At 32.9% G+C, this 72089-nt stretch overlaps 5 protein-coding genes and 1 pseudogene across 5 annotated transcripts; all 6 read left to right on the top strand.

The window, feature by feature from the left end:
- The first annotated feature begins 9595 nt into the window (after window positions 1–9595).
- On the top strand, window positions 9596–17119 carry LOC18094594 (E3 ubiquitin-protein ligase HOS1). The gene is made up of 10 exons (XM_024589242.2): window positions 9596–9889; window positions 10742–11132; window positions 11486–11620; window positions 11734–11909; window positions 12384–12785; window positions 12891–13049; window positions 13689–14183; window positions 15089–15226; window positions 15821–16494; window positions 16661–17119. Exons 1-10 carry the CDS (start codon window positions 9770–9772, stop codon window positions 16830–16832), a joined length of 2862 nt encoding a protein of 953 aa, XP_024445010.2. The 5' UTR covers window positions 9596–9769; the 3' UTR covers window positions 16833–17119.
- An 8420-nt stretch (window positions 17120–25539) lies between these two features.
- On the top strand, window positions 25540–28444 carry LOC18094595 (transcription factor KUA1). Its single transcript, XM_006368931.3, has 3 exons — window positions 25540–26006; window positions 27221–27429; window positions 27665–28444. The coding sequence occupies exons 1-3, from the start codon at window positions 25709–25711 to the stop codon at window positions 28169–28171; spliced, it is 1014 nt and encodes a 337-aa protein (XP_006368993.1). The 5' UTR covers window positions 25540–25708; the 3' UTR covers window positions 28172–28444.
- A 1005-nt stretch (window positions 28445–29449) lies between these two features.
- On the top strand, window positions 29450–31816 carry LOC18094596 (O-fucosyltransferase 30-like; annotated as a pseudogene).
- A 15110-nt stretch (window positions 31817–46926) lies between these two features.
- Window positions 46927–54189, top strand: LOC18094597 (peroxisomal acyl-coenzyme A oxidase 1). Its single transcript, XM_006368933.3, has 14 exons — window positions 46927–47255; window positions 47458–47566; window positions 47691–47752; window positions 47959–48168; window positions 48424–48511; window positions 48597–48759; window positions 49040–49238; window positions 50079–50276; window positions 50951–51082; window positions 51896–52016; window positions 52308–52418; window positions 52797–52866; window positions 53461–53644; window positions 53718–54189. The coding sequence occupies exons 1-14, from the start codon at window positions 47118–47120 to the stop codon at window positions 53925–53927; spliced, it is 1995 nt and encodes a 664-aa protein (XP_006368995.1). The 5' UTR covers window positions 46927–47117; the 3' UTR covers window positions 53928–54189.
- Window positions 54190–60136: 5947 nt separating this feature from the next.
- LOC18094598 (uncharacterized) lies at window positions 60137–61480 on the top strand. The gene is made up of 2 exons (XM_024597047.2): window positions 60137–61006; window positions 61099–61480. Exons 1-2 carry the CDS (start codon window positions 60327–60329, stop codon window positions 61295–61297), a joined length of 879 nt encoding a protein of 292 aa, XP_024452815.1. The 5' UTR covers window positions 60137–60326; the 3' UTR covers window positions 61298–61480.
- Window positions 61481–69867: 8387 nt separating this feature from the next.
- Window positions 69868–71175, top strand: LOC18094599 (ethylene-responsive transcription factor ERF039). The gene has a single exon (XM_006368935.3). It carries the CDS (start codon window positions 70028–70030, stop codon window positions 70784–70786), a length of 759 nt encoding a protein of 252 aa, XP_006368997.3. The 5' UTR covers window positions 69868–70027; the 3' UTR covers window positions 70787–71175.
- The last annotated feature ends 914 nt before the right edge of the window (window positions 71176–72089 follow it).

A 72089-nucleotide genomic window follows, 5' to 3' on the forward strand; every position in this document is an offset into this window, starting at 1 on the left:
TTTGAGCAAGGAGTTCTTTTGTCTCTCTTTTTTTTTTAAATGAACAATAGAGTTACAGTCATGCCCTTAGAAGAGAAAAAAAATATACATGCACAAAGAGGCTTCTCTGTCTTTTTTTTAAAAAAAAATGGTAAAATGACAAAACTAACCTTGAAATTAAAAAAAACAAAGGCTATTTGCGAGGGTGTTTTGGTAATTTTTTATTGGTTTTGTTGTTATGTTTAGGTTATGTTAGTAGCGGCATGGTAATTTTTTAAGTTTTTAAATATTATTAAACAAAAAGAGTCATTGAGGGACGCGTTAGTGCATCAAGGCCTCCGCGACATTCAAGTAGCGCATTAAGGACTGCGCGGTGGCTAAAGTCCTGCTTTTGCCACGGCGTTGGGAGCGCTGCGTCATCCTTTTTCCAACGGTGTGGTGTTTGGTCACGAAGGAGGTCGGGTCGGGTTGTGATGGAGGTTTTTTTTCTTCTCTCTCATTTCCTAGAAAAAATGCGCATGAAATTCCAAAAAAACAATTGTGTCATCCACTTTGTAATTTTTTTAATTTTGGTCATTTTTCTTTTAATTACTGTTTATTTGGCTTTCGATGCCTTTTGAAGTGTGGATTTTTTTTCACTTTTGTCTCTGGGTATTTTATTCAATTTGATCTCCTCTTCAATTTAGTCCCTATACTTTTAATTGCTCTATTTCTGTGTTTTATACTTTTCTTGATTATTATTTTTTTGCAATTCTTGCATTTGTTTTTTAATTCATTTTTTTTTATCATTATTCTTTTAATTGCTATATTCTTATCCTTTTCTTGATTGATTTTTTTTTTAATTTTGTCCCTCAACATTTAATTTCATTTGGTTTTTTATCCAGTTTTGGTCCTCATTCCTTCAATAACTTTTTTTTTAAAATAATTTTCCTAGTTTTTTTTGTTTTCCAATTTAGCCCCTAATTAATTTCTTTCATTTTTTATACCATGTCTGGTCTGTATTGTTTAGGTTTTAAATTGTTTTACGGTTGAATATTTTACTTTGTTATTTCGTGGTTGCCTTCCAACGGAGTAGTCCTTTACTAAAAATTGATTTTCTTTTTCAAATTATCATTTGACATTTGGTTGTTAGGATCCTAGCTTCATTGTTTTTTATGTTTGTATTTTTTATTGATTTATCACAATCTCATATCTCAGGGTAATAGGTTAGTCATGGTTGCCTCAAATTTGTTTCCCTCGGTTATTTTTATGAGATTGATTTTTTAACAATTTCATACTTTGACGTTAAATTATTGACTCTTGAGCTACGTGATTTTTTTTTCTTTTTGTTAGGTTATCCAAAGTGCGAGTTAGTCAATTTAACCTGAGTTAGCTTGCATTTTCTTATTCAATGTTTTTTTTTATTTGACTTCAGCTTTTTTTGCTAAGTCCTTCTCCTGGAAGTCTAATTTTTTTTTAATTTCAATCTCATGTCGCGAGTGGCGGATCAGTCGAGTTAATTGGTTGACTTGGTTTTTTTTCTCAATTTTTTATGATCTTTTTTTTTACAATTTCTTCACTTTCCATTAAATTATTTACCCTTGAGTTTTGTCATTTTTTGCTTCTTTTTCTGTTTTGTTGTTTTAAAAGCGGGTTGGTCAAGCTACCCCAGGAGAACTTGCATTTTTCATTCACAATATTTTTTTATTTAATTGTGCTTTTCTGTTAGGCCCTTTTTTTGGAGGTGTAGCGGGTTAGTCGAGTTAGCCCGGTTTGACTCGGATTTTTTCCCTCGATTTTTTATGATTTTTTTTTCAATTTTATTATTCTGCATTAAATTATTTGCCCTTAAACTTTGTTATTGTTTGGTGATTTTTAGAGCTGAGTTGCTAAAGTTAACCCAAATTGCCAGATGTTTTTTTGACTTTTTTTTAACTTTGGTTTTGTTTTTTTATCATGTCATCCTTTTGATTTTTTATCGCGGGTTGTTGGTTCGTCAAGTGACCCCGAGCTTACTCTAGTTTTTTTATCCGGCTTTTTATTTTTTGAGTTTTTGTTTTTATTTTTGATATTAGGTTTTGAACTCTACAATTTATTTTTCTTTTTATGGATTCTTTTTGTTTTATATTCTTGGCCGTGTTTTAGTTAATTGAACTTAGGTTGTTTTAGTTAAAAGAACCCAGGAGGTCCTGACGGAGCAGTTAGGCGCGCTCTCGTCGCTTACGAGGTCTGGGGAGCCCTTGCTACCCGGGACGGGGATTAGTCTGGGCCAAGCCTAGGATACCCTGGTTCACACAAAAAAAAAAATCATTCTAAAAGAAAAATAGTGAAATTCACATCAATTACACACATTAATTGATAAGCAAATTATTTTAAATTTATGAGATTCGATGAGAAGAGGCTGTTTTAGTTTTACTTCGTGTTTGGAAATAGTGAAGAGAGGAGGGAAGGCAAATGAGAGAGTGGAGACCGGAGAGTGCAAGCCACAAGATATTTTCCCTTGTTTTGGTAACAGGAAGGAAAACGTAGAGTAAAGATTCCCCATCGCCCACCGGAACTACATGTGATTGAGTGATGTTGTATTATTTTTTAAAATAATTTTTATTTAAAAATATATTAAAATAATATTTTTTATTTTTTTAAAATTATTTTTAATATCAGTATATTAAAATGATTTAAAAACATAAAAAAAAATATTAATTTGAAAAAAATAAAATAAAAAAATTTTAATTTTTTTTTAAAAAGCTTTTAAAACACAAAAGCATACCATCCCTAATAAAAGCATAATAGTTATTGTCATATTGGCTTTAGACAAGGGCATAATATTAATTTAATTTTTTTTACAATTACTTTCCTCCTCTCTTTCCTATTTAGAATTTTTTCCCTACTCCCTTTTTATCTTTTCATTTTCCACCCTCGTCCCAACAAGAGAACGAAAATACAAATTTCTCACCTCCCTTTCTCTTTTCCCATCCATTTTTTTTTCTTGAAAAAATAGAATAATAATTTGTTTTGTATTGTGATAATAGTTGCATTTTAAAATGTTTAGAAATAATATTTATTTTTATTTTTTTAAAATTTATTTTTAACATTAGTACATCAAAAATATTCGAAAATATAAAAAAATATTTAATTTGCGGAAAAAAAAAATTTAATTTTTTTTAAAAATATTTTTAAAATGTAAAACCAAATAGTTTTTAAGTATCAATATTAACATTCTTTGGAAATCATCCTCGTTAGTTTTCTTGCCAATTACACGATTCATTTAGTCTCAAAGTTCCGGAGATATAAAGTGTATAAAATCTAAAAGTGAAACGGAATCTCTCAACAATAAATGGTGCGTGAGAATGAATTCATGGAAGCTGCTAATTCTTAAAAAAAATAAAATCCATGGAGGATGATAAGCAACAGCAGCAGGCAATTTAAAGTTTATTGACAGAAATTAGAAAACAATTAGCCAATCTCGGGCTCCCACAACCGCCTTGTGATTCCATTATTACCACTCATGTGGATCCTATGTGGCGCACCATTCCCTGTACAGCCCAAAGACAGCAAAGCACACGTGTATCCTAAAAATCCGCACGTGCACTTTCGGTCAAAGTTACCGTGTCTTTGCTAGATCTATTCAACGCTCAAACCCCCAACAAATCATTTCCCTTCTTCACCGGCACAATCGGTGACCACAAGTACGGACTTCTCCCAGCCGTTAGATTATACGCAAAACAATACAAGCCGCTCGTCACGGGATTTCCCACACGTGCACGCGCAACCATTAACCAGGAAAAGAAAGTTCAAAATTCAAAGGGTTAAAAAGCCAGCTTTTCTTGCTTCTTGTATGAAAGTATCTGGCGGGCCCAGCGTAGCCACCCCCATGTGACCGGCTGAGCTGGTCACCATGTGATGAGCGGTTAGTCATCCTTTGCTTAGATCGGTGTTTTCAGTTAATCAATGTTTTAGGTAGGCAACAACTAGATGGGCTGCACGTGCTTCTTATGCACGGTCCAGGTTGATTCTCGAATCATAAGCTAGGGACATTCATGCCCATGGTTGTTTAAATGAAGCTGTGATTGCACGTGGGGGTTGCAAGGGCATTATCGGGACATAAAAGTCTTGAGGATTTTGCTGAGGAAGCATGTCTGGTTGGTGAAGTTGTTTACTGCAATGGGGAATTGTGGAAATGATATAATAGCACAATCATTTAAGATGATAAATAAGTGATTAATTTATGAGTTAATTATTAGCCTACCCTTAGAATGATGACAGGTCATCATTATCAGTCTCCATGCTCATGATACGATCTCTCTCGCAGGCAGGGACATTGGGAGCCCACGTGAAGATTCTTCTTGATTGCAAATGAATCTGTAGAAAGACTCGCATCTTAATATCTTATCGTTATAATCATTATTATTCAAGATTTAATACTAATGATGACTTTGGGCATACCAAGATATACTTGCTTGGTTGTATACAAGAGGGTCACCATGGCTGATTAAACAAGTACCTTACTTTGCTAGCTTCCTGCCTGGTATGTTCCCTGTGGCCTCGGAATAATCAACTTCTTCCTCTTGGCATTAACGTGGTCTGCTCGTGTATTATTATATTAGTGAGGAGCAGACACTCCTTATCACTCTTTTGAGCCCTTTTTTTTTAATAATACTCGAGAGTGGCACATATTATTATCTCAAGAGTCGCACATATTATTTAAGACTCAATTAAAAGATTCATCCTAGAATAATTTCTTTGATCATTAACTCCCTGCAAAAAAAAAAAAAAAAAAACCCACAATTCACACAATTCAAATAATTAGTTTTGCAACATCAAATTCAAATAAACATAACATAATATCTTAAATTATAAGCAATAAAATTAGACCAGCGATTAACATAACATTTCATTAAAATCAAATTAATTATACATCTTGTGTATTATTATATTAGTGAGGAGTAGACACTCCTTGTCTCTCTTTTGAACCCTTTTTGTTCAATAATACTTTTGAGTTTTTTTTAGGCAACTTAGCACAACAAATTGTTCTTTTTTTAAAAAATAAATAAATAGTACAAGCAATAAAATACGAGGGACCTAACATTTTGAATGAAGTCGCGAAAAACATCTACAATACGAGAAATAAAAATAATATTTGCAATTTCATAATTATATTTTTTATGTATGAGTAGAGAGTCGCACATATTATCTGCGACTCAACTAAGAGATTCATCCTGGAACAGTTTCTTCTGTCATTAACTTCTTATATAAAAAAAAACCCACAATTCACACAATTCAAATAATTAGTTTTACAACATCAAGACATAATTCACATAAACATAACATAATATCTTAAATTATAAGCAATAAAATTAGACCGACAACTAACATAACATTTCATTAAAATCAAACTAATTGTACATCTACTCATAATTGTCATAACATATAATAACATGTAATTATATCTCATAATTGCCTCATCTCATGGAAGGCCTGGAGCACTTGTGGACGGGTCTGGCACACAACTCGTCTAACTCGAGGAAAAATCTGTAATATTCATGTAGGTTTGAGGAGGACCAACATTACCCCAACTCATGGACGAACCAGTATCCCTAAAACACTACTGATAAACAATCTCATCTTCTGGTAATGTCACTTCAAGACGCTCAGCCTCCCCAACCTATTGAAGTCCACCACGACATAAATTGAGCGCAATGTTGTCCATAATACACCACATCTCATCGACACCTTCATAAATGTTGTATAAACCGATCAAATAATGCAAGTATCACCCAATCGTTAGTTTGAGGCTTGCTCACATATGTTCTATAGTTAAGGAATATATCTCTAACAAAATCAGTAAGAGGAATTCTAGCCTTCTAATCCACTCCAAATACATCATTTTTATTGTTATTTTAGCCACAACACATTCTAATATACTGTTAGGGCAAACATCTTTATATGGGTGAGAAAGTAAGGTGACGAAGATGTTGATGACGACGAGTTTCGCATTGTATTTTTATTACCGGACAAGGCGTTCTTAAACCATTCATAATTGAGAGAAAAAGAGTTCGTGATTCACCCAATATTGGAAGTGAAATAAGAATATGCAATATATCGCGTAGAATTTTTAAGTATAATCATGAAGGATGTTGGCTTGTCACATTGTACAAGGAATTAACTCCAACTAAGAACAAGGATGTCCCAACAAGAATCATTATTTAACTCTAAGTGAGCTAAATCACTATCAAGAAATTAAATTCTTTGGTACAGACATTGTAATCCTGAAGTGTCAGGTTACATGGCCCAATAAAAAAGACAATCCTTCATGCAAGACCTAATACCTTGTATAGTTCCTCTTCACGCACAATCTCACATTGTAACTCTTGACTCCACATTGATGTACCAACACATTACCCAAATAAAGGACACAATAGCTTGGCATAACAAGCATCACATTCACATGTTAACAGTAAGTACTCATAGACCTTGTCCCTGGTCACACTAATAAGCAAGTAGACCACGGTTTGTAATGGGGCTAGCAGCCATCATTCATGGATGTGTTTATTGGATTTCTAAATATTACATATGGAAACAATAAAACAAAATTATTCTGGAGTCAATAGGATCCTATTAGATAAATCTAAAGTTTTTTAGAGATTTATTACCTGAAGATATGATCTTCTTCGGCTTTGAATAATTCTTTAAAGGTTGAGTCGTCGCAAACCACAAGTCATCCAATTGTCTAGCTTTCAATGATAATCCATACGAACCACCAGTGAGAAATCTCTTAAATCTCAATTTAAGAAAGAGAGATTGTTATGCCTAGAGTGTTAGATTTTTATTTTGTGACTTACGTAATTTTATTTTGTTTAATAAACAAGCACTTAAAATAAAAAAGGCATAGCTTACTATTTATAAGAAAATATGAAAAACCTTACAAATTGGCAAAATATCAATTCGCTCCCTGAATAATATCCATATATTAATTTAGAAAAATATAGAAATTAACCCAGTCAAGTCCCTACTTGATTTTTCTAGGTCTAGAAATATAATCTTTGTATTAATTATATTCTAGTCTATAATTTATAAAATATATTTTGATCAAGTCATACTTAATTAAATCATCCTAGTTTAATTTATGACTAATGGTTCTTAATGTGTGTGACCCATTAGGTTTTTAATATGTTGGCTCAAATATAAATTCTAATTCTAATTAAATAAATTAAATAATTTAATTTATTATCAACTCATTAATTGATTAATTTATATTTGAAGATCAGATATATCGTCTAGCAATGTGTTATGATCCCCCAAATATTACAAAAATCATTAGTGATTTGACTTAACCTTTAAGTGAATGATTTTTTAGTGTAATTAATGTCCTCTCATCAATAATGTTTTGATTTAACATTAAAGCATGAAGTATGTCTGCCATGTTAAATCATGTTTGTTCTCTACATAATAGTAATTGATCGCCTGAATAAGACTTGAAACTTTTTTCAAAATTCATTCCACCTTGACCAATGATTTCTTAGTCAATACTATTTGAGAATAGATGAAACTTTTTTTTTTAATTCACCCAAGGTGATGAATCCTCTTTTGATTATTCAAATGCCTTCATATAGTTTATGTTATGCTCAATGTACACCCCTTCGTTACCTTGATTAAGATAACATGTTACATGATTAAGATAACATGTTACATGATTAAAACATAATATTCTCTATATAAGATAACTTAGTGATCTCAAGTCTGCATATCAGTTACTCAACCTTTACATGAGCCTTTCCATAAACATAAGTAATCTCTCTATATAAAATTCTTATGTGAGCTAGTTTGGTGTATATTTCTTATGACAAACACCTATATATTAGTTCTAAGTATTCCTTATACCTCAAATTATAAGAACAACTACTTTTTTCATAAAAAAAGAATATAACATGTATCAATCTCTATGGTTTTAATAATTATCCAGTATTTAAAAAAGCATCGACCATAAACATTTTAGAAACAATGCTTTGATGCAATATGAATCCTATAATTATAACAACTTTATAATTTTCTTTGCAAAATATTTTTATCCCGTGAACTTTATCTTTACTCTTGATTTATAAATCAAATATTAGATTCATTAATATAATATTGTATGAATTTTAAAGATAAATTAAACATTTATTAATAATAAATATGTATTTACACAAGTGTAATAATGTCACGTGTAACCAACTGATTCGATACAGAGCATATTAAACAAACAATGTCTTGGTCTTAGACAAAATGTAATACGAACCAAGTAAGGTCTAAATTTGACCTTAAAATATATGATAACTAGTTTTGTGAGATCATGACTAGTTTTGCCAAATTTCTTTTTGGCCTATTTAGTTTTTCAATTGAATATTTTGGTCCAAAACTTTATTTTATTTATTTTTCAATCCTCAGGTTTGAGAGAGAGAGAGAGAGATATGACAAATATCTAATGTTTAATGAAAAAATCAATCGTTCTTGATGTTAATGAGTTTCAATTAACGAGAGGAGTTTCATATAGATATTTTCTCTTTTTATTTTGACAAAAAAAAAAAGATCAGGCTTGGATTTTTTTTTTTCACAACTTAATTTTGTTTTTGGATCAATTAAAGTATATTTTGAGTTAATAAATTAGCCGTTTTGAAATTATAAAGGTGTTAATAAGTGAAAATATGTTGAAAATCCTTTTTTAGGCCAAAAAATTACCAACCTCGATTTCTCAACCACTTTCATTTTTTTTTTATTGTTGAATTCTGGATTCAAGATAATGAGTAATTTAACTAATTTTTTTTTAAAAGGGTGGCATTTTATTTGTCGTGTCAGCCAACCTAAAAAAATAAATAGGTTAGACATGCGGGGTTAGCTTTGCAAGGCTAGATATGTATCTGAGCCTTTCTTTTCATTAATTTATCCTCCATATAACCTTTAGATCAATGTAACTTCCTCGTGGACTTGCACAAGTAACCCAAACTTTATTGTCTCTCTTCACTACCATTTTCTCTCATATTATCATTAATGATATTGTTACATTATACTACTGCATTTTGTTTTTTAGTTTAACGTGGGTGTTCGGGCCAGCTTGCGCGCACCTCGACTAATCCCACAGGCCCTGAAGTTAACGACCATGTAAGCCTCCAGTGGCCATCATATGAGCAACCACAGGGCTCGAACCTGAGACCATAGAGAGAGCAAACCTCTTAGTCCTAAGCTTTTACTACTGGGCCACCACCTAGTATTTATTATGCCCTGTTGTTGCATGGATTTTTTTTCTTGATTTTATTGCCATATATCCAAAAAAATTTCTGGAGAGCTCCATGTTTATTTTTTCCTTGGAAAACAAAAACCGGCGCTTCATAGCTAGTTTCAACCACAGCAAAACAAACGCTATGTGAAACAAACAGCCCAGAGAATGTTTTCTCTTGGAAGGAGGATAGGTCCAAACAACTTGAGCGGCGTCGTATTCAAGGGGCGAATAACATGCAAGCTTGCCCATCAGGGTTTGGACTATTGGCCCAGTGTCATAGCTGGTGTAAAGCAACATTACCGTGGGTCTAACAGGCCCAGTTTTCCCACTGGACTCGACCCGGACCTCTCTTTTTTGGAAAAACGAACGCATCTTCCTTCCCTTCCAACACCAAAAATTATTTGCGAAAAATTTGAATTATTTTCTCAGATACTTAACTAGCTACCAATGGCACCGTTCTCTTGAAGCGCCCCTCCCCCATCTTCCCTTTTTGTTTTTGAGTCATTTACACTCTTCTAATTTGTGTCTCTTGAATCACGAATTCTTCTCCGAGAGAAAATGGAGCGAAACCAAATGAACGGTCGGGTTTCACCTTCCAGCTCCGCCGACTGCGGTGGAGGCACTGCAAGATCCACTGCTTTGCCTCGTCAACCTAACTACAGCAGCCGAGCTGTTCAAGTGCGTGAAACTCTTTCTCAATTACTTTATAAAACCCTGAAGCCCTTCCTAGCTAGTGTCCTCCTACTATTTTTTAGGGTTTTAGGATCATTATTGCTTCACAAACTCACTGTAACAGATAGAGTTAACCTAAGCTCTTTTTTTTTTTTTATGGTTTTGTTGTTTGAAGCGTCATTGAATTTAAGTAAGCTTTTTTATTCAAGTAGTAGTTGCTTGTGATTATGTATTTATCTGCTTATAGTTAGTCCAATGGACCTCATTCCACGTTAATTTTCAATTATACAGCGGATTAGGGTATTTTCATTTTTGTCGTAGAGTGTGGGATCGAGAAACTAGTGAACGGAAATTTAGGTTTTGAACCATCAATTTATTTATTTTAGATGTACCCATAATACGATGAGGAAGAAGTGAAATTTGTAGTACAACGAGGATTGTTAGTGGTTTGCTACTTCATACATTGTGTCTCTAGTTGTTTTTTTGCTTAACGGGCATGCTTCTTGAAACTGGATTTGATAGCAATTGTATGAGCTGCTGGCTGTTTGTTTTGACTAAGCTAGTAAGGTTAAGACCCGTTATTATTTCAAAAGGATGTTTTGCGGGGACCAATTTTGCTTGCACGAGTAATACTATGAATTGACCTAATTGGATTTTAGATCTAAATCATGGTGTATAGAATGTTTGGCGTTAAAGTTCTCTTCTTGTCCAATTGTCACCAGTCCATGCTTGGGGATTTAAGTATTTGTGGTTTGGTTTTTTGCACTTCAGAATAGGGATATGACACACCTCTTGCTGTATATTCATCAGTTGCTTGGTCAATGAGAAATTTTATTTTTGTGCTGATTCTTATCACAGGAAGCATTGGAACACTTGGCATCTATTGATTTAATTGAGTTGTGCAGCGAAGCGAAAGTCGAGCGTTGCCGGGCAACTAGAGATTTGAGAAGTTGTGGGCGCTATGTTCAGCATGTGTTGAACTCATGTGGCCATGCTTCCTTATGCTCTGAGTGTAGTCAACGGTGTGATCTTTGCCCAGTTTGTAGAATACCTATTCCAAAGACCGGAATTAGGCTCCATCCTCGCCTTTACTACGAGTGCATAGAGGCTGGCCTTATTTCCAAAAGATGTGATGAAAGATTTCAGGAGAAAGAAGAAGTGGACAATGAATTAACTGCTGATGTCCAACGGCTTTATTCTTTATTTGATGTTGCCTTGGAAAATAACCTGGTTTCTTTGATTTGTCACTGTATCCCTTTGCTGCATCTACCTTAGCCACATCTATGTTTATTCACTTTTAAAAAATTGGTGCATTTGATTCATTTCTAGTATTTTTAAATGAAATCTACCCTTAAAATTCTTGCAAAGGCAATTCCCTTAAATATTATTTCTTCACTTTTTTTCCTTTGTTTCTAAATGGAAGCATTTGAACTGTAAAAGTGATATTTGAAATGTGAACAGCCTAATACTTTTATTACTGTGTGACTGTCTAGGCATTCATGCTTTATAGAAGATCTATTTTCATTTCTGAAATAAAATTCAGAAAAAAGATAAAAGGCTCCATGCTTGAACTTATGAATATCCTTAACATAAATTTAACAGATGTTACAGATATTTGTATGGATGAAAGTGCTGTGTCTAGCGATCCTGTCATTGCTTTCTTGTTGGATGAAGTGGTTGTCAAGGATTGGTGCAAGCGGACATTTAAAAAAATCACAGCGGAACTTCAAGTAATATGTATCCTCAAAACTTTTCAAATTTGATATTCTAAGTGTTGTTATTACTTTGTGTAATTGCATTTATATTGTTTGGGTGATCAACAAAGTGTAATAGTCTTAACATTTTGTTAGATAATCTTGAAGCAGAAGAAATGAAAACTAGGTTGAGTTTACTTCTTAAACTTTCTGTGCATTTGGCTGGAATATCCAATGTCCTTGAAGTTTTGGAATCATCATTTAAGTATAGTCTTTCAGCACGACTTCATGACTTGCAGCTCCTTCAAGAGAGCATTTCAAAGGCGAAACAGGTTTGGTTGCTTAAAGGATTGAGTTGTTAACAGAATGCTACCTTCAAGTGTTTATAGGTTCTAAACTTAGAACTTTTTCTGTAGTTCTTGCTTTCCTATATGTTGTTTTTCCACTGTACATAATGTCACCTAGTTCCATCCTTTCATTTCCCCTTGTGAATATTTTGTGATATTCTCTTCAAGTATTTTTAGAATCCCATGATCTATTAGTTGATTTTTTGAAAAGCCCACCATGCAATAAACTGGAGCTTGGAGTTCAGAAATGTCCTGCACATTTAGAATTCTTATTGCCTGTATTTTTATCATTATCATCATTGTTGTAATAATAATACTGACTTGATGATTTCTATTGAACTGAGAACAGCTTTTTTTCTTCTTCCACAAGTGTTATAGAAACCATAACATGCCATTTCATGTCTTCTATTGCTGCATGTGATTCACAACCCATTTTATCTGTTGATTCTTGATTTTCAGCATATGGAGATTATAGCATGGTGTGCAAGACATCACTTTCTGGAGAATGTGAGGTCTCGTTATACCAATTTATCGTCATGGCGTTCTGTTGTCCATCAAAGGAAATCAGCTGCAATTAAGCGTTCATGGCCTGATGTAGCAAATCAATCTGCCGAGTCCAGCATGCTAGCTGGTTCTTTGTTCATTGAAGATGCTCTGGCCAATCTCAAGATAGAGCAGAATCATATGCAGGAGATGGGAGAAGAGTCAGAACTTGCACCATTGCAGAAGGATGGAGGGTTGTTTTGCAAGTCTAAGCTAGAGGGTTTGGAAGTATGTTATCCATTTGAAAATCTTCGAGCTGCTGTTGATGTACTCTTTTTACATGGGAGTTCAGATTTGGTGCTTGCAAAGCAAGCGATTGTATCCTTTATCTCTTTGATCCTTCTTAAATATGTTTCTGATAATTATATATTCTCATCTTGCGGAACGTAATGTCATCCTTTGTTTTCTTAACATAAAAAACAGTTTCTTTATTATCTTTTTGATCGACATTGGACGATGCCAGATGAAAGTTGGCAACACATTGTAGATGACTTTTCAGCTACATTTGGTATAACCAGGCATTCATTATTGGAATCACTTACCTTCTATCTTCTGGACGATAACAACGAAGAAGCTCTGCAAGTAATTGAATGTCTACTTATTCTGATACTGAATTATTGAATTAATCTAATCATCTGTTTTATTTCTAATCAAGACAATGGATATAGCATTAAAAAACTGCATCAGGCTACAATTCTTGTTAGGAGTTCTTGTTTTTTGTATATGAATTATGGAGTCTGACAGTTTAAGGATACAGAAATATAACATACAAGTGAAATCTTTTAATTTAAGTTCTCAAGTATATATATTTTTCACTTAATGTGTTGTTAATAATACAGCTTATTGAAGCTACAAGTATCTGAATGAGGCTCTATTTAATTCCTACATTATGCAAAGTTTTTATTTTGTATTCTTCTAAAGTAAAAGATTCAGAGATTTCATTGGTAACAGGTCTCTGTTACAAGAAAATTATACTCTGTGTTTGAAAATGTCCTATTGAGATCCATCAGTGCATTCTTTATGCTATTGCTTAAAATGCATAAAACTCTTCATATTCAATAACTTGTGGTGGCAGATATTCTGTATTGTTATACTTGTGTATTGTAGCTACATTTTGGGAATGACTGCAGCACTTTTTCTAATCCTCTCATGAAATGAAATATGTGCTTTCCAAGTTCCTTTTTAGATGCTGACAGCTGTTAATTGATTTATGTTCCTCAGGAAGCTTGCAACCTTCTTCCTGAGATTTCAGGCCCATCAACTCATCCTAAGATTGCTCAAGTGCTTTTGGAAAGGGAGAATCCTGAAACAGCATTGATGGTCTTAAGATGGTCTGGGCATGATGGATCTCAAATGGTTTCACTTAGTGATGCTGTTACTGCAATTCAGGTTAGGGTGGAGTGTGGACTGTTGACTGAAGCGTTTATGCATCAGAGAATGCTCTGCACCAAAGTCAGGGAAAATAAGTTCAAGGCTGGACCACCTCGAGATGCTTCCGATGATCTTAAAGGTGAATGCAGGACCTGGGAAAACTGGGTGGAGATATTGGTGACAGAAATTTGTTGTCTCTGTATCAAGAATAATCTGGTAGATCGAATGATAGGGTTGCCATGGAATTTGGATGAAGAGAAATATCTTCATAAGTGTCTCTTGGATTATGCTTTCCATGACCCTTCAACTACTATTGGAAGCCTTCTTGTTGTGTTTTATCTTCAGGTAACTTCTTCACTGATCTTAATCAACTTTGAGTCAGGTTTTGAAACAAGATTGGCTCTTTTGTTGATGAATTTGTCACTTAAAAAGGGAAAATAAAAGAAGATGATGAACTGAATGTTTGATATGTTTAGTTTTGTGACCAACTTGGTTAATTTTCAATGTTCCCTTAACTTTGCTTTTACTCTAGCTTAACAACAATGGATTTTTAGGTTGGAGACTGTTCTAGGATCAATGATATTTTTGTTTGGTCGAACTGTTGATGAGACATTTAACTGTATGTTACTGAGTTGTTATATTGCAATCATGTGTGCTATATAGTCCTAGTATTGGCACTGGCTCACCAAACTCCATATCAGGTACAATTCAAAAGTTATCATTTTCCTTTTCCTGTGTTCATGTTTAATCAAAATGTTCTCACGGTGAAATTTTGGTTATAAATTGAAAGCAAAGTTCCTCCTACAGCTCATCAACCAAGCGAAGTCACTTGCTGCAAATGATTTGACAAATTCATCTCAATATCCTTTTATTTTTGAAAATGATGGCTTTACATAAATAAAATTATTTGCAAAATGCCCCTACTATCTATTCCCAACTGTTAGCGTTTCTTGACCTCTGGTACTGAAATGAAAGCAGGAGTAAGGTTGAAAATTAAATGAATACTGATGGAAGACAATTATATCTCATTTAATGTTTGTTTTAAGATCTGGATTTTAAAACCTGGAATTCTAGTGGTTAGTGCTGCTAGAGCAATTCTCCACAGGGAATGCTATATCAAATAAATTGATGCTGTAACTTGTAATTTTGTGAATGATTTTGCTATAAAGTTCCACTTCTATTTATCCAATTTCTTATTACTTCTAGACTACTCGACAACCTGCTATCACATATATATTTCTCTGTTCCAGCGATACAGATATGCGGAGGCATACCATGTTCATTCTAAACTTGAGAGCATGGAGCAGGAGTTCATTTCACAAAATTCTATCAGTGGAGAAGCTTTATCCAGAATAAGATCAGCTAGTCATCGCAGAGAAGAACTTGTTGTAAGTGGTTAAAATCATGTAGAAATTATGTGTGCCTACTACATTTTTGCCAAAAAGAAGTATGCTTTTTGATCGGTGCAGGTTTATTCTGTTGAAAGGAGCGTTAAATATGAGGTTGTTATTGACTAATCTAATCTTCAAAACCAGAATAGCGGTCAATTAATTTTTCCAAAAGCACTCACTCCTCAGAAGCACAAAATTAAAGCAACTCTGTGGGAACTCTTTAGGGCTAAGTTTTAGGTGCTGCTGTGTTGGACCAGCTAGGAGTGCCTAACTGATACTAGGTTTCTTAGAGTGAAATCATTGTCTATTAATGCAAATTGTAATATAACTTCCCTGCATAACTATTGTTTGGGAAGAAATCATATTAAGGGGGCGTTTGGGAGTGAGTTTCAACCTGTATTTCGTCAAAATTTGAATTTGTTTTTTTTTTGCTTCAAAATAATTTTTTTTTAGTATTTTTGGATTGTTTTGATGTACTGTGATGTCAAAAATGAATTTTAAAAAATAAAATAAAAAAGTAATTTGAAAAGTAACTGCTACCAACCTCAAACACCCTTTAAAGTAATTGACCATGATACATTCATTAAACAGGTCCAATCCATTCAGTTGCTGCCAAAAGTTCAACAGGAACAAGTTAAGACTGGAAAATTGCCACCTGAGGTCCATAGGATGTCTAGAGAAGTTGAAATTCAAGAAAGGGCTGATCTTCCCATGGTACAAGAGCCTAAATCAAGCAGTTTATTGGTTTCATTGCCTGCGAATTCGCTGACAAATCATAACATTATGCTCAAACCATCAGCTCTTGAAACTCCACCAAGATTTGGTGCATCTATCAAGAATCCTCACATGGAACTGGGTAACCATGGCTCCTCATCAGTTCTCCATCAAAGGTTATCTAGCAGTCCAGAAAGAACTCAGAAGCGTCGAGTTAGTGTCAACAAAAATTTCAAATTTGACGGCATCTCAACTCCTATGATGCATCATGGTAGTCACATGAATACCACACCATTAAAAGAGACCAGCAGAACTTCATTAGAAGTGCTTCCAAACAGTAACCTGCTTCACAATTTATTCGACAAAATGTCACCAGAGAGGGAACAAAATGGGTTCGTTAAGCAATTACGAAATACTAGCCCTCCATATTCCCATAGGATTACAGCTAATCCAGTGGCTTTGTTTGGCAGCAATAATGGTTTACCTAATGATAGAAACGGTGGACCTAGAACTAAGAGCTCTAAAGATGATCCGATGGACATAGCTTGGAGGTAAACAATTTTTTTCCCCTTTGCCTCTTCTTACTCTCTTCTAATGCTTCCTTGTGAAATTATTCTAGTTCAAAAATACCCATTCTCATCCTTAAAAAGATTTATTTAATTGCAGTGCAGTGCTCTGTTCTCATTCTGTTGTATTTATGTTTCCCTTATATTTCAGTAGTAGAGAGGAGTTCATTGTTGATGAAAGGGAGGTGAATGATGGGCTGAGATGGAGAACTGATGAAACCAGTGATGAGGAAGAAGAGCATGTTCCAGAGAGAGTTGTTGGAGTTGGTTCTTATACAGCAACTGCAAGGAGAGTTAGAAAAAGTAGATTTTCCAGAAGATGAACATTGTTGTTCTTTCTTTTTGTAACGTACAGGTGCCCCCAACCTTAGATGGTGGCATCTCAGGATATGGGATAAGCAGGAAGTGCAAGAAGTAGCAGTGAAATGAAGCCATGAATTTTATTTTTTTATTTAGAGGGGCTGCACTGCTAAGATTTCCTGGTTTTGATGAGGTATATAAGCCTACAGTATACTGATTCATAGTTTTTGGACATGGAGTATGAGATTCATGCCATCTTCTTTGCTTCTTTCTGTTGTGTTGATCAAGTATGATTTTTTGGTGTTGGCCACATTTTTGTATCTTGAGAAGTAATTCAGGTTCTGCTTCATGTACTCAAAATGTCAAGGGAGATATCTCTGACAGTTACTCTTAGATTTTGAAGAACACTCAATTTTACAGGTGGCTTTTACAAACTAGAGTCTTTCAAGAAGGGAAGATTTGCTTCTTTTTTTCTTCACCTTTTGCAGAATGCAGTGTGATTTTTGCAAAGATTTCGCTGAATTCTGCCAAAAATAAAAGGAAGCAATTTCACCTTTTTCTTAGCTATAGTTCTCATACCATGATTGAATTCTGTGTGGTTTTTGCAAAACTATTAAATTAGATGGTTAAAATTCAAAATTGTTTAGTTATATTTATTTGATGCGTAAAGGCTCTCTGACTCTTGCGCTATAATGGATTCTGCTAAAAGTAAGCCTTTCTTACACAATGGTTGATGAAAAGCAGTTTCATAACAACGAGATTGTACAGTTTAGGCCTCAGGCATTAGCTAAACTTCTCAAGAGTAAAGGTCCTGAAGGGTCTTGGACTTTTACTTCGACCTAACAGAACCCAATACCACAGGTCATCACTCAATCATCACTGACTTCCATTTTACCATACTCCCAACTATTTCATGAATTCATTCATCATTTTGGCCCTGCAAGAAAAGGCGTTTGATCAAAGCGTGAGAGCAAGAGAGAGACGGCGACACTAGACCTCTCCTCACCCGATCGCATATCTGCAGCCAATTCAATCCGTCAGGTCTTCATTTCCTCTCCTTTCTCTACAACTCTTATTTTCTATTTTTGCCACGTTTCAACATAATATAAAAATAACAGACTTATTACATTATTTTACCTATAAAAAAAATAAACATACTTCAATTTGCTTTGATTTCTTCAAGCTAGCTTGACAGAAATACCTATACAAACATGCAAGGATGCCTGAACCCAAGCTAAATAGTGGAATGGACCGGAAACCTTCTAATAGTGGTAGGTGGAATAAGGACATATGCATCCAACTGAGATTCATGAAAAGGCTACTCACATACAACTTCGTAATGTTTGTTCCACCTTGGATGAACATTTCTATCATATTTCTAAAATCAACATCACAAATAATCGGTATAAAAAAATATTGATGTTCCCCAACAAGAAATCTCCTGGTTATATCTATTTTAACGTCATTATAATTCAACTCAAGTCTTCCGCGTATAACTCTTTTAGTATCTTTAAATGACATGCCTCTAGTATCATTTAAGAATATTTTGGGGGATGATTTTGGTGTTTTAATGAAGGATTAGACAATGTTTTGGGTGATTTAGAGGTTGTTTTCTCATGGTTTTTTTTTTCCAGGTTCTAGGGTTTTATTCTATTAGGAGCGGCAACCATGAAGAAAAAAAGTTGTGTTTATATATATATATCATAACTACGATTCAGAATCGTGGTTTTCTTATGAAATCGCGATTCAAAATATTTTTTTTATTTAAACTGTTTTTATGGATAACGGTTCTTTAACAACCACGATTCAGAATAATGATTATGTAAAAACTGTCATTTCCCTAAAACTTTTTGAAACTGTGTCATTTTCTCTTAACTATTTTGAAATTGTGTTAGTTTTAAAAAAATTGATTTTTTTTGCTTCAAATTAATTTATTTTATATTTTTGAATTGTTTTGATGTGTTGATATCAAAAGTAAATTTTATATATATAAAAAAAACAACCGCAACTCTTACAAACACCCTCTTCTTACTATATACTGGCCACTTAATTTAATATTCCTTTAATTTGAGGCATTCCTTCCTTCCTTTCCTTCCTTGAAAACATTAATATTTCAACCCTAATTGTTTTTATGTTTCAAAAATATTTTTGAAAAATTTAATTTTTTATATTTTTTTAAATTAATATTTTTTAATATTTTTATATTATTTTGATGCATTGATATAAAAAATATTATTTTAATATATTTTATATTTTCAAATAAAAAATACTTTAAAAAATAATATCATCATAAAACATTATTTTATACCCGGGAAAGAGTGCATTCTAAAAAGTGATACCCCCTTTTTTGAGATATGCAATATTTGTGCCCCTGTAGTCTAAGAGTTTTATGTATTCTTGCGATTCATAAATCATGACTAAGCTCGGATTTATAAAGGAAATTTATGGTGAAACAGGGGAGAGAGGACAGATTTTTTTGACATGATATGAAATATAAAATATAAACTCGGATCGTAAACTCAAATTGTAAAATTATAAAATCGCAAGAAATATATTTTAACTAATTATATATTGACAATTTCAGTCAAGTAGTAAATAATAATATAACACAATTAAAATAAAAGTGAAATAAACAATACAAATGTCCAAACACCTCAAAATACATAATTCAAATAAAAATTCATACATGGTTTAAATAACTTAAAAATACGAAAAGAAAAAAAATAAGATTGAACAACTATGTTTTATTGATAGAGTTTCAGAACATTTTCTAGATGATAGGTCTTGAAACACACTGCAAACAACTAGTGAGATGATACAACATTCTAAGATATATCACCAACTTAAAAAAAAATAAACAGAGAGTCACCCAACCATTAATAAAAAAAGATTTATAAAGGATTTATTAATTAATGGCTGAAGAACCATTACATGATAAAATAAAGAGTAGAGGGAATAATAGGATGTTTCAATACAAAAATTACAGGGACCAGATTGGGTAAATCTTACTAATAAAATAAAAGAGTTTCTGACGAGGCAAGGTTAGGAGTGAAATTTGCCTCAGTTCCTTTATGAAAATCATATTAATGTATAATGAAATTGAAAAAAATAAAATTTTAAAAAATAAATTACAAAAAATGCCACATTACCAGAGCCACCGACAAATGAAAAATTCACGAAAAACGTCACATTTTTACCGTAAACTCACCGGCAAATGGTTTCCCGCTAGTGCTTGTACATCCAATACACAACGAGGCTTGTCGTTGCCATTTTGCATAACTCGTTTTGTTTTTTTATATTGAATTCCGCAAAAGAATTAATACTTTCAAAATTAATGAACCAAATAGTATAGTTGCCTCCAAATTATTCTTGTCATTTTTTTTTTTGTTATCAATGCAACATACTCTATTAAATTTTATGGGTTTAAATTTCGAGATCAATATTCATGATAATTTATTAAAAAATTTAATATATTAAACCAATGTGATAATTCTTAAAACTATTTGAGAAAAAGCTTAATCTTAAATTGAAAAAAAGTGACCCAAGAATATCTTTATTATTGAAAAAGAAATATTTGTAAAAAACTTCTTCAAAATGGTCTCTTATTTGATTTATATCTCATGAAACAGAAAAGCATGTCATTTAACCTTTGGGCTAAACCTCCAAGAATCGAATTTTTTTTTTATGTCTAATGAAAATTTGAAATAACTTTTCGTATACGGTTGAGTTCTGATGGAACTCTACGGTTAAATATAGAGGTTCAGGATCCTACGTACCAAAAATAAAATAATTTAAAGTAAATAATAAATTTAAAAATATTCAAATTTTATCAAGTTTTTTTAAAACACATAAAGATCACAATTGACGAGAGGATTCCCTGCAACTTTTTTATTGGGGTATTTAAAATTGTGGTGTTGGATATTTTTAAAATAGTTTATTTTTTATATTAGTTTGAAAAACACTAAAAAAATATAAATTAAATGATTTTTAAACTTAAAAATACTTTTAAAAAATATCTAAAAACCAAAAATTATGTCAAACACCCCATATATTCACACTGATATGGATGTATATGAACAAGAAGAGTTTGTATCAATATGTATATTAAGTTTATTCTTATTTTTAAAATAATCCTACTTAACATATTATCATTCATCATACAATTATTATGGATTGAATCTGTGATTTTTACAAATATTTAATTGTATTTTTAAAATTTTATTTGACACGATTTAATTTTTTTAAATCCAAATTAACACTTAAATGCATATTTGTTTTTGGAGGGATGGTTGAATTAAAAGATAAAAGGCTGGAGTGAAAAAACATATGAAATAGATGATTGATTTTAAAATTTATCTTAAATGTTTATTTTTATCCCTCTTTTATTTTTTGGCTCTTGTATTAATCATCACTTTAATTTTTAAAAACTTAATTTTATTTCAGTTTGATTTAGATGTTTTTATTTTTATTTTCTGAGATCATAGATTAGTTTAATAATATTATATTAGAAGAATCTTCTGAATTTGTTTTGGGATTTAAGTGAAATAATGTTAAGTGTGCATGCTGAGTGAAACTTGAAAGAGAATTTATTCTACAAATACACCTGGGGGGATGTTCTGTTCCAAGTGGGGCTTCTGTACCAGAAAAGGGTATTTTGCTTGTGTTTGCGTCTGGCAGGAAATTACTACAACAGTGTCAGAGTAACAAGAATAGTTCCAGGGAATTAAATGCAATCCGACAAAACCCTAAGCTTGCTTGTAGACAACCGCATCTTTTATTTCGAGAGGGACAGATATTCTCTGCGTGTTTGTTTTGCATTTCAAAAACACTTTTAATAAAATTTAAATTTTTTTTATTTTTTATTAACTTCAAATTAATATATTTTTAGTGTTTTCAAATCATTTTAATGTGCTGATATCAAAAATAATTTTTAAAAAATAAAAAAACATCATTGATATGTATTTTGACACGAAAAGTTATTTGAAAAGTAACCGCAACCACACTGCCAAACAAAATCTATCATCTGGGTGTGCTGCGATTAACTTCCATCACGCAGCAGTTGTTTTGCTGGTAGGAATTTTATTCATTTGGAATGTTCTAGCAGCACAGCAAGTCCATGATGGAGATTAGATCCCACAAAACCGAAGCAAGAGTCTTTGGTTTTGGTCTTGGTTTGTGATTAAGAAAATGTTTTATGTTTGGTCGTACCATTCTTGCTCTGCTGTATTTCGAGAAAAAAAAGAAAATCTAATCCGTATGGTTGCAGTAGTTGCAATAAAAAAACATGAAAAACACACTGTGGTGTGGATATCCTTCGGTTTTAATTTGGGTGGAGACCCACAGGTCAAAAGAAGCCGGCGGCCGCGGATTAGGGAGGGACGGAGGGACGGAGGTGATGGAGAGGCATTACAATACTCTATTATATTAAGATCCTAATCTTAGATATTATATATGCGATTCCACGCTAGAATATGCCGTACCCAAACCCACTTTCATTACCACGTCCACGTGGGATACTGAGATCACTTTAGGATCTTACGATCGATCCTTCTCCGAACACGTGTACATCCAGATCCTCCCCTCGTGTTTGCGGTGCAGATTACAGCGGGCTTGCATTAAAGTCCATGTATATCACCCTCTCTGCTAGAGAAATGGAAAACATTATGCCATTATGGTGATTAATTTTTTTAAAAAATATTCAAACTCTTTTCCTTTTCTTTTTTTAAAAATTCTACCTTCCAAATATTTTCTTTCAGTTTTATTTTTTTATTAATTTTAAATTGATCTTTTAATTTTTTTATAAATATTTAGTTGACGCTTAATTTTCATAAGAATTTATTTATATTATCTTATAATTAAATAAAAATTTATTTGAAAAATAAAATTTTTAAATCTAGTTTAGTCTATGATTTAGATACTGAATTTTACGAGTTAAACCACAAAATCTAGATCAATCCAATATATTATTATCTTAATATTTAAATAAAAATAGTTTAGTTGGTGCTTAATATTCATAATCCCAATATTTAATCACGTGTTTGGTGCTCAATATTCAGCTCAATATAATAACAATAATAATTAGATTTTGTTTTTTTAATGGAATTTGTATTTCTTATTTTATTTATTTACTAACATGGCATCTCATTAATGACATTAATTTTAAATATTATCTTAGATGTCGGTATATATATATATCATTACTTAATGAGCATAAGCATATTAATATTTGACCAACACATTTATTTATTCAGACACTTTATTGTACGGAATTTAAAAATTGAACAAACAAAAAGATTAGATATTCAGCTATGAAATCATATAAGATCATGCGTTCAAAACCACAATTATCCCTTTTAAAAATATAACTATAATTCAAGATTTCTTTTTATTTACTTAATCACTTTTATTTAACCATTTACGCATGGGACTTTGAATAATATTCTAAGTTTTATACCAAAAAGGCACTGCGCAGATTAACACGGTCCACGGCGTGTTCTTTCACGTCTACCTTGACATAATTTTGAGATTAGCCTTTTGCCTTTTTGGTGTCGCAATAATAGTCGTAGCATGTACTTATCAACTAATTTTTTTTAAAATATTTTTAATTTATAAATATATATATTTTTAAAAATTTATTTTTAATATTAACACATCAAAATAATTTAAAAATATATTTTTTTAAAATAACTTAATTTTTCAACGATAACTAACACAGGTTTGTAGTTTATTAGGCAACGATAATTCTTTGGAAGCTCCCATATATATATATATATATATATATATATATATATATATATATATATATATATATATATTGACGGAAATTACTAGAGGGAAAACTGGAAAAGGAAATCGATGAACACGGTCTTCCTTCTTTGAAAAAAAAAAAAAACTCTACGAAAAAGCCAGCTAGTGAGAAGAAAAATGAGAGCTGATGTCTTTTTGAATATATTTTATGAAGGCATAATAGGTAGATTTTAATACATTAGCTTTGATTCAAGGTTGACTCCTGGATATTGGGTGTGGATTGCTTACATGGTCCACCTGTTTTAAAAAACATTTATTATTTTTTAATGTTTTTAATGTGTTAATATTACAAATAAATTTTTAAAAATAAATATTATTTTAATATATTTCTAAATAAAAAATACTTTTAAAAAATAATATTATCACACTAATAAATACTATCATCCTAGCATTTAGAGAAAACTTTTAGCGGACTGACACTCTCACCATGGCATATATTCTAGGAGTATTCTTTTTTTTCTCTTTTAATATTTTTTTATAAAAAAATTAAACATAGTTTTCTCTTTTTTATTCATGCATCGAAGGTAATCTTGATCAGCACAAATCACGGAATAGGATTGTCATCGTTCATATTAGCTTGACCTACATTGGATATATCGAATGAAAAGTTGTATTTAAAGTTTTTAAATATGGATTAACGTGTTCATTAATTACAATATTAACAATTAAGTCAGTATACCTCCTATCTTATCTAGTAAGTGGTTTAATAATAAAAATTTAAAATTAAAAGATTTATTTTTTTATGTGAATTTAAATTCGAGTCATATGATTGTTAATATGATGGTCATTGAAGGTTTACATGGTCGTTAACTTCAGGGCCCGTAAAATTAGTTGAGGTACGTACAGACACCCATATTAATAATAATAATAAAAAAAGTCAGGGTGCTCACTGATGGTTATTTTGGTTGATTTGTTAACATGTTTAACATGTTGATTATCATATCAATAAAAAATTATTTGAAATTGATAAATATAATATAGATATAACGTATTCCAACACAATAGAACCTATTGTCATGTTCGTCGCTCTTATTTTTCTTCCTTTTAAACTGAATTCTTTTGTTTTTTCTTCTAATAAAATAACAAATTTAGAAAAATAAAACCATTGAAAAACGTCAAAATAAATACAATAAGCATTATTTTAACCCAAGCCATCGAAAACAAAATTTCTTAACACGGGCAGTGTATAAGGTAAAAAAGGTAAATGCTCTCAATTTATACACAAACAATTACAACCTTGAAAAATATAACTCAACCGGTGATATCATTAGTTTATTTTTTTAAAAATCACTAATTTAAATCTCATAAATTTATTTAATAAAATATATTTTAATTATTTACGTGAGTCATTAATTGTCCATTACTATTATTGATTACTACTTAATAACACGCAATTAAATTCGGAATTTGCTATTCCTTTTTTTTTTTCTTTTTTGCCGTTTGTAGTTTACATCCCTTTTCTTCGATCGAGAACCTGCTGGAATATATGGTTAACTTGTACAATGACTCAGATTTTCATTTAATAAAAAACTATAAGAATATGTAAGATATATTTGTTAATTATATTTTATAAAATTAAAATTATCCTCATTTAATAAAAAACACAAATAAAAAATAAAAATTGCTCAAAATCCAAAAAAATAATAAAAACATATTTTTAAAAATCTCATTTATAATTATACTAAATAGTAAATATCTCCATTCAACTTTAGCTAAGCCTTCTTTGACCACCACTCACAAATCCTCCCTTACAAGTTACAAGAAAGAAAGAAACAACTACTACACTGAAAAGACCATGGTCAAAGTAAACTAATAAGTCCCAGTTATTGACCAGATCAACGGCCAATAACATAAAATCAAAAACATCCTGCGAAGCAGGGAATAACTTTGTGCTCCTATATCTAATAATAGTGAGACCTAAACTATGGATATTAAGGATATTGTCTCTCTCCCTCTCTTTTACCCCCGCTCTCTCTCTACAGTCTGGAAAGACAAAAAAAAAAAAAACACTCTTTTCTATTCGGGTCATGCTATTCGAATCCTATTAGATCCGGATAAAACCAATTTCTAATAACCTGAACCAGATTCATAGATGACGAGGCGGTGCTCGCATTGCAGTCACAACGGGCACAACTCCCGGACCTGCCCCAACAGAGTGGTCAAGTTGTTTGGGGTCCGATTGACTGACGGGTCGATCAGGAAAAGTGCCAGTATGGGGAATTTAAGTCTTTATACAGGTTCTTCTAATATGGGTGGACCCCATGCTTCCGGGTCCAACAATCCCGGATCCCCTAGTGATACTCCTGATCACGGCGCCGCCGCCGCCGCCGACGGTTATGCTTCTGAGGATTTCGTTCCTGGGTCTTCTTCAAGTCGTGAGAGAAAGAAAGGTTATATTTTAATTTTTTGAAGTAGTTGTTTGGCTAATTAATTGTTTCTTTTTTTTTCATGATTTGATTTTGTGATCATTAGTTTAGAACCTGGTTATGATTTATGAGATTGTTTTTCTAATTTTAAATGTTTAAAATTGTGTTCTTTTATGCTTACATTTGAATTTCGTTTCATAATTACTGCTGGTTTTTAACTGGTGGTACGTAGTGAAGAATTAGAGTAGCTCCTTAGCACTAGCAAGTGATCTGTACAAAATGAGATGGAAAAAAAAACAGAATACCATCCTTTATTTATTTTGTTGAGATAAACATGTGCAACAAGGGTTTTTTTTTTAATTATTATTTTATATAGACACGCAGGCTTTATGTATAAAAAGAGAATTTAGTTCATTGAAGTTTCCGAAAAATAAAGTCTTATTCTGTTTAAGAGATTTTAGGGTTTTGTTTTGTTTACTGGAAACAAATTAGAGGTTGAGATGTTGAATCTTTTTAGTTTAGTGTTATGCTTGTTATTATTGTCTGTAGTCATTTGTCTGGTTGCTGGGATAGCCGAGGACAAGGAAAGAAAATAATGCTTGGAATATGATGCTTCTTTTTTACTATGTTTTTCAGAAAGTGATGGGCTTCGCTTAAATAAGCAACTAGTTTTCTTGGGCACATTCTAGTGTTGCTTTATTTGTTCTCTGTGTCCCATTCCCCATGTATGTGGAAGAAACCTTACTGGAGTGGGATCTTTCACTGAGATTACTATAAACCTTCGAGGCCTTCTCGTAAAGAACATAAAAGTATGAGAACTTCTAAAGTTTTTTGCTATTTTGTTTTTAGCTAGGCTCGCATGGAGTGATTAGTTATTTAAAGTCGCAATAGTTGACTGATTGTTTTGTTTCTTGTAAGAATGTCTGCCTCTTTTAAGAAAAAAAACATTAATCTTTAGAAAATAAAGCCCTGCCATTCAAAATGCTGAAATAAAAATAAACCCTGAACTTCCCCTGGTAGTATGGGAGTCCCATAACCCCCCATACACTGGTAGTACGGATGAATATTTCCATACAGGAAATGCTTTGATTAACAGCGTGCTTTTCAAACTATAAATGATGTTTGTTGTGCCAAATAATCGTGCAGGTTTCTGAGGAAAGTATGGTGTCAGATTTATATGTTTCTTGTATTGGCATGTGCACTTTTTAATCCTGAATGACTAATAATAAGCGGTGCAGGTGTTCCATGGACTGAAGAGGAACATAGGATGTTTCTACTTGGTCTGCAGAAGCTTGGTAAAGGTGACTGGCGAGGAATTGCTCGTAATTATGTTATATCGAGGTCTCCTACTCAGGTGGCTAGTCATGCTCAGAAATATTTCATCAGGCAAAGCAATGTGTCAAGGAGGAAGAGACGCTCCAGCCTGTTTGATATAGTTGCTGATGAAGTGAGCACCATGTTTTCTTCATTGTATATCTGAGTAATGAATCACATTTTAGTGCAGTTTCATACTCCATGCCACATTCAAATTATTTCTTTACACTTAATCACGATTAATCTCGACGTGTCTCCTATTTCCATGTGATCATTTTTTTTATGCATTCAAGTTTACAACTTTTTTTTTATTCTTCCTCTCAAAGTTGTCTGATGTATGTTTTTCCTTTTCCATAATGTATTTGCAGCAGCTAGACACTCCAATGGTATCACAGGACTTCTTGTCTACCAACCATCCAAGGGTTGATACACAAACTGATAATCCACTGCCTGCTCCTCCTCCATTGGATGAAGAATGCGAGTCAATGGATTCTACCAACTCCAACGAGGGAGAACCCCTCCCTCCAAAGCCAGATAGCTCACAGCCTGCTTATCCAGTAGTATACCCAGCTTATCTCTCACCGTTCTTCCCATGTTCTTTTCCATTTTGGTCGGGATGCAGTGCGGAACCCTCAAAGACAGAGACACACGAGGTTCTGAAGCCAACGGCAGTGCATTCAAAAAGCCCAATCAATGTAGATGAGCTGGTTGGCATGTCAAAGCTGAGTATAGGAGAATCTATTGGCGATGATGGCTCCTCTTCTCTTTCCTTAAAATTACTTGAAGGGCCATCCAGACAATCTGCTTTCCATGCTAATCCAGCCTCTAACAGTTCAGGCATCAACAGAAGCAGCAGCCCGATCCACGCAGTTTAAAGGTAGCTTTGCTGAGATTGAAAATGTAGGTTATCTAAGTGCTGATGAGCTTCACAGCTTACTGTCTATACGAGACTAATAATGTGGAGGCTGGTTTGGGTTCCAGTATAAATTCGTTCGTGGGAGTATTGTAATAAGTATTAGCATTATTTTAAGTATTAGGATCAACTTGTTCAAGCTAGTTTTTTTGTAGGCTGTAGCATCTTGTCTAAAGTTATTTGAATCTTTAACACACTCTGCCCATTTTTATTATGTTTGCTGCACCTTCCTCAATTTTTTCACTGCTGCTTGAAGATGACAGACTGCAAAATCTATGCAACATCAAAATAGAAGTCCAGAATGTGCCTCCATCTACATGCATGACAGAATGCAGTTCTTGAATTTTTAATCCTTCTAAATAAATAAATTCTGTTGCTCACTGTAGTTTTCATTATAAAAAAAAACGAAGCAATAAAAAAAAAAAAACTAATCGGCCCAATGGGCCAACTACCATACCTTCCACGGTTTCTCTTCCAACGTTAAAAACAAGCTAGAAACAAACATCCTCCAGCAAAAGAAAGAAAGGCAAGAAAAGAAAAAACAAAACAAAATCATCACTGTGTATTTTGTATTGCGGTTTGACTGTGATTTAAAAAAAATTATTTTATAAAAAATACTTTTAGTTGAGGCTGGTTTGAAAAAATATATGTTTGGTTAAAACTGTGGTTGAAATTGAGGTTGAGCAAAAAATAATTTAATGTGTTTGGTTAATAATGCTTTTGAAATTGAGATTATAAAATAATTTTAAAAAATATATATTAATATTGATGGTTTTTAATTTAAATATTGTAGATTTAACTACTGTTATTACATCATGAAATAAATAATATTGATATCAAATATTTTTTATTGTTTCATTAAACTATGTGCAATTTCATCACGTACGAAATCTATCCAACATGGATTACATTTTTCATGGTTTTTTAAGCGCGCAACAATATCAGGTAAAATATCATCAAGAACAAAATTGAGATTGCGATCAAATTCTGCAAATGCTACATCATCAAGCGATCCCCGTCTAATTTATGTAGTGTTATTGAATAATGTTTAACACTAGTTTTTTGAATAAAACACAATTAAAAATAAAAAATATTTTTTTATTATTATTTTACTGGGTCGGACCCGGTTCAATGCATTTTTAGCTTTGAACTGGACCCGGTCCAGCCGGCACGTGAACAATGGAGGCATGCTCCACTGTTCACTGAACAGTGTAGCCATGATCCACGTGAACAGTGGAGCATGGCTACACTGTTCAGTGATTTCTCCGCGTGCAAGAAGCAACAAAATACAGCTTCTGGTAAACTTGCGGCACAACCTTAATAAATGGTGGTTCTTACTAAAAAAAATTATGATTTTTGCTTAACCAAACAAGAAAAATTGTGGCTGCGGGTGAACCTCACCCGCAATCACAATACCAAAAAACCACTAGTATTCTCTCTCTCTCTCATCCCCTCACTATTTTCCTATTAATTCCCTTTTTTTTTTTTTAAGGTAACCCCAAATTCACTTCTCTCCAAAACTCTTAAAAAAATAATTATGCTAAATCAAGGAGATAAATTCGTCTTGTATTTGATGATTTTTCTCGGTTGGTGAGAAAACTGTAGTAGGAAAAAGGACATTGGATTTATTGGATGTGTGAGGATTGGAATGTCTAGTTCAGCTACTACTGTTAAAACTGTGATAGATTTCAGTAGAATCCCAAATTGAGATTTCTGAGACTTGCAATCATATCTTATGAAGATAATTCCCAATGGAAAACCAGCTAAGGTTGAGTAATAGCCTTATTTTTTCATCTCAATTGTTGAGAAACGTAAGCTTGCTTGATATTTTTGAAATCATTTTCATGCTGTTTCTTGAGTGCCAGGGCATTGGAGAATACCTAACGAGCTTTAATGTCTCTCTGCTTTTTAACATCAATTAATAAAGGATACCAAATTGCTTAAATTTTTTTAATATGCCTTGCCTTTGGTTGTTCTGGAGAATAGGTGTATCATATTTCTTCTATTGAATACTCACTCTTTATTTAGCATGTCTATTTGAGCTATAGACTTCAGGGGTTTTGCATCACTATGGTGCAATGTGAATATGGATTTCACCTGTATAAATGATTTGAATGATAAATCTTCTTTGTTTGATAGCCTCAAACTGTGTGAATCTATACTGTCCGGGATTGATGGTAATATTAATAAATGTTTATATGCTTAAGATGAAGATTGCAGAACCACCGTTTGGATTTACAAGAATGGTGATGAGGACAGAGTGTTAGATTCATTCCAGCCTGATGAACAACTAAAGAACAAAAAGAAAATTTCATATGTTAGGAGACTCCAGGATGTATACAAGGCCCTTGGACCTGGTTCTGAAGCTGAATCAGCCACTGTCTTCACATTTGGAAGCCTTTTCACTGCTCCTTACAAAGGTTCAGAGCTACATAATGATATCCACAAAGAACGAAGCGATCAAAGGATACAATCTTTGATTGGAAACAGTGAATTTCTTCCCTTTGTTCCTGAAATCCCAAGTGCAGGAAAGAACTTTACTTTAGAGATCATAAAGGCTCCTTTTCTTTGTGCCAGCTCAGGTTGTTGGACGGACAGTTTAAGAACCACTGGAAGGCCACATTTCTGAGCTTAAAGAAAAAGTTACAAGTTTTAAAGCAGAGTGGATCTCAACTTGTACATATTTTTGAAATGACTGATCTTCCTCGAGGTAATTGAACTGGAAGTTTCTTGGGGGACCTGGCTAGTGACTCGGACCATTTTAAGCTGACTTTCTGAGAGAAGAAGATGGATTGGTCAAGAAAACAGCCATGAATCTTGCAGTTGCTGGGCATGGCCTGCGGTTTGGATCTGTTCAGAGGAGTCTTAATGGGGAGAGGAAGATGAAGATGGATTGTCCACATCAGATATTACCTGACACACTTCTGTACATAGAGGAAAGTGTTTGCAATTGTGCTTCCTTTGGTTTTGTTGGTACTGCTGGGTCAACTATTGCCGAGAGTATAGAGTTGATGAGGAAATCTGCTGCATGTTTCAAGTCATAGTCTGACTGCAACATGAAAGTTGGTCCTGGTCGTTACATTGATGTAAGCCTAGGACGAGTTTGTTTTGATCCCGGTGTCGCAAGCTTGATGAGTCTGAGATTCCACTTCGTGTACTCTTAGCAAAACAAGTGTTGGTGCCAATCTTGTGCAGCCTTCTTCTATCCTGTGATTCTCAACGATCCAGAGTGCATGCAGGAATAGAAACCTTTTTCTATGGAGATTCAACATCCTATTTGGGAAGGGTTTTTCTGCATCCCGTTTCAATTATGCTGGTTTGATTGCTTTCAGAAAAGAGAGTCATTCAAAAAGGAAAGGGGGTGCTTGAAAATTTTGACAGGTAGTTTTACTGCGTTGAGAGCTGACATGCTTCTTTTGGTAAAAGTTTTGGACTATGAAGTCATCCTTTGTCGTTGTAACTTAAGAGAGCAAGTTGGATTAGTTGGGTGTACAATTTCAATATTACCCAGCACAGTACGCTGTTCTCTAAGATGGTTGAAAATGGTCGAGCAAACAGTCCTGACCAGTTTAGATGAAGAAGATCCTCGTATTTTGAACTGATAAAAAACCGATTTGTTTATAAAAAAAATAGCATGTTTTTTTTTTATATTAAAAAAATAGCAAAATAATAGTTTAAAAAAGAAAGGGTGAAATAACATAGCTTGTATTTATTATTGGGAAATGTAAAATTCAAGCTTGTTGTTATTAAAAAAAATAAATTAAATGAGGTGGTATAAATTTCAATGAAGAGGGTGGGGAGAAAAAAAACCTATGCCCTGTTTGTTTGCTGGAAAGTAGTTTTTTTTTTGAAAGTGAATTTCGAGAAAATGAATTATTTTTTGATGTTTGGTAGTGTAATGAAAAATAAATTGAAAAACATTTTCTAGTGTTTGGTTATGTCATGGAAAATGAGCTGAAAAATAACTTATTAATGTTTTATTTTTTTCAAGTTTATTAAAATAATGAGAAACAAATCTTATAAATTAAAAAGTTGAATGAGAATGAAATTGAAAAAAAATATAATTTCATAAATTATCTCAAATAAAATAAATAATAATCAAAATAATAGAGATCAAATCTAACAAATAAAAAAATTAAAACATGAAGAAATTAAAATAATAATAATTACCATTTCATAAATTATTTCAAATAAAATACGTAACAATCAAAAGAATGAGAATCAAATTTGATAGATAAAAAATTTTAATTAAAAAATGATAAGGAAAAAATAAATAATAATTATAAAAATGGGAACCAAAGTTAATATAAAAATTAAATTCTAAATGATGAAATTGAAAAAAAAATTCAAAAAAAAAATATAGCAATCAAAAGTTTGAGGACCAAATTTGATATAATCAGCAAATAATATAACATTTCTAAATTTTTCACAACTTTCGGAAAGTGTTTTCCACTCAAAATAAAAGGAAAACACTTCCCTGAAAACAAAACCAAATTTTTTTTTGACTGGAAAGTGTTTTCCGTTGACCAACTTTTCTAATTACAAACAAACACAGGAAAGTTTGGAAAGTGGTTTCCAAAAAGCCACTTTCCATCAAACAAACACTGATGATATCGGTGGTGTTGTAACTAAAGCTTCGATCTGTTTTTAAAGTTTTTTTTTTTTCTCACCTCTCTCTTCACAAATTACAATGAGGAGATAAAAAAATAAAATAAAAAAAGACATTAAATATGCATTAAAGCTTTAATTATGACATCACCAATACTATCAAAAAAATTTTGAAAAGATAAATTTAACGATACACAGAAAGCAAGTGAGTCATACTTGTCGTTGAAGGCAAGTGAGCCACCAAACATTTTTGGGTGGCAAGTGGAGCACACTCGATTACCATTGACGATATTTTTAATGTTATTAAAAATTTTCTAATTATGTTGGTGGTATTATAATCATAGTTTTGATATCTCGTCAATATTTTTTTTTTCTCTTTCTTTTTCATTGTAATTTGTGATACATCATTTGAAATGAAGTATTTCTAAATAGTACCAAGCTGGAATTTCATATTTTTTAATCACATGTACAATTTTTTAAAAAATCGTACTAATAAGAAAAATAGCCTCGCTTCCATATTGTTCACGTGATTGGATAGCTCTCAATATATCTTGCGTGTTTTTTTTTTTTTTCTGGTGAAATAGCACTATTAAAAAAGAAGATCAGGAAAGCCATCAATAAAAGGTGAAAAGAATGGGGGAAATGACACCCCGGGATGGATCTTCTTTTGTTTCTAACCACAACAAAAAAGCAGCTCAGCAATTACAAAAACGTGCATAAAAATCCTATACCTCGGTGCTCTGAGAAAGTGATCTTACACTCCTTTTCGTTGTGCTAGGTCCCACATTCCATTCATAGCGTTATGTAATCGGTGGATTTTTTTTCTAGCTTTATGTGTTTTAAAATATCTTTGAAAAAAAAATTATTTTATTTTTCTAGATTATTATGCTATATTAATATTAAAAATAATTTTTTAAAAAATAAAAAAATATTATTTTTATATATTTTTAAACCAAAAATATTTTAAAAAGTATTTATGTTTCCCTGAAGTCCCTGCTTTAATGATTAAGAAGCATTCGAGTAAATTAGAAAAGAGAAAATGGCAAGTCACTTAACAGGAGAAAAAAACATCACGAAAAACGTCTTTTATAATGGATTCACTACTTAAAAATGGTAATACATGACAATTTTGTTTAGAGGTAAATTAAAAACTTTAACAAATAAATATTTTTTTTTCTAGAAAGGTCACTCAAAAAAAAAGGGAAAAAATCTTGAAATTAAAATATTTTTGTAAGAATTAAAAAATAATTCAAGAATATACATACACTGCTGAATCTAAATCCTAATAATCTAGGTGTTCAAATATATTTTTAATTTTTTTTCTTGTTATTTTTTCTTCAATATTTACATTATTCTTCCTATAAGCTCTTTTTTACAGGGGTGTCTAGGATAATTATAAAATTTATTTTTTAAAATATTTTTTATTTTTTAAAATTTATTTTTAACATCAAAATACAAAAACAATTCAAAATAGAAAAAATAATTTAGCTTTCAGCAATTACAAAAACGTGCATAAAAATCCTATACGACCTCGGTGCTCTGAGAAAGTGATCTTACACTCCTTTTCGTTGTGCTAGGTCCCACATTCCATTCATAACGTTATGTAATTCGTGTATTTTTTTTTCTAGCTTGATGTATTTTAAAAATATCTTTGAAAAATAATATTTTTTATTTTATTATTTTAAATAATTTTTTTAAATTATTATGATATATTGATGTTAAAAATAAATTTTAAAAAATAAAATAAATATTATTTTTATATATTTTTAAATAAAAACATTTTAAAAAACAATTGTATATATATTTTACTCCACACATGGGACTATTTATGTTTCCCTGAAGTCCCTGTTTTAATGATTAAGAAGCATTTGAGTAAATTAGAAAAGAGAAATGGCAAGTAACTCAAAGGTAAAAAAAAAATAATCACGAAAAACGTCTTTTATCATGGATTCACTATAATACATGACAATTTTGTTTAGAGGTAAATTAAAAACTTTAACAAATAAATATATTTTTTTCTAGAAAGGTCACTCAAAAGAAAAGGAAAAAATCTTGAAATTAAAATATTTTTTTTGTAAGAATTAAAAAATAATTCAATAATATACATGCACGATCTAAATCCTAATAATCTAACCGTTTAGATATATTTTTAATTTTTTTTCTTGTTATTTTTTTTTAATATTTATCATTATTTTTCTTATAAACTCTTTTATTTTAGGGGTGTCTTAGATAGTTATATAATTTTTTTTTTAAATTTTTTTTATTTTTTAAAATTTATTTTTGACATCAATCCACCAAAACAATTCAAAATAAAAAAAATTAACTTACAACAAATTTTTTTTTCAAAATTTAATAAAACGATGTTAGCACTGCTACACCAAACCTACACTTCATTTTATTTTCAATATTTTGATTATAAGTAAAAGTATACTTTTTGTAAAAAGATGATGCGTAGATTGAGAGACGAAAAGAGCCTCTGTTATTCAGATATTTTAAAAACAAAGAGGGTAAAGCTTTCCTCTTGATTCCTTTTTCTGTGCCATCATGTCACCATGTCAATGGTTAGTTAAAAAACCACTCGATTATTATAATCGATCTGAGCCGTTAAAAAAAAATGATTGCGAGTGGTCATCTAATGGCAGCATCACCAAATAAATTTTATAGTTATCAGAAAATAATTAGTAATATTTATTTCATGAGTTTATTTTAAAAAATAAATATAACTAGAAAAGAAAAATTATAAATAAAAATATTCTTATTAGTTTTAATGGATCATAAATTTTATTTTTTAAATTTTTTTGTTTTTTTCTTTAAAATAAATCTAAAGATTAGCTATTAAAATATTACTGAATACTTCCTGCCATGAAATTTTCAGCTTCACCTTATCCATATTCTGCCTTTTCGCTTGACGCAAAAGCAGTGACCGTAGTGGATAATTACACAGTTGAACACCAACTTTTCAACTCCTTTTGTCCCTGAATCTAATTTTAATTCTTTTCATTTGACTTTTTGTAAAAAAAGCTTTTTCAAGACTGTCAATTACTACTTTCTCCTGAGTTTCGTCCATCTTAATGTTTTTTTTTTTTTTTTTTTGATGATGCGGTAGTTGATTTTTATTAACTAACATCAATAAGATTCAGATGAAGGTCATTAAAGATACTAGATAATCTATCAAATAAATTCCTGGATAAACCATGATTGGCTACTCAATTCGCCACTGAATTAGCTTCCTTATAGAAATGAAGCATCTACACCTCCCAGTCTCTTGACAATAAATCTCTAACCTGCATGATTAAACTAGAATTCTTGTCAATGCAAAAATTATCTTTAGTGATAAAATTCAAAACATTTTCCCGGAATCCTCATCCCAATTTTTCCGGAACAAATCACCTTCAAACACGTAAGCAAACTGGGCAATTTTTATTTTTTTCATACAGTTTTCATATAAAAATCTATCGAAATTTTGGCAGAGTCTTCCCTATACCGGGAAGTCCCAAGTTATTGACATATAACCTGTTTACACTTTTAATATCCTGCATCTCATAACTCAATCATGACCCAATCATCCTAGGTCTTAATCCCACAAACATTATCATCATCTCAACCACAATATTTATAACATACATTGAACAACAAATATTATTATTGAGAGATGAATGGCATAAACACACATATAGGGAACATGATTATATAAATTACAGAGTTAAGTTCATCTATTCAAGTTTAAACGTTAATTATACAAAATAAGTTATACAAATATTTCAATATTTACAAAATAAAAGGTTATACTCCCTAGACTACATAATAAAAAGTGAACAAAAGCTAGAATCTACTCTTGTCGTGCATGCGATGGTCCTGAAATAAAATACATATTATTGAAACATGAATATTGCAATAAACATGTCGCGGAGGGGCGCGACGTCGTCTGGCGACGGTGAAGGCTTTCTGTCGTGCCTTCTGTTGTGAGGGGTTGTGTGTTGGGAAGGGTTTCTGAATTTAATCATAAAATTATGATTAATGTTTAGGAGTCGCCACCTAGTATTATGGTCACTAGGAACCTATGATCTGCGAGAGTCTGAGTAAGGGACTGGTTGTGCAAGGGGAAGACGCATCACCCCCAGTGCCTCCTACCTAAGGTAAGCTGCATTGTTGTTTGACTGTTTTTTCTAAGTCGGGTTTCTATTCGTTGGTTTTTTCTAAGGCTCAAGGCAGATCTCTCTTCATGAGAGTCTCTACCTTATCGGGTTAAATCCTGACCGTTCTAAAGTCTGAATTTTAGCATCGCATTTTTACACCTTGTATCTTTAATACTTGAGGGTGTACTTTATCGTGTAATTTTACACCTCACAAATATTAAAGTCTACATCTGGATCCTAAAAAAAAGATTGGAAAAAGATTTTTGACATGTTGGCCAAATCCTAATGGATAATCATAAACTGGTTATGATATCTATTTTTGGATTTTTTTAAAACATGAAAAAGATGCAGTTTTTGTTTTTCTTTTTTATGAAAAATATGCTTGGAAAAATTTTAGGATTTGGCCGTGTGCATTAAAATATTTTTTTTCTTTTTGAAACTTTTTTGAAATTTTTTTATTTTTTATTTTTTGAAATATTTTGAAGAAAACCGGGTATTTTAATACCGGATTTGTATTTTACAGTGTAAATATACAACCCGATATTATGCAAAATTGGTAGAAAAATATGCGAGAAAATCACAATTTTTTTGAAATGATTTTTTTGGAAATTTTTTATTTTTTTAATATTATAATACACACACACACAAAAACACAATTCACATCCTACGTGAACAGTAGGCGTATAATTCACGCCCTACTGTTCACGCAGTGAACAGGAAGGAAGAAGAAGAAGAAGAAGGAAAGGAAGGGTGGCTCACGTGGCTGAAGGGTCGTGGCTGCCGTCACTGGTTTGGCTGAGGACGGCGGAAGAGTTGGTGGCGCTCGAAGGAGTGGCTGCTGCTCACGTTACAGGAACTGCCGTGGTCGGTGCTGGAGTTGCTAACGGTTGGAGCTGTTCAAGTCGCCGCTATGACGAGAGAGTACCTCTGCTGCTGTTTCTAAGGATGGAAGCCCCTAGAAGGGGTGGTTACTGCATCTGCTGCTACTGTTGAGGTTGCGGTAACAGAGAAGAAGGAGGATGAAACAGATCTGCAGGAGAGAAAGGGAGTCGTGGTGGCTGCTTGGTGGTTGTGCCGGCTTCCTATGGTGGAACTGGTATTTGTGGTGGTGTGTAGGCCGGGTGTGTTGGTATTCTGGTCGGAGAAGGCAGCTGTGGAAGAGGTGGAGAGAGAAAGAAAGACAGAGAAAAAGTTGCAGAAACCGGGAAGCAGCTGATTTTTTGGCTTATTTTGGACCCGATTTTCTCCTCCCTCAGGCCATGAAATCCATCTCTATTTATAGGTGGTGGAAGCGGGCAATCTTGTCTACACTGGAGAAAAATTTCAGCCTTTGATTCATATGGGAAGGATCCCAACCGTTGGCTCAAAATAGGCGTGGTGCACTGTCAAATTGTCAAATCTGCAGCTGCAGGCTGCCTGAGTTGGCCTTTTTGGGGTGGTGCCACGTCTGTTTATTTGCTAGTGAGCCGGTGACGACCATACCCAGACGTAGATGGATGTTTGGTGATCAGTTTCGTGCAAGTTGTGGCAAATTTGGTGGATGTTAGGTACATTAAATGGAGCTGCAAAGTAAGTAACCGGATCAGCTATTTCAGAGAATTAAAGAAGAAGATGAACAGTACCAGAACTCTGTTTTTGGCCAAAGTTCATTTCAGTCCTTTCTATTTCAATTGCTTTCAATTGAACCTCTAATTGACTCTAAACCTTTTCAATTAAGACCTTGATGAACTTCAATTGGAGCCCTGAAGTTACGCGCCTATTGCGATATGGTCCTTGGTCTCGGATTTCTTCAATTTAGCCCCTAATTGACCTCAAAACTTCAATTTTCTTGCAATTTTGCCCCTAATTTCAATCAAATAACTTGGTACAAATTAAATGTGGTCTCTTAAAATTCTAATCTTCTCAATTAAGCTCAAATTAGGCTCCCAAACTTAATTTTTCACCAATTAAGCCCAAAATAAAATTAATTTTGACCCATTTAAAGTATAATTAAGCCCTTGCACTTAATTAAATCCTTCAATTGGACCCAAATTAATTCTTAAACATAATTAAAATTCAATTTGGCCTATGATTAAATCAAATTGGCCTATTAAAAATTTAATTATGTCCTTGGACTTAATTTTTATGCAAATTCGTCCAATAATCATTTAATTTGACCTTGAATTTATATTTTTTTCTCAATTTTTGGGCATAATGGGGTATAAGTAGGCCTTGAATTTCCTTAAAAAATTGCAGCTTGATTTCCCGGTTTGCTTTCTCCACATTGCCAGCCTTTATTTTATTTTTTGATTTTTATTTTGAAAAAATAAATTAATTTTTGGGGAATAACCCATAATTGGGTTATGACAGTTGCCCCCCTCTTTACAATGCTTACGATAGAAAGTCTCATAAGAGACTTTAGATAGTAAGTGTTGTAAAGAAGAAAAAGAAGAATGAGAAATGATGGACTCATCATATTGAGAAATGATGAATCCTTTTGAGGGCTAGAAAGCGCACTCAAAGTAAAAACTGGAAGATTTTTCATTTAAAAATTCAGAGATTTTAAAGTGGTCGAATTGTCATGGGTGACCTACCCAGAGAAAATTGAAAAAAGGTTTTTTTTTTAGGTGGTCTTATTGTAATGGGTGACCTATCCAGGTGAAAAATGCAAAGATTTTTCAAAGAGGTGAAAAATACAGAGATTTTTTAAAGTGGTGAAAAATGCATAGATTTTTCAAATTGATCTTGTTGTAATGGCCGACCTGCCCAGGTGAAAAATACAAAGATTTTTCAAAGTGATGAAAAATGCGAAGATTTTTCAAAGTGATCTTGTTGTAACGGGTGACCTACCCTGATCGATGAAAAATACAAAGATTTTTCAAAGTGATGAAAATGCAAAGATTTTTCAAAGTGGTCTTGTTGTAATGGGCGACCTGCCCGGATGAAATTTTTTTGGAGGTGGTGAGAAATGCAAGGATTTCTCAAAATGGTTTCATTGTAATGGGTAACCGGCCCAAATGAAAGATTTTGAAGGTGGTGAGAAATGTGAGGATTTCAAAATGGTTTCATTGTAATGGACAACCGACCCAAATGGAAGGTGAAAAGAGTTTTTAAAAAAGTCTGATTATGATGGGTGACCTACCCATGTGAAAAAAATAAAATGTCTTGAAGGAATGACATGATAAGGCTCGATGGCGCACTATTCAAGAGACGGGAGCTCAAAGGAGCGTTTGAAAAGATATAGGACTTGAAGGGGAACGAGGGCTGAAAAATACACTCGAAAGGAGGCAGGGTCAGAAAACTCACTACTCATTAGGGGTGAGCAAAAAAACCGAAAAACTGATTAAACCGAGAAAACTGGAAAAAAAATAACCGAAAAAACCGAACCGAAAAAAAAACCGATTAAAATTTTGAAAAACCCAGTCGGTTCGGTTCGGTTTCGGTTTTACAAGCAAAAAACTGAAAAAACCGAACCGAACCGAAACCGAAAAAAACAGGAAAAAAACCGAGCCAAAACCGGAAAAACCAAGCCAAAACCGGTTTGAACCGGTTTTTTCCCTAAAAAACCGAACCGAACCGAATTGAAACCTGTCGGTTTGACCTAGTTTCGGTTTTTTTTTAAAAAAATTTCAGTTTGGTTACTTTTTTTGATAAAAACCGAACCGAACCGAAAATGATCACCCCTACTACCCATGAGGTGAGGGCTCAAAGGCGCGTTCGAAAGGAGGCAGGGTTAGAAAACACACTACCCAAGGTGTGAGGCTCGAAAGCGTTCTCAAAAGGAGGCAGGGTTAGAAAACACACTACCCAAAGGTAGTCGAGGGCTCTAAGGCACACTAAAAAGGAGGTAGGGTTAGAAAACACACTACCCATGAGGTGAGGGCTTAAAGGCACACTCGAAAAGAGGCAGGGTTAGAAAACGCACTACCCATGAGGTGAGGGCTCGAAAGTGCACTAAAAAGAGGTAAGGTTAGGAAACGCACTACCTAAGATGGTCGAGGGCTCTAAAGCGCACTTAAAAGGAGGCAGGGTTAGAAAACACACTACCCATGAGGTGAGGGCTTGAAGGTGCACTAAAAAAGAGGTAAGGTTAGAAAACACACTACCCAAAAGGTGAGGGCTTGAAGGCGCACTCAAAAAGAGGTAAGGTTAGAAAACACACTACCTAATGTGGTCAAGGGCTCTAAGGCGCACTCAAAAGGAGGCAGGGTTAGAAAATACACTACCCAAGGTGGTCGAGGGCTCTAAGATGCACTCGAAATGAGGCAGGGTTAGAAAACACAATACCCATGAGGTGAGGGCTCGAAGGCGCACTAAAAAGAGGTAAGGTTAGAAAACACACTACCTGGGAGGTGAGGGCTCGAAGGCGCACTCGAAAAGAGATAGATAGGGCTAGAAAACACACTACCTAAATAATGAGGGCTTAACAGCCCACTCAAAAAGAGGTGACGACGAGACACCGATCTGTCAGGGATGAAAGTAATGCATCATGATTAATATGCATGTATACTTACCTGAGAAATATAGGTCCCCTTTTCTTCATGGAGTTTTCCTTTTCTCAAAAGTTTGAGTCTCTAATAGTAAGCTTTGATGGCTCTTTCCGCTCTTGCTTACTCAAGTCATATCTTGTGATCTTGACCTCTGAGAGGAATATGACATCAGCATACTTCTTTGCCCACAAACCTTTATTTGAAGGATTGCTAACTCCGCACTACTTCTCATGTTTTCTTAGAAAAAGAATCATGGAGCCAACCCTATGTGTTTCGGTGGATTGCCCCTCAGTTTAATCATGTCTCCAAGTATTCAATTTGGGTTTTCCTTGGGGATGAGGCTATATGGAAGAAGATTTGGTTATTCACAAAGAACTTTTGGAATTTTAAAGCTATTCCGAAAAATCATTTTGATGTTTGTTCAAAACAAACTGGTTTTGAAAAATTCAAGCGTTTCTCATGGATAGGTTTGCATGAGTGTTGAATTTTTTTTTTATTTTTGGTGAAAATGTGAAGTGATGTTTTGTTGATCAAAGCGATTCAAGCTTCAATTTGAGGGTTTCAAAGAACCAGTTTTCAAAGCATTCATTTTGCTTGCATGAATAATGACTTGTTTTGCATAGGAAAGCATAGTCTACCGATCCAGATTGCCGGCTTGATTGAGCACATAACGTAGGTTTTGGCTCTTGGCTATGAAGAAAAAGGATATTTATAGGCTCAAAAGGTGTTTAAGGGACATTAAGACTAAGGATCACCAGTGCTTATATCCCAAACTCTTTTTTGGTCTATGAATTTCTGGACCATGGAATTGATTTTCAAAATGGTCCACGGTGCCCCCCAGTGTTAGGTTTTTTCTTCTTTTGGTTTTGAGCATCATTATATTATTGATTTTTGTGGCATGCTCAAATCTTTTTGGAACTCCTTCATGCCCCCCAGCTTTGTTTGGGCACTTTTGATTATTGGAGATTTTCTTTCATGCCCCCCAATGTTGGACATATACATTCGGGATACTATCCGAAATAATAATATCTTTACGCAAACTTTCATTTTTTTCATATAATATCTAACATTTTCTAAATCACATTTCACCTCAATAACATATTAAATCATGAAATTTATCTAAGAAGCATAAGTGCGGATCACCTACATGCAGTAGAAGCTCTACTCGTGCTCTCCTGCTGTTGCACCACGCCTGAGGTCCCTCATGTAATCATAGGCATATCTCATAAATTATCCTCATTCAAGGATGCATTTCATAGTAATCATATTAACTGCCAATACAAGTCCTTCTTTCAATTATTCATTTCTTTATATTTTATGTTTTCTCATTTCATCCATTAATATCGTCATTTTTTTCGACCATAATTATTATTACAAATTTTCATTTTGAATATGGCTCATTTCTTTTGGAAATTAAAATGTAATATCACATGTTCCCTGAGGTGGCTCATTTCTTTTGGAAACAATTTTTACCCTTAACGCGTCTAGATAGTCGTTTTAGTAACTTTTTAAATCTGCTAGTAGAGGTCACATTCCGACTTCTCCTCAGATTTTTAACTATATCCGGAGCTCAGGACCCCGTTTCAAGCGAGGCTGGTCTCTTTGGAAAATTAAAACATGGCGCTACAAGTCCCATAAAAGGAGGAGAACCCATTTCTGCCCCTAAGACACTTAAAATTACTCATCAATGAATCATACATACTGCTCTATGGGGTCTGTCATGACGCAGTCTTTGTTGGTGACCCATAACTAGAGTTCTTTAGCTCCAAATTGAGCAAGAATAATTTTCTTACTTATTCAACATCCAAAACTACAATTTCTATGAAGGAACCTGATCCTAATTCCCTCATCCTTCAACTCAAATTCTCTCTGAAAGTCTGGAGACGAATCTGTCCAGATTCGCCAACCTTTTCATTGACACACAACATCCACAATTTAACTTCCCCTCTTTTATCTCGACCCCTAACCATATCACATACCATATAAGAGTGCTAAAAATATCTTTTAGGAGCCAATTTACTCTATTTATTACAATCTTCCCTCTTACGTCAAAATATAATATTTTCATTGATTTACTAACTTTATGAATAATATTCTTCTAAACACAATCCCTGTTATTTCAACATGTATCTTTCCTTATTTCAGCATTATTAAACACACATCATCAAGCGAAATATATCGAATTAAACATCCTCTTTCTTTGATGCATAATTGGCCGAAAGCATGACCTTAAGAAACCAAGAGCTCCCTTATTTCTTTCATGCTAATTTCATTTGATTCCACACACATTGACTTTACAAACAATATATTATAATAGATTCAATAAGGAAAAACCACAATTCCCCCCTTTTCTCTTCATATGGCCGACCACCCTTTACTTAATTATACGTACTGTTTCTTTGATAAATCATCATGATTTCATGCCCCCAATCACATACAACACATGAATTGACTTAATTTTAACAATTAATACATTTCCCTCAATTCAAGTCTAAGAACCCTAATCTAAAATTCAACATTAAGGCATCAATTCATAATCGAATTTGAAACGACTTATAGGACCATGTCTAGAACTTCTTACCTAGTAAGAATCAAGGTCTCGATATTCAACCAATCAAAATTTTTTGACTCCTTTTTTTTTCAATGGCAACCGACCCTCCTTTCTCTTTCGTTGTTCAAATTTTTTTGTTAATCTCTTGCCCACAAGTGTTTATTCTATCTATAAACCTTTAATCTTGGATGAGTTCTTGAAATTTTGGTGTTTTTCTCTTGATTTGACAAGAATAAATTCAAAAACTCCCTTATTTTCTCTTAATATTGCTGCAAATTTTTTATGAGCAAAGGAGAGGGATATTTATACCCCATCATTTCTTTTATTTGCACTTAGGCTCTATTTCCTTTAAGTGTACTACTTTTGCGCCCACATCTTTTTCTTTTTATAATTAAGCTATATCTCTTTTCATTTCTTATAATTCCACCCCTCAACTTTTTAGTTTAGTTCATTTTCTTTAATTTAATCCAACCGTTAATATTTCCGGGTTAATTTATAATGTCTCAAAATATTTCATCCGAAAATTTATATCCAAAAATTTTTGAATTCCTATTTTTATTTAAATCTGTACATGAATTTCTTTGTTTTTATTTTCTATTTATTTAGTTTGTAATTTTTATAAACATTTATTTCCCGGGGTTTACACTCTAGACCAAGCTAAATTCAAACCATTAGTAATTGCCCACAGTTTTGCACATACTGATGCAGATCCCAATATTAAGAGTAAAACCAACAATCCATATTCTCATATCATCCCTTATGACTCCACCTGCACCAGCCATCCCTGGGTTTTCTTTGCTATAACCATCCACATCAATCTTCACCCAACCTGTTAGAGGGTATCTCCACCCTGTAAACTCCATATGCTTGATATTATTTCTATTTCCAGATGCACAAAACATAAATTGTTTGATATCATCTACTAGCCTCCTGATTACCTGAACAGTGCCATGGGAAGAATTAGCAATCGAACCAAAAATTTGTTGGATTCTCTCCTTCCATATCTGCCATAATGCAACACCGAATTCAATAAAAAAAATTGTTCTTAAAAAGGTCTAATTTTTTTATTTGTCTTTTATGGTGTAATCTTAACTTTAGAATCCAGTTCATGTGCTTGGAAAGTATCCCATTTAAAAAGAGCCAATGTATTGAGGTTCTAATTTTTATAATTTGGTATTGAGATTAATCTGTAAAACTCGTGATTTGGGTCATGAGCTCGGAATAACTCTATAAAAAACAAATAAAAAAATTATAAAACTCAATTTTTAACCAACCTAATATTTAATGATGAAATTAAAAAAAAATCAATTGGAAAAAGCAATCTAAAAACCTTGATTAACGTATTAAATCTATGACTTAGATTATAAGATACAAATAAATTAATAAAAAAAATAAAATCTTTTTATAAAATCACACTTTGACATATCTAATATTAAAAATTAAAACAAAAGGAAATACATGAAACTTAATCATCAATGGCAGAAGTAATCATAAAACGGGGACCATGGAAGGAAATGAAAAAACAACTCACGTGCGAAGGCATATGGAGTGGAGGTAGATAAGCCTTTTTATCAAATAAATAAATAAATATATAAATAAACAATTATGAAAGGCTTTGCAAAGAAGAGCTTGCTAATATATATATAAAATGCTATAATCTTATTAAAAAAAATGTAAAAACTAAATAGCATTTAATAAATAATATCTTAAATATATTTTTAATTAATCTATTGTAATAGTTTTTTAACAAGTAGATTTTAATAAATACAAATCTTAAATCTTAAATATCTTCTTATAATTATATATATATATATATATTTATTTTTTCTTAAAAAACTCACCTATAACAAACCTCTTTAATCTTCACTAAGTCATACTTCATTCGTTGAACAAACAAGAAATTCATTATATATATGTAATATTCATTAATATTAAATATTTGTTTGATATTGAGATGTATGATATTTTTTTTAAATATTTTTTATTTAATGTATTAAAATATATTTTTTATTCTTATACCTGTACATCAAATTAATTAAAAAAATAAATCTATATTTTTTCAAAATAAACACGTTTTAAAAAAGCTTATATAGATAAAAGTTACTCTACTCGCAAACAGGGTCAAATGCAACAAGAAAAAGGATATTCTCTATCATTGTTTCTGATTCTACAAATTGGATCTTCGAGGAAATCGATTTGCTTGATAGAGAAGAGCATTAACATTTTCTCGGGCCCACTACCTGCGTCAGGCCACTGGAATGTTAGGAAACAAGAGATTGTCACAGCAGACTTTTCCTTGGTGGAAATTCATGCAATCGCAAATCACAGTGTATAAAATAATTTGAAAACTAATTTAATGTTTTAAAAATTGACCACATTAATTTAATGTAATGGAATTACAGTAGTAGAAATGTTTAAATTCTGGCTAATTTCTTAACCATACCTTTTATTAACCAATAACAAAACTCCTGTAATTAAAATTAAAAACAACGAATAAGAATAATTTCACTTCTCTCCCACGAAAAAGCCAAGTCAAAATTATCTGGAAAATTCCCACGTTGGAAGATACAGTAATAAAATGTTTTTAATTTTTTTTAATTTTAGATTATTTTGATGTTATAATATAAAAATAAATTTAAAAAAATAAAAAATTATTATTTTATTATATTTTTAATTAAAAAACACTTTAAAAAATATCCACCATCATTATTCCGAATACATATATGAATAATTTTAGACTGATTTATTTTTTTCAGTTAAAAAACACTATTGTAAATATTTATTTTAATAAATTTATAAATAAAAAACACTTTAATCAATGTGAACGCAGCATGCAACTTTTCAAAATCCAAATAAAAAAAAAGTCGTGAGAAAAACGTCTTGAAAAGCACAAAACCATCGAAGTTATAAATGTCCATGTCGCTACCTCCCTTACCTGTTATTATGTGTATGCAAGCTGCTACCCCCCCCCCCCCCCCCCCCCCCCACCAAACCAAACCAAACCAACTTAATTTCATTCCCTTCCCTTTTATAGCTTCAACAAACTCCATCCCTATCGATCTATTTACCAGAAGAACATCCAAGTCCAGCCCTCTCCCTTTCTCTTTGCTATTTTGTAGAGTCTGGTAGTTTTAACAGAAGAAAATGAAAGGAGTGGATCACTTGGCTCACGAGAGGAACAAGACTGAGTTCGATGTGGATGCGATGAAGATCGTGTGGGCTGGTTCTCGCCACGCCTTTGAACTCTCAGACCGCATGGCTCGTCTGGTCGCCTCCGATCCGGTTTTCTTCTTCTCCCTATTTTTGAGTTGATCTTTGCTTGTCTAATTGGAGTTTCACTGAAGCTTCTTCACACTAATTTTTAGCATTAATTATTTCAGCTGCAAGTGATCAATTATTATTATATTGTTCAGTCTCATTTAATATTGATAAAAAATTTTCCTCTGATATGATTTAATTAGTTTACTATGTTGAGGGTTTGTAGGCGTTTCAAAAGGATGGCAGAACTCGGCTAGGGAGGAAGGAATTGTTCAAAAACACTTTGAGAAAAGCAGCTCATGCATGGAAACGTATCCTTGAGCTTCGCCTTACTGGTCCGTCCGTCTTTTACTGGGGAGCTGACATTGTTTTGCAATGCTGCTCCTCCCCTCCCTTAAATTCTTTGTTATATTTCGTCTTTTGGCTTATGGTCCAACTTTGGAAGCTGTGTTATTACAGAAGAAGAGGCTGGGTGGCTAAGGAGTTTTGTGGATGAACCTTCTTTTACGGATCTTCATTGGGTAAGCTTTACAGTCTAGTCTACACCTTGTTTTGCATCAATTGTTGCTTTCTCGATATGTTTGCTAATTTGATAATTAAAGTTGAAGGTGCTCTTTTCCATGCTCATTTCTTGATGATTATAAACAACGTCTCTGAGTTCTTTTCTTTTCTATTTTCCCTTGTGTGTGTGTGTGTGTGTGTGTGTGTGTGTGTGTGTTGTGGGCAGGGAATGTTTATACCTGCTATTAAAGGACAAGGCACTGATGAGCAGCAACAGAAGTGGTTGCCATTGGCATATAAGATGCAGATAATTGGCTGCTATGCACAAACTGAACTTGGTCACGGATCCAATGTTCAAGGGCTTGAAACAACTGCAACCTTCGATCCTGAGACGGATGAGTTTGTCATTCATAGTCCTACATTAACTTCATCCAAAGTAAGTAAATTGGTCATTAAGAGCCTACTTAATTTCTTTGAGATAGATTAATCGATTATGTATGAGACTGATCTAAGATCATGTATGGAGACTGGAGAGAAGTGTTCATATTTTCATGCTAATGTGGTTGCACATTCATGTGATGCATGGAAATCAATTTGCTGCAAGTGTGAAATATTGAATTGAAACAGGATTGAGATTTTTCATTCTTCTTATTTGAGAAGGATCCTATCCTTACTTCACCCTGTTTTGCAGTGGTGGCCTGGAGGATTGGGTAAAGTTTCCACACATGCTATTGTTTATGCACGCCTTATAACCAATGGTCAAGAACATGGAGTGCATGGTAAGCACCAAACCATTTTTTCTGAATCCCTTTCTGAAAAGGGTCCACCAAGTATTAATTAGTTGTATTAAAATGTGAATTTCAGGTTTTATTGTCCAGCTTAGGAGCCTGGATGATCACATGCCTCTTCCAGGCTTAACCATTGGTGATATTGGAATGAAATTCGGAAATGGGGCATACAACACCATGGATAATGGTGTATTGAAATTTGATCACATACGCATCCCAAGGAACCAGATGCTGATGAGGTTGGTACTTCACATGCCTTTCCCCTTTCTCTCTTTCCTCATAGAGCTTTGAGATGTCATAAGTTTCTTGTAGGATCATAATTGGCCATCTTGAACCGACCCCTCTTCTAGAATTTGCATCGAAATGATCGGTGGCTTCTTTTTGTTCTGCAGTAATTAATAGTGAAATTTTGACACTTTTCTAAAAGGTGCAAGAGAGTTTCAGATCATGATCTTTCATAACACCAGAATTTTACATGTTGTGATTTTTTTTTTCTGAAGTTTGCTTTGAACAATGCAGAGTGCTGCAGGTCACAAGGGAAGGGAAATGTGTGCAATCCAATGTTCCACGGCAGTTGATTTACGGCACCATGGTGTTTGTGCGGCAAACAATTGTAGCTGATGCTTCTACTGCTTTATCTAGGGCAGTTTGTATTGCTACAAGGTATAGCGCTGTTCGCAGACAATTTGGTTCACAGGATGGTGGTATGGAGACTCAGGTATACTTCAAAACCTTTCTTTATTAGTTGCTATCATCATCTTGGGACGCTTTTGTTAAATATCTCAGAGGCAACTTAGTTCCAATAAATTTACTGGTAGTTGGTGAGTACCATTTAATTTATTGTTTGCTCAATTTAGGGTAAGCTGGTAATTGCTGGAAGATTGCTACTGAGAAGATCTTAGTACCTCTGCCCAGTTGGCAGTGGGGTTGGCTATTTAATCCAACCCAACCTGACATGGGATGGGGGACGCGGAGGTCTTCTCACAACCCGCCGAGCTCCCAAACCCCTTAATAACTATTTATCATAACTTTTTTTTTAATAATGTCCATGTATGTTATTAATTTACAATGTTTCATTACTCGCAAAATTTGTGCACTGATATATTAATAAATGTCAAAAAAGGAAAACAAATTCATATTTCAGGGTATAGAACCTGCCACTATTGAGGGTGAAGCAGTGAAGGCAAAACCCCCCCTGCCCAGATCTTTTGGTATCCTAGTTAGAATAGAAATTTTGTTAGATGATATACCAAATTGTGAAGACTGCCATGGATATAGATTTCATGACATATGCATGTAACCAATACAAGGTGTCCATGTTTCTCTATTTTTACAGGTTGAAATGGCTGTATATACCCTGTTACAACTTATGTTGAAATGACTATTTTGGTAATGTGTCTGTATCTTTTGTTTCTATGATCCAAACTAAAAAGTATAATCTTGAAAACTGTGTTAGAAAGTGTTCATGCCCCCCTCTCTCACCACTATTGATTGGACATTGGTATTTAGTTGCCCCCAGAGAATGTTTCTAATGGTCTTGCTATCTACTTTGTTTTAGGTGATTGATTACAAAACTCAGCAAAGTAGACTCTTTCCTTTGCTGGCTTCTGCTTATGCATTCAGATTCGTTGGTGAATGGTTGAAATGGCTTTATACGGATGTGACCCAGAGGTTGCAAGCTAATGATTTTTCTACATTACCCGAGGCTCATGCATGTACTGCGGGTTTGAAATCTTTGACTACTACTGCCACTGCTGTATGTAACTATCACTAGCATTTTTCTACTAAAATCTATCAGTTGGTTTCCCTTTTCTTCAAACTTGGTTGGGTGTTGCTCTCTGAAGGATTGGCAATACTGAGGTTTCACAAGCCAAGCAGTTAATGTGCTTTTGAGCTTTCATTGAATTTAAACTTGGCAATCTTAATTTAAAACTAAACTCATGGCCCAATGCTTTTCTGAGCATACTTGACTCCCAATTTTTAGCTGTTTCCGCATACTTCGTTGAATTGTTTCCCCAGAATAACACTATTCTGGAAGGATGGCCTGCATTGTTGAATTTACTGTCTAAAATGTGATTATTCTGGACAAGCACTGTTTACCAATTCATCCATTTGAAGAATACAAAATTGTGGCATACTATTAATAAATCCATTTCTAAAATGTAAGTATTTTTCAAATGTCATGATAGGTGGAGCAAAGATTTTCTTATGATGGTAATTAGCTATTCTGTCTTGCTCATTCAATTATGCTCTTGGGCTTAATTATTTTATCCTCGTACACACAAAATTCTTGTGTGTGCTTGAACTAGGTCCAGATGGTAGAGTTCCCTAGTATTAGCTTCAAGCATGACACTTTTTTGTCTGTTTCTTATTTGTTATGATTGCTCTTACACACCAATTTTTTAAGACTAAAGTTCTCTTTGGCTGCAGGATGCTATTGAAGAATGTAGGAAACTTTGTGGTGGCCATGGTTATCTTTGTGCCAGTGGGCTTCCTGAATTGTTTGCAGTATATGTCCCTGCCTGTACATATGAAGGAGACAATGTTGTGCTCCTTTTACAGGTATACGGAACCTGGGGTATCATCATTCTCGTATTTAATAATATCTGTGTTTTCATTTTAGATATGGCAACAGGTAATGGTTAAAGTATTTCTTTGATAGAAGAAGGCAGATTATGCTTTAATTCCATTTATTTTCTTATGATAAAACCCTGGATTGAGCTTGATATACAAACATGGGAGAATAAAAATTACAGATCAATCGCCCGTGTAATAATGTACATGATTTGACCTCTGCACGTTCATGGGCATAGAAAGGGAAGATTTCACAGCCAGGATGGGAATTAACAATGGCTGCACTTAAAAATCTCCATACACCCAGGGAACTGTCTCTGAATCCTTTTCTGTGTCCTAGCACATAGCAGATAGGAAAAGATCCTTGTATAGGATCCAGGAAAAAAAAGAAGAGAAGAAATTAGAGGTCTGGACTATCGACTAAAAAGCTTGCCTAGGAAACTTGAATTGGATACTGAGCACCAGACTCTCTGAGTGAAAGGCAGCCAAATTGAAACCCCTCAAAACTGCTGACCAAATTACTTGGCCCTTACCACTCATAAAATGCAGGGAATCTAACACATATTTGATTTAGGAGGCTTATGATGCACATCCATACTGAGATAGTAGAGGATGGGCTGTAAGTTTGTAACATGATACATGGAGAACTGGTGGCTGGACTTTGTCATTCATCTTTTCTGAAAGATGATATTCTAGGCTAATTCAGTTTTCCTGCCATGCCTTCACATATTCAAATATGTAATTCATCTAAAATAATTTGATCTGTTTTTGACATTCTACTTAAAAAAACATTTTCTGTAGGTTGCAAGGTTTCTTATGAAGACTGTTTCTCAGCTTGGTTCTGGAAAAAAGCCTGTTGGAACAACAGCTTATTTGGGACGAGTCCAGGATCTCTTACAGTGTTGTTGTGATGTTCAAACGGGTAATGTCTTATTAGTTTCTTTTCTATTATGTGTTTCCTTGTGCTTTCTTTATTTTGAACGATAAGTTAATTATATTAAATCAATAGGAGTTTAGGCTTAATGAATCTAAATTCTTGGACGTATTTGATTAGATGGTGCTTGTTGGTTTCCAAATAGACTTGATCTTTGATCACAATTTTATCCAACCTATTTTTCTCCAAAATATCAACTCACTGGATGGCCAGTGAGCAGTTCTCTTGGAATCTTATATGCATGTGCTGAAGTACGTGTTATTTATTCCATAAATGCAGCTGAGGATTGGTTAAAGCCTAGTGTAGTGCTGGAGGCATTTGAAGCCAGGTCTGCCAGGATGTGCGTTGCCCGTGCTCAAAATCTTAGCAAATTTGAAAATCCTGAAGATGGTATGTTTTCTATTCCTTGATTTAGGTAGAAGTATTTTCCTGTCAACTCTCTTCTCTTCATTTATACTTTGTTTCTACCAAATATGTGAGGTGAGCACTTGAAGATGTTTGGAACAAAGGGAATTTTTTTTTTGAGTCCATGACAACATTTTATCAACCCCTACTGGCGGCTAATTCAACAGATTTTCTGGCCTGCAATTTTTGTTGTTAGATTGAGCTGATAGAAATACTGGAGTTTGATTATGAAATTGAAATTGCTGCATTCTACTGGTTATATGTTCCCCTCATGCACCAAAAGAGTAGTTTTTTGGTTCTTTCAAGGTCACATGTTTTTTGATGGATTACATACCTTTAACCTTATTCATCCTTTTGCTTCAGGTTTTGCTGAACTCTCCGCTGATCTAGTTGAGGCTGCTGTTGCTCATTGCCAATTAATTGTTGTTTCCAAGTAAGTTCATTCATCTTCATGTGCCACTTAAAACTTGTCATGTCAGATTTAACAAACCATGGACGATAGGCATTTGGCTCTCTGGTACACATGAATAGAACTGAAGCTTGTTACTGAATTTTCCTTGCTAACCATTTTTTTTACAAGCAAATATGCATCAGTGGTTGGTTGTTAGTGGTAGGAGGAAGGAGGAACCTGACTTAACACCGGCCATGGCAAGGGATGAATCTGACCACCACAACAAAGATGAGGGGTAGCGTGGCCACCACCTCTTGCATGGGGTGTAACAAGTTCATTTCCTCCTAGGAATTGAACCCATGACCTCTTGGTACATATCAAGAGGCCACTACCATGGATCCAAAGGCCTATACATTGTTAACCATTTGTGCTGTATCAATATCTGGTGTTTGAGAAAGTGATGCAAGTGTGGCTCTGATTTTTGAGCAAATTAGCGAGCTCTCTGTATCATATTCTGCAAAGCGTGATCTGAGAAGTCCAATCTTGATATAATCCATGATATTTTACTTTCTGCAATTTTTGGTGATTTGGTTTTTCCTGATTCTTTATATTTTCTCCATTTTCCTTCTCTTCCAGGTTCATTGACAAATTACAGCAAGATATACCAGGAAAGGGGGTGAATCAACAGTTGCAGAATCTATGCTACATCTATGCTTTAAACCTTCTTCACAAATATCTGGGTGATTTCCTCTCCACTGGCTGCATTACCCCGAAGCAGGCTTCACTCGCAAATGATCAGCTGAGATCTTTGTATTCCAAGGTTATTTTCCAGTGATTTATTCAATTTATCCTTTTTCTAAGCTCTATTTCTGATTAGTGATGTCATGGTTTAGATCCGTCCCAATGCAATTGCACTTGCTGACGCATTTAATTACACTGATCACTACCTTGGTTCGGTTCTCGGCCGCTATGATGGAAATGTGTATCCCAAACTTTATGAAGAAGCGTGGAAGGATCCTCTGAATGACTCGGTTGTGCCTGATGGCTACTATGAATATGTTCACCCTATGCTGAAGCAACAGCTCCGTAATGCAAGACTCTGAAAAGTGAGTGCTGTGCTGTTGGCTCCATACGCTTTGAAGTTATGAATAATAAAAGCTAATAAGGTTACTTAGACCGTAACCACCAGGAAGGTCAAGGCTGGGCTTTATTTTCTTAGTCAGAAGCTATTGTATTTGTATCATCCAACAGAAAATATGGTTGGTATATTTATTTTTCTCCGGCTCCTGGTTGTGACAAATGAGCCGTGGATATTAGCAAGATTTGTTGATCTTGTCATCTTTTATCATTCCGCATCATTTTTTCCTTGGCCTCTTCTTCCCTCTTTTAAATTTTAAAATTACGATTCATCACTCCCCCATCAGAAAGTATAGTTAATTTCCGTTTACAGATCAAGCAAATCTGGTCAAGCTTTCCTCTTTCCTTTGTATTTGCTGCTCTCATTGCTGTAGTGGTTGAGGGAGAATGGTGCGTGGACGACTTGATTTACACTTGTTTCTCTCAATCGTGTGTTGTAGACCGGAATTCAAACTGCTGGATGAATGGGCTTAATGAATGAAAACATAACTTGATGAAAATTTTGCGTTTTCGTCGAAGTAGGATTTCACGACTGCAGCTCGTCCCAGGTCTAGAGAGGATGCAAGTTCCTCGCATAAAAAAGAAAGAATTAGCGGCCTTCTGCCTTCTTTGGTTTGGACTACCAAATTGAGGAGTAGTCCATGAGAGAAATCGCTGAACATTTTATTGAAAGCTGCCCCATTATTTATTGAGAACATTTTACTGTACGTTCTTTCATTCTTACTGCTGCTGCTGTTTCGTTTTTTTTTTTTTTGAACTGCTGGTGCAAATTCGAACAAAGGAATACCTCGGAAAATCTATTGGACTGGAGGCTTGATGTGGGTTACAAGTAAGTTTATTTACTACATTATTGTCTGAAGTCTGAGTTTATAAGAGGTTGCAAGGATTTTATTTATCTATTTATTTAATGCATTAGTGTAGCATATTACTATTATATTGCTGTAAACCTGTAGGCATTCTTTAATTTTTATTGCCACTTTTTGAAAATATACCAAATAGGTATTGATCTTCTTAGGAGGATTTGATATTTAGAAGGTGTTGGTTTCCTACTTGATACAGGACTTATCATTATTCCTAGCTTGGTCTTGTTTTAAATGTATTTAATTTTTTTTCTTTCTTAAATACTAGTGTCGTGTGTGGTTTCAAAAACATATTGTGTTAGTGTATGGGCTGAGTTACAACCAAAATATGAACCGTGGGGGTGCATATTGGTTAGCCACTGTAGATTGTGTGGCAACATATGTGTATATACTGTGTGGTAGCTTGGTTTACGTGAGTTGAAAATTAAATTATAAATATTTTTCATATTAGATAAAACTAGTATTTGTTATTAATTCGGGATATATTTAGAGATTTATGATTTTCTACATTTGATAATGTAGCTAGGTTCCCTACACTACTTCTGTTTATTTGAAAAATGCTAGACTTGAAAATCTAAGAAGCCGCCAATCGCGTGAGCGCCAACTTCAAAATCAAGAGACATTTGATAATCTATTCACACATTTCATAATTAAAGAGTATAATGAAGTGGACATTTAATAGAGTTGATTTCAAATTTCTTCCTCTAATTGTCTATCCATTCATAGTTAATTACTTGATTTTTTATTTAGTTAAAAAATAAAATTAATATTATTTTGATAAAAAATCAATTATAATCCTTTTTTTATTAATCTTTCTTTGTTTTAATTTTTTTAGATTGTTTTTTTTTCCAGTCTTATCCTTTTTTATTTGATTTTATTTTGTATTTATGTTAAATATAGTACTTATTCTCTTGAAAAAAATTTCCTTTTCTTTGTTTTTTCATTTCATTAATTTTTTTCTTGGATTTAATTCTCATTTTTTTTATCATTTTTTAATTTGTTTTTTTCTTTCAATTTTGTCTGTCGGCATTTTATTTTACTTTTTTAATCCAATTTTGCTTATCATTCTTCTAATTACTCTTTTTTTAATCATTGTTATTTTTTATTTTATTTTTCTGATTAAGTTTCTAATTATTTTTTTCATTAATTTTTATATAAGATTTAATTATTATTGTTTTGATTGCTATTTATTTTTTTTTAATTTTTTGATGGTTAATAATTTTGTTCAAAATTTGTCTTTTGGTCTTCTGTATGGTCATCTCAGTTTCATAACCAAAGTTTATGGTTTCGAAGATTTGCCCGATTTAACTTTGATTATTATATTTTATTTTATTTTATTTCATCATTTAATTTTAGATTATTGAGTTTTTAGCTTTTTATTTATTTTTTTGATGAAATTATCCTGAATCGTGAATTAATTAAGTTAACTCGAGATTATTCAATTATAATCATTTAAATTTTTTTATTAAAAAAATTGACCCCACCATGCACAGACCAAAAAAAATCTAGTGCAAGTCTATTACCCCTCAAGTCTTAACTCACCTCTATCTTTAACTGATAGGACGTACATTGGTGTTCAATTTGATACAAGTCATAATCTGGGGAGGCTCACAATATTGAAGCCTGAAGGATACTTAAAAAAAAAAGAAGTAGGGAGGAATAATAAAGGGTAACCCTTAATAAAAAAGGGTAACCCTTAATAATTGTCCCATTATTATTCACACTTCAATTCATTTCTTAATAGTTTTGCACACACGAGAAACACGAATTAATTAGTTCTATGAGTCCTTGTTTCTGTAATTTCGAACATAACCCAATAAGTCAACTAAAGATTTAACATAATTTGTATGTAATTTGCAGATATTGATGGATGGCAAGTGAATCTACAAAGTTAAGGTTTAATATAAAAGAGTAAATATTAGTAGCATCAGTCAACAATTTATAAGGGTACTAAGATGGCTATCATCACTATCTAACAGTCTTAAACTTGCTATCAACTTTAACATGCTATGTGTTTTACTACATGTACAAATTGACAACTAGTACTGTATATATATATATAAAACACTAACGGGCCTTGGTAAAATGAATGTTTTTGCTCTTCATAGCGCAAGTAAAATAAAAGCAAAATAATTGGCAAAATAGTCTTCTCATATAATTGAATTGACATTATAAAATTGAATGAGATAATTAGATTTTTTATATTTTTATTACACATTAAAATTACTAAATTACCCTTTAAATAAACAAAAATAAACCGGAATCAAGGGAGTTGTTTTACTCTTCGTCTTCTTCTGCACCATGTAATTACTTAACTACCCATGGTATTTTATTTCATTTTTAACTTTCTTCCAAGGGTTTTTTTTCTATCATTTTATTATGGATTTTATGTAATTATCAAATGGAATCGGGTGCAATTGAGTCTTCTAACATATACAAAATATATTTAAAAAGAAAAGATGGTTGGCGTATGCAATGCTAATACGTGGGAGGGGTCTATGCTTTTTGAACAGCACATGCAGGCTCCTTCGTTGTACAAACAACCGGTGGTGGGGAGCATGTTGGCATCTAGCGGTGTGACTTCAATGGATTTGTTTTTCTCTTTATCCCTCTTTTCTCTCTTTTCTCATTGGTAAAATACAAAAGTTTCATTTCATTTGTTTTTTTATACAATTTGGTCCTTATTTTTTTATTACTACTTATTGTTGTTATTATTTTTCTTTTATCTTTTGTAGGTTAATTTTTTTTAATTTCGCCCCTCGTCCTCTGATTTCATCTATTTTTTTCTCAAATTTGATCCCTATTTTTTTAATTGCTATTTATTTTATCCTTTTCTTAATTTAACTTTGTTTTTAATCTCATCACTCAACATTTGATTTTAATTTATTTTTATGTCAAATTTATCTCCTTTTTTTTCTTCTTCAATTTTGCCCCTCATCATTTGATTTCATTTAGTTTTTATATTAAATTTGATCCTTATTTTTTTAATTGTTTTTTTTATCCCTTTGCTAAATGAATTTGTTTTCAATTTTACCCCTCAAGATTTAATTTTAATTTATTTTTATGTCAAATTTTGTCCCCTTTCTTTTTATTACTGTTTGTTTTGTTTTGGATCCTTTTTTGGTTGTTTTTTTATTTTTCCTAATTTCATCCTTTATTATTTTGTGATTGAAGATTTTACCTTGTTAATTTTTAGATTTTACTTTCTATGAAGTTAGTCTCTGGCTCATGACCATAGTATCAAGTTTCAAATATTACACGGGTTAACTTCAGTTTTTTTAGGTTCTTTATTAAATTTGATTGTTTTATGATCTCATCTTTCAATGTTTGATTTATTGAAAAGTGGTCTTTATGCTTTTTTAAAAAAAATTAATTTTCTTTTTGTTTTCACCTCTCGACATTGGTTTGTTTGATAATTGAGCTTTTATTGGTTTATTCAATTAGCTTTCGATGGAGTTACGCTGGTATCACGATTAAGTCACAGATTTAGCACGCTGGCTTGGATGGGCTCAAGTTGGGTTTTTCCCCTTTTTCTTTGCCTGATTTTTTTTGTTGGTTTTTTTATTGTCATTGTATTTTTTTTATTAAAATTAATGAAATTATACAAGTTTATTAAATCCAACCAAGTTAATGACGTGATTCTTGATTTTTTTTTTCTTCTTTGAAAATGTTCACATTACCTTAACATCCTTTTTAAACGATGAAATCCTTTATTTTGTCAGTTTCTTTATCTATCATCATTGTGTTTTTTTTTTATTATTAAAGTTATTGAAATTATATGAGTTTATTAAATCAAGCCAAGTCAATGATCTAATTCTTAATTTTTTTTTCTTCTTTGAAAATTCTCACATTACCTTAACATCCTTTTTACATGATGAAAAAAATTTAGCCGAGCTCACAAAGTAACTCAAACTACCATTCTAGTATATATTAAATTTAATTTTAGGGTTTTGGGATTAGTAGATGTGCGTATAAACTAATTTGGACACCCACAATTATCAAATAAAATAAAATAAAAAAGGTGATATTATTTAAGTGATTTAGGAAAGTGGAAAAGGAACTGAAAATCCTATCAACATTAATGATGACCGTCAGTAAGTAAATGAGTCTAATTTAAATAGATGAAGTCTGAAGCGATGGGTATTATTCTAGAATAATGAAATATTTTTCCTCTTTTTTTTTTTTTTGATGTTTCGCATTATAATGAATGCTATTTTTCAATAGTGTTTTTAGTTAGAAAATATATTAAAATAATTTTTATTTATTTTTAACATCATCACATCAGAATTATCAAAAAATATAAAAATAATAAATTAATTTGATATATTTTCAAGTCAAATATGCTTTTGAAACGCATTCAAATATAGTTTAAACACAAAAACAACCCATTTTTTAAAGCTCGTTTGATATTTTAATAATTATTATTTTTTAAAATGAATTTTACATGGAAATGCATCAAAATAATATATATTTTTTTATTTTTTAAAATTTATTTTTTACATCATCGTATCAAAACAATCTAAAAATACAAAAAAAAAAAAAACTTTTCAACAACAAATACAATTAGTCTATTACTAGGGTAGTGAAACTGGCAAAAGGTACCAAAGATGAGACAAGTCTTTTTGTATTTTTAACTCATGAAGTTTTTTCCCCTCTTCTTAAACTTGACTGTGCCAATTAGGTCTCACCTTTGGGGTTTTTATTTATTATTATTATTAGTGTTCTTTTTAATGTCATGCATGTTATATAATAATTCCTGAACGAGTTCTTCTTATTTATTTATTTTTATTATTGTTAAATGATTAATGCTACATTTTAAGACTTAATATGTTTTTTCTTTTTTCTTTTACTTGGATATGAGTAGCACATTGGAAAATGTTTAGAGATCTGATGTTTTGCCTCTTTTGAAAGAACTCTACTGTGTGGAAATCTTTTCTTTTTTTCCCAGAGATCAACATTTAGTGGCATGGACACAGGCATCCATAATGTTGGCAGTAAGACATTGTGCGCGCGCGCGGGGGCGGGAAGGCTACTGCAACGCTGCCCCTTTTTTTTTTTTTTTTGAGAAACGAAATGGTGCGCTATTAGTTTTCAACAATGTATACAATTATGTATTCCTATTTAATTCGAAGCAATAAATGATTTTGTTTAATTTACCTTTTTTTCCTATGTGGACTGCACTATGTAATGCACCGCATTGTTTCATGAATTCTTTCCTTTTCTTTCTGGGTTTTGCCGCTTCAATAAATCTCACTATGGAAGTTGAAAACCAGCAGAGTTTTAGATATTAAAACTTGACCAATTCACTAGGACTCCGGCATCACTTCCTATGCAAATGCATTTCTTTCCCAAAGAGTTGCATTCCAATGCCAAGAGTCACTTGCATTTCTCTTCGTTCCCTCAAATGTAATGCCAAGCCCTGCACAGCTCCTCAAAGCCCTCTCCTACGCTGCTTTCTTCAATCTGTTGCTTCTCACCACACAAGCTGTGCACATGCTTTAAAACATGGCTGGAATTGGTAGTCTTGTTGATCTATTACTTTTCTACACACTCGAGAGAATTCTTTACAATAGAATGGTATGCTCACTGGGCCAAAACTCCCAGCAAGTCAAGAAAGCAATTGCCCTTTGGCTAATGCTCGAGGAAATTGGCTACCATGATCTAATCCGAACCATAAACTCCTTCGATAACGCCACCATTGAATCCTTATTTTATGAGGCATTGCAGTGCTTATTATGCATACACCCGAATTCGGCTCAACCATTTGAATCAGATGAAACTCCAATTTTTACAGGCCTTTTTGACGAGCCTATGAACCCGAGGTTCTTTTACTACAACAGAGAATTCATGTACAAGCGCTACATGCACATCATGGAAACGGTTTGTGATCAAATCTTTGGTGAGACCAAGGCTGTAGAAGTTGACGAGTCAAGTTTGAGGCCGGCAATTAACCCCTTTGGAGAAGGGTCTAGTACTGGTCATGAAGGTATAGCAATGTATGCTGCAGGGACTTCTAGTAGGGCTAGTGGTCAAGTAATTGGTGAGACATCTAGGCAATCAAGCTTGAATCCTGATGCCAGTGAATTTAATCCTGGACAGACCCCTGAAGATTCTCGTACAATGTTCCTAACATTCTCATTGGGTCACCCTCTAAGTCGCGATGAAATTATTGATTTCTTTACATCGTATGTAAATGTTAAATAGTTTAATTAGCAAGTCACACGTATCCATTCCAGTTCACTCTGTCTATTCACTCCAATTTTGTTTGTTTTTTCAGGAACTGTGGGGAAGTAGTACAGAATGTTTTCATTGAAAGTACTCGACCAGGCAAGGATCCACAGTTTGGACGAATTGTGTTCACTAATTCCTTGGTGATACCAAGAATACTTAATGGACAAACAAAAGCCAAATTCATGGTGAATCGTAAGCATCTATGGGCTCGTATTTATGTGCCTCGTCGCAGAGGTAGCAGCTAGCTTGGTAAATGATGGAGTAGAAAACATTACAGATGATTTAATTAGAAGTTTATAGCAGTAAAAAATCTAACATTACTTCTTGTTAGTGCTTCTGTTTGAACCACATATGGTTGCAGAATATAGCTGGTTGCTATCTTAGTTATAATTTTCCTGGAATTAATGTAGGAGTACACTTTCAATCACTTTTTGTCCCGTCTGAAATATTTTAATAATATTCTTAGGCAACTCCATTCTGCATTCTAATTTCTATATGCTCCTACAGTTTTTGGAGATGGCTAGGGTTTGTGGTCGAAGGAAAATGGAAGAGTACAACGCTAATGATATGTCATTATTATATATCATTATATCCTGTGATGTTGTCACTGAATTTGTAAACGAACAATTGAAATTTCTGTATGGAATTTGTTTAGGAATGTGCTCCCGAAAAATAATTTCTTAAATGATGTCACTGAATAACTTGCAGCTAATGCCTCTTGCGGGTAAAAAAACACTTGAGTTGGAACCTTGATAGAAGAAAACTTATCAGGTGTGAATGTTCCGGTGGATAGCCCGAGCTGAAGAAAATTCAACCTCCAGAACAAACTGAACGGAGTTTTGCATCTCATGTTGTTAAAATGAGAGAAAAGTCGAGAGAAAGATCATTAACATAGAACCAAGTCTAATACGATAGAGTGTGTGAAGCAATACTGTCGTGTCAACTAAAGCAAGCCAGAAAGCCATCATTAACACAGAGGGAGAATAGGGCTTCAACAGAGTTTTTGAACCAACAAAACTAAAATCATCATAAAACAGTTAGGAGGAGAACGAAAACCCAGGTGTGATATCATGGTTCAAATCCAAAGTATGATTTTATGATCAAGATGCTCCGGGTTTGGCTGAAGCATCAGCTGTGATATTTGCCTGCCCTCAGTGTATGAGCAAGTCTGATCTAATGAAAAAAAAAAAAAAAAAGATTTTCTGGCAGCAATGACAAGAACTGACATTTCCAGTCGGGAAATCGAGATCCCCATGAACCTTTATTATCAAATAACTGCCGAAGAATAACGTGCAATTTTGCTAATGGAGTTTAGGCAAGGGCAGCATCAAGGAGGCTGGATGGCAACTGGCATTGGACTTCTGCTAGATCTAAAGGTATGGTGCAGTTTGTTAAGATTTTCCATGGTCAACATCACAAAGACTCAGTTATTTTGAGTTGTCAAAATAAATAAATAAATAAGAACAAAGAAAGAGACAAATATTTAGTAATTTGACGTTGGATGAAAGTGAGTTCTCTAGAATTTACGATGGGTACTTGCAACGATGTGGGAAACAGAGTTCAATTATCACGACAAGTCGTTTTTGCAGCCAATATATATCAGTGGGCAGTGGCTGTATGCTATTGTAGATTACATAAAAAAGTGGCTACAACAGGAACTCACTGTTTGAACTGGGGAATTAGCACAGAGGCGCTTAAATTCAGATTTACCAGTGTTGAAACTAGTAATCTCTGTCATAACAAGAAGCAACGTTGTGAACATTCACTGTTGCAGATATAGCAAATGCGGTAATATCTCGGTCATTTATCATATGAACTGATGTTTTTGTGAACAAATACAAAAGTGGACATAGCAGTAGCCCAGTCTTCAAGCAACACTTTGTAAAATCCCTATCAAGAGTAGAAACAGCAATGTCAAAAAACGGAATCCAGAATAATGATTCCATAAAATCTATCTTGTTAGATCTCATGCTTTTCAAATCATTGAGAAGAAGAACAGGCTGCTCCCTTCAGGACCTGACTTTGTTCTAACCTGGAGGGAAATAATTTTATATAGAGATGTTTTTACCTATCAGCTAATTGCTTGATCGTGTTAAACATTTTCACAATTTTCCACCTTAATTTAAAGCTTGTAAATTCAAGGACTTAAAGTTGATTAACTTCATGAATTAGTTCATCAATTTCTCCCCAAATAATTCTACTAAGAGGACAGAATGATTGCGTCAGAGCATAGTCTGCGTGAAGCACCTTATTGGCTTATATGGAAATGTTCTAGGCAAATGTAAGAAAAAGCTGTCTCAAATAGATTAATTTAAAGTTCTTCTAACACTAAGGGTCTGGTCTGTTTAAGATTATGAAGGAGATTACTATTTTAAAGTGATTATTACATTAAAAATTTAATTTAAAGAAAAAAAAATTCCAAAACTTCGTTCTTTCACGCCCCCAGCAGAAAAGATCTAGAACGAACAAGCCTACCGAAAACCATTCAGGCTGTTGGTCTCTGGATCGAATTTAAGGAATAAGTTTTTGGTCTATCTGATGGTTCATTTGGTTTTGATGATTTCGTTTCAAGTTGATCTTCACAATCCTCGTCCTTTTATTATTATTACTATTATTATTATGTCCCATCTGCTGTTCAATTTAGATGAGTAAAGCATAACTGAGAAGTAAAAAAATTTTATATTAATATTCCGTATACCTTGATTAATTCTACGAATCCTAAAATTAAATTTTTAGTGGTCCTAAAAAAATTTAAACGCGTGATTATTAGAGAACAAATATAAAATTTGATCAATTAAATTATTTCTTATTATTAGCATCGAGAAGTAATTGTTTTCATGTGATGTTGTCTTTCTGTTTATTAAAGTAAGGGTACTATGTTGTTTAGATTAATTTTCAATTTCAATATCGAATTACTTTACTGAAAAAAAGAAGTTTATTTTATTGACCATCAATATCTGCCACAGCATTCAAACTTAAGAAACCTGTAGCACCCAGAACGCAGCTAGCGTATCAAAGGGGACTTTGATTAAAGTAATTTTGTAATATAATTCAAAATCTAATTTAGTTAAGAAAGTGTTTTAAAAATTTAAATAAATCACCTCGGACCAGCAAGTGTCTGAGAACTCGGCTGCCAGGACAGCAGTTCATTCTTCAAGAATCAAGGGGTGGAAAAATATGGTCTTGTTCCCATTTCAACGGTGGATAATGGTCCATGCTCTCAGAATTCGACCCATTTGGTAGCCTGTTTGACTTTCCGGGGTTTCCACGTTTTTTAAAAATATTTAAGAGTTTGTTTTGATTTATTTTTTATATTTTTAAATTATTTTGATACAGTGATTGTTAAAACTTAATTTTAAAAAATAAAAAAAATATTATTTTAATATATTTTTAAATAAAAAATAACCACGATTCTATTAAAACCCGGTTCTCTAGCACTTGGGATGACACCCAAACTCGCAAAAATTTGATTTCTGGCAGCAATGACAAGAACTAACATTTCCAGTCAAGATCCCCACGAGCCATTATTTTCATATTACTGCCGAAGAATAACGTGCAATTTGGCTAATGGAGTTTAGGCAAGGGGGCTGCATGGCAACTGGCATCGGACTTCTGCTAGATCTAAAGGTATAGGTGCAGTTTGTGTTCAGATTTTCCATGGTCGACATCACAAAGACTCAGTTATTTTGAGTTGTCAAAATAAATAAATAAGAACAAAGAAAGAAACAAATATTTAGTAATTCGATACTGGATGAAAGTGAGTTCTCTAGAATTTACGATGGGTACTTGCAACGATGTGGGAAACAGAGTTCAAATATCACGACAAGCCGTTTTTGCAGCCAATATATATCAGTGGCTTCAAGAATCAAGGGGTGGAAAAATATGGTCCATTCGCTATGATTGCACATTCTAACTTAGAAAATGGCCTGACACTATGAATGACGTCATTATTTCATCTTGCAATTTATTTATCAATTATTTATATTTTTAGAAGTTCATTTTATTTATAGTATGGTTTTACCTAGGTTGAGATTTTAATTTTCTTTGCCAATAATGGTACAGCTGGTTCCACATTGATGGATACTTGAGAAGGACCATAACATGCAATGGACGGGCCAATGACAGTGCTTGAGATTATTAGGGAAGCAAAAAAAAAGATCAAAAGAAAAATAAAGCCTTTTCTTTTGAAGCTTATAGGAAGGTTTTTCTCTTTCCAAGACAAAAGTGACAAGTCATTTGAAATCTTTTAAGGAGCAAATTGTTACCCTACGTTTATTGGAATATTTTTTAGATATATTTGAAAGAGCTATATCTTGAATAGTTCATGAAAAAGATGTATCGTGTGATGTGATATATTATTGAAAAGTTCAAATTAATAATTAATATGAGATAAGTTTATTTATATTTTCTTTAAAATACCTATATTTCACATCATTTTAAATAAATTCAAGGGTTTTTGTAATAAAAAGTAATTTATGTAACAAAAATGATTTTTAAATTAAGAGCAAAATAGTCAAGATTACTAATTCAATATATTTTTATTAGTATTTTATTTTAGATATAAAAATTATAATAATTTATCAATTGAATACAAATTTACTTATGAATTAAAAATCAATTCCATATGTGATTTGATTTTAAATAAAATATAAACAGATTAAAGATTTGGATGATAATTTAAACCTACCGGAGGATTTATACGACCTAACTCTGTTTATATTAAATTTTTATTTAGTTTTAGGTGTGAGTATGGATGAAGGGTTGACGCATCCCATCATCCAACCAATACCCATTCTTTCTTTCTTTCTATCAAAGCATATAATTGGACTAGAACTTGCTTTGTGGATTAAAACTATGGTAATGGGCTGTGCCATTTGTCACTCTTTCATTCGATCAAAGCATATAATTGACACCTGTGAATTTAGATAATATTTTCTAGTAATTTAATTAAGGTTTCTAATTCAATTCATTTCCATAAGTATTTCAAATCTTATAATTAAATTCAATTATATGATTTAATATTTTAATTGAGATATAGAAATTATAATAAATTATTAATTGAATTCAATTTTCCAAATATGTCTGTGCTTGCTTTAAGATTGAAAATATAAGATTTTCTTGTAAAACGAGTGAAATAAAGTTTATGAATATATTTTATTATCATGGATTCAAAATATTCAAAATTGCTTAGAATGCAAGAATCCGAGTAAGAATTTTGAAACAACTTCACTTTTATAAAATTTAATTTTTTTTCTTGTTTTTTTTGGGGGTTAATTATTAAGGTACTTCGTACGCACCCTTTAAATTGGTGTTTCACTCTCCAAGAAATTTTATTAATTTTGGTTTTCTCTCTTGTTAAAATACATTTAGTGATTTTATTTAATAATTTGTAATCGATTACGAAATAAATTAAGTTATATGATAAGATAAGTTACTGTGCTATATAAATAAAAATACATAATTGCTTATAATTGAAGTCACTATAATTTGTTTTTTATTCAATTATAAAGAAAAAATTATTTGATTAACCAAATAATTTTTATTTTTTGCATTAGATATCCTACACATATTGCGTTTTAAATCTTGATTTTGTAAAAACTAAAATAATATATTTTTCATTTATGAACCTGTACTTTTTATTTATTTTTCATGTAAAAATTTATTTATTTTAATTAAAAAAATTAAAAACTTTTTTTAAATAACAATTGTGAAAACTAATACAATACCAAATACACACAAAGCAATAGTAAACAAAAATACATGACTGCCCTTAACTCAATTTCCACTCTTCATTTAAGAAAAAAAGTAAAAGGCATTTATCATTAACCTATTCACTGGAGATTATAATCCTATGCACTAGAGAGTTCTATTCCAATTAAATTACTTTGATCAATACAATTTCTATAGTGATTAGTGATCATCACAGTCTTTATTTTAATCATTTTAATGTGATTGTAATATTGTATATGCATGTATGTATTTAATCTTGGTTGTATTGGTATTATTTTTAGATTTAATGTGAATTTTCAGATTAATTGCTGCAATTGAGTTCATTAATGAACTATGAATTTACGGATTAATTTTAATTTGAGTATTAAGATCTGGCTACTAAATAATAATAAAAACCTACTATATGCATGCGCCCCCCCCCCCCCCCCCCAACACACACACACAGAAGATGAATTTGGTCATACAAACATCATCTAATATATATATATATATATATATATATATATATATATATATATATATAGAGCATGAATTTGGTCTCTATAAGTCACCCATAGAGATTAAAATCATTCCAAAATGCATGCCATATCTGAACTCCATATCTTAAAAAGATATGATCTAGGAGGATAAGGGACAAAATTCCTCCCCAATGAGCCAAAGGGGACGAATTTCATCTTAAAGTTCTCCTGTAAGAATGAAAGTCATCCTTAAAAGTCATCTAAAAATTGAGTTTGTAAAAAGATGATATAGGCTATAGGGAATATTTTTCCCCCCAATGACCCAGAAGGGACGAACTTCATCCCTAAAGATGTTCTACAAGGACAAATACTGTTCTTAAAAGTTCACTTAAAATCAGTTTAGAAAAGGATAACCTAGTTTACTGGGACAAATTTCTTCCCTAATGAGCCAAAGGAGAAGGACAAAATTCGTCTCGAAATCTTACCTAAAATTAGATTTCTAAATAAAAATGTATGTTTTTTAGACGAAATTTGTCTTCCATAGCACCCATCGGGGACGAACTTCGGCCCCCCACAGCATCCAATGGAGATGAAATTTGTCTCCAATAGAATCCAGTGAAGACGAATTACGTCCCTTATTAGCCTCAAATAAACAAATTTTAAAAACTTTAGGGACGAATTTGAACATTTCATCCTAGAAAGCTTTAGGGATGCTCAGCAGGGGACGATTCTCTTTTGATATCCCCTCCAGTCGAGAATTGGGCCTCACGATCTCTAGGTAGTATGCTTCTCCCAATTTTTACGTTCATAGTTTGATATTCTAGTATCCTGAGCAGCTTAACTACAGCAAGAGCATGGAAAATTAATTGAGTGTTTCTTATCCCGAACCTTTTTCTAGTTTTCTCATAGCCTCTTGTTCATATCTCTCATTAAAGATTCTCTACTATCTAGCAGACATTTTGCCAACCCGAGTGAGAATTTGGGATATATATAATCAATAGATTCTTTTTCGAAACCTATATATTCATCCTTTCTGAACGCAATATATAACCCTCCAATGTATACATGGCGATCTTCAAGTCTAAAAGCTAATTATCAAGAGTTTTTGAGTTATTTGGACACACATTCCATGAAAAGATTCATGCATGTATGTTCCCAAAAAATAAATATAGAACATATAAATAAGTAATATAAAATAATAATCAGGATCCCCTTTGGAAATTAAATTATGCTATTTGTACCCCTTGTTACATGTTTTTTTTTTTATTGGAATATTGGTTATTAAATTTGTCAGGACTGATGGGAATTTTCTTTTTTTTTTTTTGAAAAAGACGATCAAACATTTTTCAAACACGATCCTTGTCCTCGTCTAACAAGTTTGTTTCTTAAAAAAAACTCCATATAAGGTTTTTTTTTTTATCTACTATTATATAAACCATAATATTGGAGATGAAAAGACTTTGAGACAAAAATATATATAGGTCCCAAAAGACTTTAGTTGATGGCATGCATTTTAATTAGCCTCCAGTGTCAAATTCGTGCGTGTAAAATCCGTGTTGGCTAGCTTCCTAATTAAGGCCATTCCTATCATTCATATTGTTGACCATTCGATTCCACAAGAAAATAAACAAAATGCAGCATAATTGGATTATTTTGAAATGAACAAAATTATTTATTATGGTTTATTTAATAGAAGACAAAAAACTTGTACATTATATATACGGAAAACATAAAAACTAGAAAAAATATATTAAATTCAAGAATAAACCACTTAACTGCTCATAATTAATATAAAATTAAGGAGAGAATAGATTTATGAATTCGAAGCTTTATATTCTAATTCTAGCATTAAAATAAAACTCTTGCTTGATAGAAGTACTAGATGCGATAAATGAAGCGGGTTCATCAAAAGAAAGGGGGGAAAAAACAGAAAATCAAGAGCGTGTAAGCTTGGTGATGAGTTTCGTCATGAACAGTTGTATAAAAGAGGCTGTGCCTTTGAAACTTTGCATTTCTAGCTGTCTAGTTTCTTGACTTCTAGAGGATATTTGAATCACCAGGATGCAATTATTTTGGCTGATAGCGTCACGTTAATCTTGTCCTAAAAGATCCAGAATTAAATTTCCCTCACAGGTTATAAGAGTTAATAAGAGAGAAAGGTTGCTCTAGCTGGAAGATTATGACATGTAGTGTGAGAAAAAAACAGAAGGACAATACTGAAGCCGAATAAAGCAGTAGCTAGCATTTCACGATTCACAAGGGTACTGCACAAGAGGGGACCCAAGCCAGCTTTCATTTTAAATTCATGACTTTAATGGATATTGGATCGAGGATATTATTGAGCAAAAGATATTACTGCCTCACCATTGTTCTCCAACAAGACCTTAAATTAATTACCACCTAGCGTGTTAATTTTCTATATATATAGCTTGCACTTCAAGATCAAATATATATGAAACATTACTCAAGGAAAAATATGAAGAAATTAATTAGGACGATCATTCAATTCAAGCATCTTAACAAGAAATAATAGACCGTACAAGATAAAGCCAAACTATGCATTATTTAAAATCGAAATAAGCTAAAGAATTACCATGACTGTAACCCCTTTTGTGTTTTAGGTCTCTTTTAGGACCCATTTCTTTGATGAATCGATCGCATATTTTTGCTTTTCTTTATATATCTTCATTGTAATGACTTAAAATACTACAATTAATGACCAATAATCCCTTGTTTCAAGCTCTTTCCATCACACACATCTAACTTCTTTCCTACTTTCTCTTTCTCATGGAAACATCACTAAATATACAATGTGATGCTCAAACTAGCGCCTTTTCCTCTTCTTCAATCACCTCTTCCTTCTCTTCCTTCCCTTCTCCAATGAAGAATTCCAGAAAACAAGATCAGTCTCAAGACAGCTCTAAGCGAAACCAAGACCCGAAAAACAATAATGAAAGTAACAAAAAGGCTAAGAGTGGTGGAAATGCTGGGAGGCACCCATCCTACCGCGGAGTAAGAATGCGTCAATGGGGCAAATGGGTGTCCGAAATCCGGCAACCAAAGAAGAAGTCAAGAATTTGGCTAGGAACTTTCCCAACACCGGAAATGGCGGCTCGAGCTCACGATGTAGCTGCCCTTACAATTAAAGGTCATTCAGCTCACCTTAATTTCCCTGAAATCGCTCATGAATTTCCACGTCCAGCTAGTTCATCTCCCAAAGATATTCAAGCTGCCGCTGCCCTAGCAGCTACCTTGAGCTGCAAGACAAGTCCAAAGGGCCGTGAAACCGAAGCTGAAGACGAGCTGATGCTTCCTCACTCCCCGGATAGTACTCTGGCATCTAATGAGACACAGGAGTATTCATTAAGCTCACCATTAAGAGATGATGGTGATGACACATTCATCGATTTGCCGGATATTTTGCAAGACCAATATCAGTTTGATGAGTTTTGTTACTTGTCATCATGGCAGCTGGTTGGACCCGAGACTTCTGATATCGGATTTTGGCATCACGAGGAGCCTTTTGGGAATATACCATTCAAGTAGAAACATCTATTAAATCTACAAGCCAGCACCGTGCTTAATTTCTGCAGAGGACAGAGACAGAAAAGTCAGTAAGTCCAGGTATGAATATATATATATATATAAGTTGGGTTTTGACACAGATATTGTAAAACCTGATTACTGCAGCTTGGATTTTCATGAATTGACCACTAGGTGTACATATAATAGCAGTGCCTTATTCCCTTTCGATCTACATGAACCTTACCTCGTACAGATATTGGATAAATGGCAAAGTTTAATTATGAGTATATATAATAAATCGTGGTCATGAATCCCATATGTATTGACACGAATGCTTATGTTTATTCCATTTTTCCTTTTCTGATCCTTGATGTGATCTTCTCTATTTTATTTTATTTTTTCTTGAATCAGACTCAATTATCCACCTACTTTAATTTGATAAACATTGCATATGATCATCATGGGCGCCTGAAGCTTGATGATCAATCATATATAACATATATGTGGCAGCCTCTTCATTTGTTCTCTTTTCTTTTTTGCTGAATGCTCTTTCTTACTAACCCATCTCCTAATAAATCCAGCCTAGCTCGTGATGTTGAGTATGGAAAAAACATTTATCCACACCCCATCAAACAAAACAGGTTAAAATTAAGATGGTGATCAGTGCTGTGTGTGATTCTATATGGTGCTTCATTTCGTCTTGCAATCACTATTTTCTCAATATCCGTCTCCATAAGCCACTGAAACTAGACATTAGCTAGCTCTTGGTGGAATTGTACTGTTAAACTGTAACATTCTTATTAATTAAATCAGCATTCTCAGATAGATTAAATATTATTTACTTTTCATATTTTAATTGGAGATGCATTTTTTGTGTTAAATAATCACATAACTAATCATAATGTTTAGTAGATATATAAATGTTCAAATTAGATATGGACCACTTGGCGTTGATAATGCAATAAACATCACGTAATTGGTCCCATGGGAAATTATTTTTGAAATTTGAGTATGACCATTGATATGATAGCGTGCGTAAGGCAGCACGATATACAGAACAGATCAGTATCATGTTGTTCAGCTGTAGAAATTCTCAAGGATGGTCACTCTATGATTGATGATGGTATTCTCATTGTCCAATCATTTGTAAGATCATTTGATATTTTTCAAGGTTACACCAATCAGCAGCCATCATCGTTTTTCAAGTACTTTTAGGAAGAATCAGCCATGGATGGATGCCCAAATACGTGTGTGGTCGATACTAAACTGAATATACATGTCATGCAAGAGAATCTTAGACAAAACTACATAGAATTTCTGGCCA

Source organism: Populus trichocarpa, chromosome 1 (assembly GCF_000002775.5).
Source record: "Populus trichocarpa isolate Nisqually-1 chromosome 1, P.trichocarpa_v4.1, whole genome shotgun sequence".
Taxonomy (NCBI): domain Eukaryota; kingdom Viridiplantae; phylum Streptophyta; class Magnoliopsida; order Malpighiales; family Salicaceae; genus Populus; species Populus trichocarpa.

Coding starts and splice junctions, on each gene's coding strand:
- LOC18094594 (XM_024589242.2), top strand. CDS start 9,770: ATGGAGCGAAACCAAATGAACGGTCGGGTTTCACCTTCCAGCTCCGCC. Junction 11,621..11,733: donor AGCGGAACTTCAAGTAATAT/GTATCCTCAAAA, acceptor ACATTTTGTTAG/ATAATCTTGAAGCAGAAGAA. Junction 12,786..12,890: donor TGCTTGCAAAGCAAGCGATT/GTATCCTTTATC, acceptor CATAAAAAACAG/TTTCTTTATTATCTTTTTGA.
- LOC18094595 (XM_006368931.3), top strand. CDS start 25,709: ATGACGAGGCGGTGCTCGCATTGCAGTCACAACGGGCACAACTCCCGG. Junction 26,007..27,220: donor AAGTCGTGAGAGAAAGAAAG/GTTATATTTTAA, acceptor TAAGCGGTGCAG/GTGTTCCATGGACTGAAGAG. Junction 27,430..27,664: donor TTGATATAGTTGCTGATGAA/GTGAGCACCATG, acceptor ATGTATTTGCAG/CAGCTAGACACTCCAATGGT.
- LOC18094597 (XM_006368933.3), top strand. CDS start 47,118: ATGAAAGGAGTGGATCACTTGGCTCACGAGAGGAACAAGACTGAGTTC. Junction 48,512..48,596: donor TCAAGAACATGGAGTGCATG/GTAAGCACCAAA, acceptor TGTGAATTTCAG/GTTTTATTGTCCAGCTTAGG. Junction 50,277..50,950: donor TGACTACTACTGCCACTGCT/GTATGTAACTAT, acceptor CTTTGGCTGCAG/GATGCTATTGAAGAATGTAG.
- LOC18094598 (XM_024597047.2), top strand. CDS start 60,327: ATGGCTGGAATTGGTAGTCTTGTTGATCTATTACTTTTCTACACACTC. Junction 61,007..61,098: donor ATTATTGATTTCTTTACATC/GTATGTAAATGT, acceptor TTGTTTTTTCAG/GAACTGTGGGGAAGTAGTAC.
- LOC18094599 (XM_006368935.3), top strand. CDS start 70,028: ATGGAAACATCACTAAATATACAATGTGATGCTCAAACTAGCGCCTTT.